The sequence below is a fragment of the Myodes glareolus genome, chromosome 16 (genome assembly GCF_982192425.1).
Source record: "Myodes glareolus chromosome 16, mMyoGla1.1, whole genome shotgun sequence".
Taxonomy (NCBI): domain Eukaryota; kingdom Metazoa; phylum Chordata; class Mammalia; order Rodentia; family Cricetidae; genus Myodes; species Myodes glareolus.
In genome coordinates, this window is record NC_142041.1 from 12,092,315 (window position 1) to 12,164,403 (window position 72,089).

At 41.0% G+C, this 72,089-nt stretch overlaps 1 long non-coding RNA gene and 1 pseudogene across 1 annotated transcript; both read left to right on the forward strand.

Annotated features, from left to right (window-relative positions):
• The first annotated feature begins 21,388 nt into the window (after window positions 1-21,388).
• LOC125391055 (protein tyrosine phosphatase type IVA 2 pseudogene) lies at window positions 21,389-23,016 on the forward strand (annotated as a pseudogene).
• Window positions 23,017-31,845: 8,829 nt separating this feature from the next.
• LOC125391171 (uncharacterized) lies at window positions 31,846-51,109 on the forward strand. Its single transcript, XR_014997257.2, has 4 exons — window positions 31,846-32,139; window positions 33,275-36,151; window positions 50,403-50,588; window positions 50,695-51,109. It is a non-coding gene; the product is annotated as an uncharacterized LOC125391171 (long non-coding RNA).
• The last annotated feature ends 20,980 nt before the right edge of the window (window positions 51,110-72,089 follow it).

Sequence of the window (72,089 nt, forward strand, 5' to 3'; positions counted from 1 at the left end):
ATAAGATGGAAAGGAAAATGTTTAAATCTATGAAAGTTCTGAGGGTTGAAGAAAATACTCTAAGGTATATAAAGTTCTCACGATGTCAAAACTTAAATAAGTTCTGCATGTCTAAGAAAATGACTTAAGGTTTACAAATGCAAGTTGTACAACCTTAAGAAAGTAAGTCTGTCGAGAATGGGAAATGTCTCAGACTTCTTTCCCCTGCTATTCTCTTCCTATACTAAGACCTCAAAGGTTCGGAGTTTTAATATTGATCGATGGAGTTCTGATAAACTGGTGGAGCATGATTACTTTTCTTCAGTCATAAGCTCAAGGCTTTAAATTTCCTTTGGTTGCCTTCTAAGTATAGACTTAAAAGGTGCTTGCCATTTGGGTAATAATATCTCTGCCCAATCGATATAGCCAGCTCTCTGAGGAAGAAATGCTCATGTTTTTTAATCCAAACCTATAGCTTTTGCTAGGACTCAAAGGCGTGAGTCTACAATAGCTATTTACAGATGCCTGATAGATTCTTTTCTACAGTGTGGTCCAAGGTTGGCAAAACCTAAAGTTCTCAGGCTTAATCATGCGTGACAAAGGGGTGTCTTTGGCCTGAGACAGTTTGGAAATCATCACTGGAGGAAGGAGCAAGACTACATTTGGTCCCCAACTTGTCACCTGGGTTCAGCAGCAGCCCAAGGAGTGAGCCTGACTTTGCAGAAAGAGTGTTTCCTACCCATGGAAAGCAGGTGACAAAGGCCAAAAATTCCAAGAGTTCTGGAGGAAGCCCAGGTGTGGAGTGCCTTCCCTTCCCAGGGAGCCTGTGGTAGATGTGGCCTAGACCAATGGTGAGGGGCCTCTGCTTTGGAAGCCGGAAGATGGAGATCCATAGGAGGGAGGAGGAGAGTTAAAGAGAGAGAGAATGAATTAAAGGTAGACGAAGGGGAAAAGCCAAACTGAGCTAACTCAGAAGTCCAAAATACCCAGAGGTTTCAAGTCACGACTGGGGCCGTTAAGCCCAAGTAAGCTTTTCTAGTGGCAGTCTTCTAGATGGAATGGGTCTCAGAGAAGACATGATGGGTAAGGGGAGAGTAGAAGCATTTCCCGGAAAGAGAAGCTGGGGTGTGGTACCACAGAACCTCTTTTGAGTTTGAGCACCAAACATTAGGTAAGGATTGGTGGAGGAGATGAGGAAATGAAAGAAAGACAGGCATGTCCAGAAACACACTGCTCCTTATCAGGAACAGAGGAAGGGACGCAGTCTCTCCATGGAAGCGGGACTGAGCCAGTGCTGTGGGGGTCTTGGGGTTTTATGGGTTGGAAGAGGGAGAACTTTGGAGCTGGAGAAGTCCATCTGCAGGTCAGTTCCACTGCAGTCTGTGAGTGGTGGGTACCAGAAAGTTTGAATCTCGTCAGACGCTCCCATGGGTGATATCAGTCAAGTCAACTTTCCCGTCTGGAGTTTCTCAGTCCATCTGAGGTTTTTAGGTAGGCATCTCTCAGTAGATCAATAGTAACCCGATACTGGTTAGCAATCTAACTAATAATATAGTACTTTACTTCTTTCAACAATATTTTCTCATTTTCAGAGTACAAATTTCAAGAAAGGGTTAGATTTTTTTTCATGACAGTTTCTTATCTGTAACACTGTTCTAAATAGAGTTGTTATTTGGATGTTTCAAATTGCCTTTCTATCATCTGGGAGAAGGACTTGATTAAAGTTTTTTTATTGTTTGAAAATGTCATGCATGCAGACAATGTGTTTTAATCAAATCGAGTCTCTATTTCCACTTTTCAAATTCCTCCCTTCCCTACACCGCCATTTTCCCTACCAACTTCATGTGTGCCTTTTTATAAACCCACTTAGTCCCGTTAGTGTTGTTATATTAATCTGGAATCGAAATTCTTGATATTTTTAGGCTTCATATCCAAACACGCACCTAAGAAACACTGAAGCAGAGATAAGGAGTGCATACCTGTAACCCCAGTGTTTGTGAGTAGAAACAGAGTCAGGAGTCAAAGGTCATCCTCACTGCAGAGCAAATTCCAAAGCAGCCCAGGCTTTGTGAGATCCTCTTTATAAAAGAAAAAGAAAAAAAAAAAGAAGAAGAACGTATGTGCGTGTGCATGTACATACACACACGAGGGGGGGAGTACTCTTCCTTTGCTCTTGTCTGATTTGGTATCAAAGCAATACTGGCTACACACACACACACACACACACACACACACACACACACACACACACACGGGCAGGAGTCAGTGTACTTTCTTTGTCTTTGCCTGGTTTGAGTATCAATGCAATACTGGTTTCATAAGATTTTTGTTTTGAGGAATTAGTGGCAAATTCATTTTTATTTAAGTTCTTTTTATAATTTGCAAAGTGATCTAGACTTGGGGAATTTAGTAAGAGATGTTTTTATTAACTTGTATTATTTATTTCCATGCTGGGGAATGAACTCAGGGCCACAACCACATTAGGCGAACATGAATCCTAAAGCTTTAGCTGCAGTTACTGTGAGAGAGAGTTTGAATTATTAATTTAATGTTTCATTGGTTACAGGTTTCTGTAGATTTTTAACTTTTAATTGAGTCAATTTTGTTGTGACTGTCCAGGAACTAGCTCGTTCATTCCAGAGCCTTTACAATTTTGGTATAGAGTTGTTCAGAGTATGACTTTTAACCATTTGCTCCTATGGATTCTGTTAAAATGTTCCTTCTTTAATTTCTGATTTTATAATTTGCTTTTACTTTTCATCATAAGGCAGAGTTTCTAGAAAAAAATTTAATCTAATTAAAAACTTCCTATTTTTACTTTTTAAAGAGAATATATGTACTTGTTTATTGATTTTACTGTTTACTATTTTGTTTCCCCATTTCACTTTGACTACACTTTCATCAGTTTTTTCTGTTTATCCTGGTTTGTTTGATTTTGTTTTCTGTCTCTTAAGATGAAAGTTAAATTACGTACTGAAGAATTTTCTTTTGAGAACACGGGCATACACAGCTCTGAGAAATGCTTTAGTTATATGTACCATTAGTTTAGCCTGTGATTACATTTTCAATCATTTCTAAACACTTTCTGCCTTCCTTTTGTGTATTTGTTTGGTTTACTGGTCATTTGGTAATGTTCAACATTCTTATACTTATGAACTTATTAAACTTCCGGTTATTTATTTGTACCTACAGGCTAATTTAAATCGCTAACCTCTGCACTGATGCTTTGGAGCTGACGGTGGGTCAGTCAGTGGCCACTTCTCCCAGAGCAGCTCCTAGCTTGGAGTGGGCGTGAGTTGTTGAGGTGAGGCTGGAAGATCCTGGTGTCCTAGGAAATTTTTCTTACAGGTGAGCTGAGCCTAAGGTGACAGACCAGTGTACTCAGCTGTCTGCTTTAATAATGGAATTTCCATCCAGTGACACGGTGGGATATGAAAAGTCAGACCACTAGGCTGTGCAGTGTCCGTGTCCTAGGTTGGTTGGAATGCTCTTGAATGAGAACGTCCTGCTGGAAGTTGTAGCCCTGAGTACAAACGGCAGGGAGAGTGCATAGCCCCCACCCTGGGCCACAGCACAGCTTCCATCACGTTTACTGGGAAAGAGCAGAGCTCAGCTGTGCGGAGTCCTACAATTCTTCCTGCGACTGGATAGTCTTCTTGAGTGAATTTTTCCCCATTGTTTTCGTTTTCTCAGAGTCATTTCTAGATAGTTTAAATATAGTTTTATCTAGTTCTTCTTGCTTGTGGGACATGTCTGAGGAAGTCCTTGTATCACCGTTTCAAAATTGCCCCCTTTCGCTTCTATTTGCATAATGTCACTTAGTGATTGCCATGCTGCCATTTTCTACTGATGTATGAGGTCTCCAGTGGGAACCAAGTCTTCGTCTTTGTTGTATTGACTGCATTCAGTTCAGTGGCAGATTCAGCAGTAGGTGTCAGAGATGTAATTGGAAGGAATTCAAGTACACACACTTGCAGTTTCTCAGAAGTATAGCCTTGCAGTGAGAAAGGTTTTCTCTCTCTCTCTCTCTCTCTCTCTCTCTCTCTCTCTCTCTCTCTCTCCTGGAATGTAACTAAATATTCTCTAGACCTAAAAGTTCTATTTTATTTACTAAGTGGGCTGTATGGTTTTGATGTCCAAGTCTCCAAATAAGCTTCCAATAGCAGTAAGATTGTAAATCTGGAAAACTTAGATGTAGCACACCACGCCCATCTGCGCTCTAAGCCCCACCACACAGTTTGTGAACTGGGCAAGGGGCTGGAGATTTAAACACACAAAGACTCACAGACAGAGACATGGGTCATCCTTGATGCCAGAATCCTTGAAACAAGAATGCCCCAAGAATGCCCCCTTTATTGTGTCCAGGGGCAGCTTATATAGAGATATTTAACTGATAGCCACGCCCCAGCCAAACCCACCAGAAACCACTCCCCTGCCATCAGTAACTTCTGAGGGTCTGATGCTCAGAGCAGCTGCAAGCATTACAAGTTGTTTACCAGAAATTCAGGATCTGGGGTGTTCACAACTCCCAACACTTACAGCCACTGGAATGGGATTCAAGAGCTTTACTCCATGAATCAAGAGATGGCTACGTCCTAAACCACCAAGGTGTCTTGCTACCCAGTCTCTTCCCTTTCAGTTTTTTGTTGTCCTATGAAGACTCCACAACATTTGAAAATGAGCTAGAAATTTACCCAAAACTGTTTACTCTTCAACATAGTTCATAATTCAACAATTATGAGTAACTTTTACCAAAAGGTTAGAGAAATGATGATGTTAGCATATGGCAATAATAAACAATCTCCCAGGTCCAAATAAACTTATTTAGGGGACTATAATAAATACAAGGGCACTTCTGGAGGCCATGCTACCAGAGGCATGCTATTTTTTGCAAAATCTAAAACTTCATGCAGATAGAGAACTTTGGGGTCACCAACGCAAAGTCCTGCCAGTGTTGTCCTCTGCATAGAAACTCCACATCCTGCGTCCAGGGTTCCAGAGAGGGCAAGGAGAACAAATATTACTTCCCAGAAACTCACTGTTGGCTCGAGAAAACTAGTCATATTCTTCCACTGACACCATCGTTAGCAGCTTCATCCGGGTTTTATTAAAGTGTAAAGCATTGTGTGTATTTAATGTTTATGAGTATGAACATGTGTAACTATCTGAATACATCAACAAAATCAAGGTAATGGACATAGACTTGTGCCCTTTTGTTCTTAGATAGTTTCCTTTGTTCATGATAAGAAACTTCATCCAAGATCTAGTCTCTTTAACCTAAAAGAGCCCAATACTGTGTTGTCATGCAGGGACATCACACTGGTGTTCAGTTGCAACCATTGGCATTGCCGATCTGCCTCTGCTAGGCTCACAATCAACCACCACTGGGTCCTAAAATATTTCAAGTAAACAAACAATGTTGGCACCTGTTTGCAAAAGTCACAATGCTATCAGGTTGCTATGTGATATAGTTTAAGGACAGTTAGGCCCCAGTGGAAACAGAATTATAAAGACTTGCTGACAAGCTTGCAGTTGGTGAGTACATGCTGAAAGCCATGGGGCAAAGTAAAGTTATAGCTTATCACAGTGGATTACCCGTGCCGGAACTGCTGCTACTTACAGATTCCACAGCACTCTGCTTGTTCCCTAGTCAGTTCATTGTACTCTCCTCATTTCTAATGATCTTTAGAAGTTTCTAGAGAGAGGTAGAGGCTAAGAAAAAGGCTTAATAGTTAGATTTGAGCCAAAGCCCTATTTCTACTGTTTTTTAGCTTGAAATCCTAGGGGAGCCATCTGGCTTTGTTTCTTTGGTTGGTTGGTTGGCTGGTTGGTTGGTTGGGTTTTTCTGAGACAGGATAAAACTCTGTTGTCACCTCATAAGGATTTTGGCCCACAGAAAAGCTGAAACGACTGTATGAGTTCTAGCTGGTGCAATAATTATTAACAAATTGTGTATACATTAAACAGTGTTTTTAAAATAGTGAAGGTTTAGGATCTAGAGTCATCAATTTATACTAAGCATAATGCAAAAATTCAAATTTGACCTACGTTAACATAAAGAGTTTGACACCCAGTGTGAGTCAAAGGCTATTTCTGAATACTTGTTGAATATAATAATGCATTCAAAATAATAAGTAACACAATATTTCTAGCCTTCTAGTTTTTTTTTTAAAACTTTCTTTGTATTTATTCTTTGTGCCTTTCACATCATGCATCTTGGTCCCATTCATTTCCCTGTCTCCTCATATCTGCCCTCTGCCCTGGCAACCTCCCCCCAAATTAAAATAAGATAAAATTTAAGAGAAGAAAAAGGAGAAATCAGTCTCGTTGTGGAAGTTGTAGTGTGACACAGTGAGTCACGCAGTAAACCTTTTTATCCATATATTTTTACTTGCAAGGGTTCATTGCAAAGAGTCGTTGGTCTGGTTTGAGGCCTCTGGCTTCTGCTACATGGTTAATGCTGGGCCCTCACTGGGAATCCTTTTGTTGGCCTGTATCTCTTGGACATCCTGTTACTGCCCTGTGTTGAGGAGGTCCTGCAGCTTTGAGTCTGCAGGACCCGCTCCTTCATGTGCTCCAGCAGATCGTATGGTATGGAGATGGTATGGATGTTGGAGTGGGCATGGTTCTGGGCCTGGGTACTTGCAGGTTTGGTCAGCTCATCAGCTTGCTTCTGGCCTCTCCACCAGGTAAGCTCTTCAGCATTGGGCTGGTTGGTTCACACCTTTCAGTGAGGAGGAGAGGGTGGGGCCAGTTCTCCTGCTTTCCTGCCCTCGGGGTCAGCTCTCCCACTCCTGGACCATCAGGGACTGTGCTCTGCTGTGCTGTCCAGGTGAGGGGCCCCTCTCCCAAACGCTGCAGCTGCTGAGGGGGCAGGAGCAGCTCTACTCTAAGACCTCAGGAGCAGCTCTTCCAGCTGTCGCTGGCAGCGAAAGGTTAGGGGGGCATCTCTCCCTCACCCTCGCTACCACACGGCAGAGGAGGGGCAGTGTCAGAATTCCCACACTCAAGTTTTCCGGCTTGCTTCACCTGTACCCCTGACAATAGGGTCAGCTCTACTGTGATTCCCAGGCAAGGTGCAGGGCCCAATTATTCGAGCCCTGCAGCTGATCAACTCCCTTGCCCATGACAGGGGGCAGAGGCAAGTGGAGAAGGGTATCCTTCCCTCATCCTCACTGCCACACAACAGCTAAGGGGGATATGGTCAACTCATTTCACTCTTAAAACCTCAGAGTCAGCTCACCTGCACCACTGCGCCCACGATCAACTCTGATGTGCTACTCAGGCAAGGATCAGGGCCCGCTTTCCTGAGTGCCGTAGCAGGTAAGGGGGAAAGTCAGCTACCTCATCCGTCACAGCAGCTAAGGATAAGGGGGGTAAGGACTGTATCTCTTCCCCCACTCGTGCTTCTGCACGACAGAAAGCAGTGGTGACAGCTCCCCCCGTGCTCAAAAGTTCGGGGCTGGCTTGCCCACACCTCTACCAACCCAACTGCTCAACCATGCTGCCCAGGCAAGGTGCAAAGCCTGCTCTCCCGAGTGCTAGAGCTGGTAGGAGCAGAGGCAGGCTCTCCAGTTCTGATGACCTCAGTGCCAACTCCCCCTCCTGCCTCAGATATAGCAGGCTGGAAGAGAGGGCTTCTCTCCTCCATCCAGGCCACCGTATGGCAGATGAAGGGTGGGACCAGAACTCTGAGGCTCATGTTCTCGGGCTGGTTCACCCCCAACCCCTATCAATAGGGTCAGCCCAGCTTTGCTGACCAGGTCAGGTGCAGGGTCTGCTTTCCTAGGTGCTGCAGCTTGTAAAAAGGTGGATGAGCTCACCCACCAGCTAGAAGCCACAGGGATGAAGGTAGAGAGCATATTTCCCTTGTCCCCACTACTCTACTGCAGACGAGGGAGGTGGTACCAGCTGCACCCCTCTCACACCCTCTGGGATGGTTTGTGTGCACCCCTGTCTACAGGGTCAACTTTACTGTGGTGCCCAGGTGAGGGGCATGGCCCACTCTGCCAAGTTCTTTAGCTGGTGAGGGATTGGGTTCGGTGTCCCCGCTGATGCAGTTGGAGATGGACAAGGGGTGAGAAGGTGAGGGATTGGGTTCGGTGCCCCTGCTGATGCAGTTGGAGATGGACAAGGGGTGAGAAGCAAGAGCAAGCATCTTTCCCTTGCCATATGGCAGGCATTACCTCTTCTCCCATTTTCATGCCCTCAGGCCAGCTCGCCCAGGCCCCTGTGAACAGGGTTATTGCTAATGTGTTACCATGGTAAGGTGTAGGACTCTCTCATCTCTGCTTCAGCTGATGAAGGGCAGGACCAGTTCTCCCTAGTGTTGTGCCCAGTGAGGGGCGGGACCAGCTCTGTGCAGTCCTATCCTCTTGGCCTTGGTGATATCAGGAACCTGTCACATCAGCACAGACCACAGCTGCATCCGGGCCATGAACCCAGACATGGACCCCAGCAACAGCTCAGGCTCAGACATCACCATGGCCCTGGGTGGCAATCAAACCACCCACCTTAGCCAGGCAGCCAGTCCCTCACTGCTTTCGCCTCTTCGGATCTGCCTCTGTCCAAGAGACATGAATCCTCTCCTCTCTCTCTCTCTCTCTCTCTCTCTCTCTCTCTCTCTCTCTCTCTCATCACATACCTTTGCTCATCTGCAAAGTGCCAGGCAGGTCATGTTTTCTCTTCAGAGCTTGAGGTAGACTGCCCCAGGCCTGCATGTGGGGCTCATTGTCCTGCCTAGTTCATCATGATGCTGGTCAAAAACCCTTCTTCCTTCTCGAATCCTGAGTTGGTCTTCCCCAGGCTTTCATGTGGGTCTCTTTGTTCCACTCACTCTGTTATGGCACGTGTCAGAACCATGCTTCCCCCTTGGAGTCCAGGGCGGTCTGCACCAGCCCCTTGTGAGGGTCTCATTGTCCAGTTCAGTCCATCACTACCTTCAAGCTTTGTGTATTGTGTGTTATAGCTGTAAGTCCAGTAACAAGTGAAATTGAGTCTCATACTCTGATAATGTGCTTGCTCGGCTTAGTTAATGCTTAGAGCTTCTGCCCTGTCTAGAAAACCTGGACATACACAGCGTTATAGTGTGTGCACTAGAGATCGTGGGCGCCAGACTGAAAGCTCCTCTAGGCACGACCCATGGCTTTCTCAGCTCTCCTTAGATTACTTTGTAGGGGCATCTGCTAAGTACGTGTTGAATTAATGAAAAGAGAGAGAGAAGAAGAGGGAAGGAAAGGAAACATAAGTAAATAGTAAACCCTAGGGCTACCTTCACTGTAGGGCCTGGGTCTGCCCCTGCTCCTGGGGTGCATCTTGAAGACAGTTTCTGGTCAGCCAGCTAAAACATTCTGTTTGTTCCTGTGCTCCCTCTGCCCCACCTGGTGATTAGGTGTAGGATATTGTTTCATCTTTGGTATGGTAATTTTCCACCTGCCTGGGGGGAAACTCCTTATGCAGCAGCTAGGTATATAAGATTTTCCCCAAAGTTGAATAAATGGCATTCGGTTGATCTCCTTTCGAATGACCCAGGTCTCTTGTGTGTTCTTTCAATCTCCAGGCCCTTGCCCGACTGGGGTATGGTACGGTAGCGCGCGAACTGTACCGAGGGGGTAACACAGAATCGGGTGTTACACTTCACCTTCCTTAAACACTTTCTCCTGGCTCTAATCCTAATTTGCACCTCCATTTCCCATCCTCAGTCAATTTTATATCACTGTTCAACTCTTTCAGTATTTTCATAATTGTAATATTGATACCCATGGCCACTTTAATTAAATTACCTCATGCATCAAATTTCCCTAAGAGTAGCATTTATTTAATTTAGAGAAATTACAACAGCTGAATTCAAAGGGGCTCTCTAATGTGCTGAGGGGATGCAGTGAACCTAATTCTTAAGTTGGGATTCTCTGTCCACCATCTTGCGTCTCCTTCAGCTACCAGTTGTGAGCCATCTGCACCCAGTTAGAGCCCTGTTCATACACAGACCGCCACCCTAGGGAGACACTAACCAAAACCACAAAGCATGGAAAAGCCATTACATTTTTCCTAACAAATTACTTATTCCCATTTAATTGAATCTTAGCCTTTCTAATTTTTCCTCCCTCTGGCATCTAAGCACATAATTTTCTACCTTACAGTTGCTATAAGATTGATTAGTGTCTTTCCTATAGTTGTATAAATTAGTTACATCCTGGATATAAATGCCCTTTGGAGAAAACAGCTACAATAAATAGTTCCTATAAGTCACCTAATCCTTGAGTCCGGGGTTTTAAATAATTCTCAAACTCTCCTGAAGACATTCGCTAAGAGAACTAGACCCTGAAAGAGACGAGCTCCTCTTGGGAACTTTGTTTTCATTGACAGTTTTCCCCTACACACACACACACACACACACACACACACACACACACACACACGCACACACACACACATATGCCATACATACCCAATAAACAATCACACAAACGTGTGCATACACTCATAGACTGCGGCGCGCTTCCTGACCAGCAGGAATAAACACCACGAAATACGAGAATTCCTTCCCTATCACGTCTTTATTCGAAACCCTTGATTGAGGAAAATTGGGGGAAGGGAAGAGAGAGTGCAGGGACGAGAGAAAGCTTAGAGAGACAGGTGGCTCCCTACAATAGACAATCACATACACACTCACATAGACAATCACACACACATGCCATACACACCCACATAGTCAATCACACACACATGCACAGACACCATACACACTCACATAGACAATCACAAACACACCATACATATTCATATAGATAATTACACACACACCATACACACTCACATAGACAATCACACACATACACACACACTACACAGACCTTGGTACCTTGATCTGTTGATACAAATGTGTCTCATATTACAGCATCAATAGCATTAGGCATTTGTGATAACACAATGGGTTATTACCTAGGAAATAGTTATTAGAGTATTATGAAGGAACAGTGACTTCATTGTGAAAAACACATAGATGAAAAAACAGAGGGGACACAAAAGGAAGTTCAGTAGAAAGTCCCTCAGCCTGGAAACAGTCCACTGAGTTACACAGACAGAGGACATAATCTGCTAGTCTATGTATACCCCACTTCAAAAAGAAAAAAAAAATAATGAGTTTCAAACCTATTGCATGAATTCAGAATTACCATGGTGCTAATACTAAACAAAAAAGCTGAAGAATAAAGAATACATTCATTTTTCTGATTGATATAGTTACGAAAATTGAAAAAATATTCAGTCATTAAAAGTATCTATAGTTTAATAGAATGGTACACTTCGAAGAGTCAGACATTGCTGAAGAACAAATAAAAGAATGGATAACCAAATATAATCAGTTAATGCTGTTTATTATGCTATGAAATAAAGTAAGAAAACATGACTACCTTAGTAGATACAATAGACTACTTTTCAAATGAATAATCCTAACCTCTTTGCTAATAAATTCAGGGAAATACTTTATAAACTGATAAGGTATATTTGTATAAACTATATAAGGAAAATAAATCAATGGACAATTATAAAAAACACTGTAATGCTTGAGGACAGAGCAGGACAAACCACCTGCTCATTTAATTCCTAATCTGGCTCTTGGGTGTCATTACCCTCAAGAAATCAGCACATGATAGAAAAAATACCAATAAATCTCATCAGCATCTGCAACGCCCCAGAGTCCCGTTAGACACCAATGTAAGATTTTTGATTACTGTGTTTACAAGATCAGTATCGTTCCTCACATCAGTGCAATTGATACATAAAAAACAGAAATCAACTTTCTGATATGAAGACCAGTTCAAAAGAAGTCTATGTGAAACGACAAGGTCTGTTAAAAGAATAAAATAAAACTTCATTTTAACAGTTACTATATAAAATTGGCACATAAAATTTATGAATATGAAGTATAAAGGCAATGGATGCTCCCAGATTACCTTTATTTACAGAATCACAGTTTATCCCACCCATCACTATTATCTTATAAAATATAATATGCTAAAATTGGAGCCTAATGAAGAGAAAAATCTATGACTATTACAAAGAATATTTTGAAACATATCATACTCAAAATTACATTAGTTAAAAGTGAGTGTATTATTTTAATTGATTAAAATTCAGTTACAAGTAGAAAAAAATTAAGAAATGGATTTGTGTAACTGCAGTCTTGGTATTTGTTAATTTTTTATTTTAAATATGTGAGTAAAACCAATTGCACTTGGAGGGAAATAAGTTTTGATATTTATGTCATTGTATATGCAAGAAATAAAACCCACAGAAATTAATAAGAATAAAATATAAAAATTGATAATAACAATTTAGAAGAAAGGAAATACAGTAAGACAAAAATCTTATCTACTTTGGATACGACTGATTGCAAGTCATATTCCACAAGATATAGTGAACAAACTTAAATGCTAATAAACTGAAGGAATAGGCTTCCTAAATACCTTTAATTCACATACATCATAGTCATACATGTCATACAAAGGGATAAATTCTGAGACACTCACTAAGAGAAGCCATGGCATATCCGCATCATATGCTGTTCGTACACACACCCAAACAGAGTAAGTGAAAAACTCAGTGTGGTCCTGAAGACACAATGTGTGCTGTCCACAAGAGATGCCAGCCCAACACAGCCTAATGGGAATCTTAATAGCAAAAGCATTGTCTAAAATGAATTTATTTGATATACAATCAGCAGTCGTGGTTAATTATCGCTATTTGCTATGCATAGCTATATTTGCTATACTTTTATATACCCGGCAGCACATAGCTTGTTGACAGCAGCATCCTGATGACTATGACAATAATAAATTGCACTGTGATGTTATGATGGTACCAAGTTACTAGCAATAGGAAATTGTGAGTTTTATTTTAATCTGGTGGATTCCATATCTTTATGGGTCTATCACTGACTGGAACATTGCTATGAGATTTATGACTGTATGATGCAAAGCAGGAAATTGAATACAAGTTATGGATAGGTAATTAATAAAAATGGAGATGAAATATCACATGAACATGTAAAATATTGCTGTCACTGTTACGCTCAAATGCAATTTTAAACACAGTAAAATGACACTCCTTCTCAACTAGATTGACAAATTTTTAAAAACTAATAATGTCAGTAGGAAAAGGAGAAAACATGTCTCCACTGCATTGCTGGTAAGAGTATAAATTAGATATCCTTTTGGAATGCAGTTTGGTTGAGTTTATGAAAAAAAAGAAAACAAAAATATAACTTTTTAGCAAAAAAAATGTGTATCTACACCCTACAGTCACTTTTACCTTGTGAATTTATGATTATTATTTGAAAATTAAAGGTAAAATCTAGAAGTGAAATGAATACATGGAGATGTGCACTTGCTTACAGTAAGTACATATTTTAAACAGCAGACATTGGCAGGCATAGGATAATTACTGCACATCCTCTTGCTCATCCATCTGTTTACTCTAGGCAATGAGATCCGGCTACATGTATGATATGGAACCCTTTTAAAAGCATTAATGTTAAAGAGACCAATATTAGCAGCAGAGGCCAAAGCAAACCATGTAGCTAGAAGGGGGAAACTAAATCAAAGCTACAGGTATATGTCTGATTACCTTAAAACTGTATCAAAAGTTGGTGCATTGACAATTGGATTAGGAGAGTTTCCTGATGGGGCAAGCAATGAGGAGAGAGCGTGACTTATTTTGTTTACTTATTTCTGTTATGTTCGTGTTATCATAAGAGCTGTTAGATTACAGGGTTAAACAAAAAGAAAAAATGGACCAGCAACCAAATGTCCCCAAATAAAACATACTCATTATTTCTAGAATCTTCTGAAGGGAAATGACTGAAGCTGGGTTTCCAAGCACTGCCCAAGAAAAAGAAATGCTAGCAAGGCTCTCAAGTGGAAAATCACAAAAGATTTAGCAGAGACTGAAGCCACTACTGTTCATTGAGCTTCTCGAGAGATTTGTATAATTCAGTGTGCAAAGCTTCTAATGCTTCAAACATGCTAGCCTTCGCTAGGTTTCCAGAGAATCTTCCCTAAGTACGGCTATCTAGCTAACTGGAGCTACTCTTTGAGAACCTGAGCTCTCCCCATTAACGGCAGGTCCCAAATGGACGCAGAAGCTGTGTTGTTAGTTCAAAAGGATTGGCACACTCAAGCCAGCGGCAGAATAGAATGTCAAAGAAAACAGATGTTTTGTTTACTCCAACAAATCCTTTACCAAGCCAGTTAAGGTTTCTCTGGGTGATCATAATTCTGAGGGCCGAGATTAATTTGACATATAAGAAGGAAGAAACACTACATCTTGAGAAGGAGAAAATGGATCTCATTTTAGCTGAAGAAGAAAGAGCAGGCTTAGGTGACTTCATGACTCAGTCACTGTAAGCCAAAACTCTCTTTTCAAGCGATTCCGTATAAATCAGACAGGAGCAGACTTCACGACCTGCCACAAGAAGAAAATTGCTTTAAGTTAGTTCTAGAAGCTTGTGAACTAGGGAGTAGAATTTAGCAGCAAGACAGAGAGTGATAGATGCTTTTAAATATGATATAAATCTAAAGTGAAGTAAAAGAATGTCGTCTGACATTCACTGACCCCACTCTGCAGTCTCAGACAGTCGAGACTCCTGGCAGTGGCTTTGTCCAGTTAATACTTTAATCAAAAGAGCTAGTGCTTTGATTGGTGAAGCAATTTGGCTGTGGCCTCATGGATAGCCTCTGGGAGACACTCATGGGTTATTACACATTTGCAGGATCTCCATAATTATGTAGGTGTAATGAATTTGGGGACATTGACATTAGCTCACAGCAAGAAGAGAATTAGACTCCTTTGAGGTACTTAGATGATGTTAACCCATGCTCTAGAGAAAGAGAATAACAATAATGAATTTTTTGTTCATTCATTTGCTTGTTTTTCAAGACAGTGTTTCTCTGTTTAGCTCTGGCTCTCCTGGACCTCACTCTGTAGATCAGGCTGGCCTCGAACTTACAGAGATCCTCCTGCCTCCCACGTGTTGGGATTAAAGACATGCACCACTACCACCCAGCTATAATCAATATTTTCAATGAATGATCTAACCATGGCTTCTTCATGCAGAAGAAACTGTGAAGCCAGTAGCTGCTGCTATGCGACTGGGTTCCCCAGCAGTCTTAGTCTGCTGCTCCTAGAGCCTAGAAGTTTCCTGGAGAACCACACTGATCTCCACTCAAAAGCCTGAAGAAGATGGATCCTGAAGGCAGGAGAGGAATGTAGCAGCATAAACCACAGGAATAACAGAAGCAGGAGCAACAGCAGCACTTGCCAGCAAGGAGGCAGAGCAAAATCTCTTTCATCCAGAAGATGCAGGCCACATTTAGGGTGGGCCTTCCTGTTTCAGATAAGTGACTCAAGGGACATCTCTCACGGTGTGCCTAGCAGCTTCACTCCTAGCTGATTCTAGATCCGGTCAGACTGTCAACCACGATTTACCATCACAGTTCTCGTCATTCTGCAGACTGTGAGAGCAAAGCTGTATGACAGCCTCTGGACCACAGAACACCGATGCCTGTGTCGATCCCTCAGGAAGAGCTGTAGGGATTCCACCCGTTTGCAGGTTATGTTGCTGTGTCAGGTGAGGGCATATTTTCTCTTTCTTTTCCCACTACCCACGATAATAAAGCACCATGACAGAGAAACCTGATGGTCCATTTGTACAAATCTGCCTACCTCTATTTGTGCAGAAGTGAAGATACACTAAGTTTATGCCGTTTTGTGTTAGATAGTGTGGTGGTTTGAAGGAAAATGTCTCCCATAAGGAGTGGCATTATTAGGAGGTGTGGCCTTGTTGAAGTAGGTGTGGCCTTGGTAGAGGCAGTGTGTCACTGTGGGGGCATGCTTTGAAGTCTCCTGTGTGGAAGCTATACCCACTGACACAGTTCACTTCCTGTTGCCTGTACATCAAGATGTAGAACTCTCAACTCCTTCTCCAGCACCATGTCCCATATCTGTTTCCCGCCCTGTCTCGCCATGATGATGATGCACTAAACCTCTGGACTGTAAGCCACCCCAATTAAATGTTTTCCTTTATAATAGTTTCCATGGTCTTGGAGCCTCTTGACAGCAATAGAAACCCTAAGACAGATACATGACAATTTTTTCCTTTATATCAGCTCTCCACCACATTGTTCCAAAGTTTTTAGAAAAGCAAACATGAGAATTAACATATAGTGAGACATGATCTGACTATTACATTGATCTTAAGTTCTAGAGAGATAGCCTAGCTGCTGATCGTCAGAAGTCTACAAGGAACTTAACAGATGCTGCTGATCCTGTGTGCTCATTTAAAGCATGCCAGAAAATGTCTGTCTAAATGCAAGGGAATCAGTTGTCATGAGTCTGTAGCAATTACCCCATCATATGGATGACATTGACAGCGCCCTCCTTCAGTCCCTGCATAGAGAGTGCATGTTTGAGAGACTTGTGACTTAGCCAGTGAAGTCAGAAAGGCTTATAGGAAGGATTGTGGAGATTTTACTTCTCAGACCCATCTGTGACAAGGTCATTTGCTAGATTTTTATCAATCTATTATGTGTCCAAATAGAAATATGTACAAATTTATATTTATATAACTTACTTTTTATAAAAACATAAATGATAAGGATTAAGGGTAACTCTTGAGGTAAACTATCACACAACAGAGGGAAACCCCGCCCACTGTTCTCTCTTAAAAGCTTCTCTTGCCTCTGGGCCATCTTTTCACCTGGAAATTTTTGTTGCCTCCTGTGGAAGACAGCACTGTGATCAGTTAATAAACTTGACAATTGTTTACAATCGCATGTCAACTAGGAGAGTTAATTGCTACTTAAGTGCAATTATCTTTGGCAATTACTTAGCTCAACCATTATGTTATTGTCTAGACACCTAGAGGTAAAACAATTAATTTGAGGATGAAGGAATAATCAAAGAGCATCGATGCCAAGTAAAACTTCATAATATTAAATAATACAGAATGTTTTCCTCTTTAATCGAGAGGTTTATTACTTCTGAATATGACATGGCAGGGCAAAGATGGCTGGGCTGATGAAGCACACATCCTGTTTAAGAAATGGCACAGAACGTGCTGCACGGTCCTGGTGTTAGTGAGAAACCTCATTGTTGTGATCGAAATGCCTGCCAGACACAACATAAGGGAGAAAGGCTCCTAAATACAGAGATTTCAACCTGCAGTCGAAATCCCACTGATTGTGGGACTGTGGGAAGACAGAGAGTAGCAGCGGAACCATGTCAAGAAAGCTGTTCCTCTTATGTCAGACAGAAAGTAAAGAAAAAACAGGAAGAGGTAACAGCAGGATATAGCCACCCAGGGCACACAGTGTGAGGTCCCATAATGAGATATTATTATGACTTCATCATAGGAGTAACCCACTCTTTATGTCAGAGTTCTTATGACATTACTGTTGTGGGATAATCTTTTTGCATGCTGTGAAGATGTGTCTCTGCCAAGGTACCTTCTGATTGGTTTAGTAAAGAGCAAGCAAACTGGCCAATAGCTAGGCAGAAGAGGATAGGCGGGACTTCTGGGAAGAGACAGGAACTCAGAAAAGAAGGGAAGTGGGATTTGCCAGCAAGACGTGGAGAAATTGGATATGCAGTATGGAGAAGAGGTAACGGGCCATGTGACAGAATGTAGATTGATATAAACAGGTTAATTTAAGTTATAAGAGCTATTTGGGAACATGCCTAAACTAAGGCCAAGCATTTATACTTAAAAAAAAGTCTCTGTGTCATTATTTGGGAACTAGAAGTCCAAAGAAAGTCCAACTACACATTACTGACCTGACAGTCATGGCAAACACAAAACAGAGGGGTCAAAGTATTTACTAAGACAGAATCGAGATGAACGTTTTAATGAAGAATATCTATGTTACAAGAAAGATAGGATGAATTCTCAGAGAGAGCATCACATCCTTGAAAAGGAGTAGGCACTTTTCGTGACAGTTAAGAGAAGTTTCTTAGTCTTTTCATGTGTGACATTTGTATGGGGTCTTATTTGAATATAAGAAATGGGCGTCTCACTCTCTTGTTAAGTAGTAGGCTTTGTAATTTGTCTCTTAATCCTTATTAAGACTGTTCATTTGGACTGAGGGACCATGGGTTGTTAGGAGGAGATATCACAGGTCACTGGGTGGGTATGCTGGCTCCAAGCACTCAGGGTCTGGTTTTTAAAAGGTGGGAGATGTTTAAACTTGTATTTAGCCTTTTTGTCTGTATATTTATCCTGGCAGATCAGTAAGGTCAAATCAATAACAAGGGATGAAATGTTTTTTGTTCTGCAACTTCATTTAAACAGAATGGGCGTGTGTGGGAGGCTAAGGGTCTCTTTGGAACTCCTGATCTGTCATCTGGTTGCAGAACCATGGACATTAAAGGTTTGCACTGCATTTTGGAGCAGGAAAGGGTGCTTATTGTAGGAGGCAGTAGAATACAGTGACTCTATTTGGAAGTCGAGAGGTCGTCGGTTGTTGTGTGTTATTTTAATTGTGTTCTAACAAATAAAGCTTGCTTGGAGTCAGAGGGCAGAACTGGCCCCTGGCTGATCATAGAGGTTTGAAAAACCACAAACAGAGAAGACAGGTAAGGCAGAGAAGAGAGAGGATCTCGGCTCTTTTGGACAGAGGAGGAGGTAGGAAGCAGCTGGTGGATGCTCCCTGTTCTCCGATCTTTCAGGCTCTCATCCCAATATTTGACTCCCATTTTTTATTGATAAACATTAATTAGATTAACATTTCAGTTGGTGGGGGGGGGACAGGTGTTGTTGCTGGTCTTAAAAGCCGAAAGGAGAATAGGTTGTTATAGATTGACATGGGTCTTTGTCCTGGTGTAATCTAAGACATTTTCCTAAAGGCTACACAGACATTTTGGGAGAGAGGCTTCAGGGTTAGGACCTCACAGTAAGGTAGAGGGATTTGAAGTTTGACAAGATTTTATAGAAAGTTTTACAGTTTATAAGAGACAAGTCTGATGCCCAGTCATGCTTTTGTCATGAGTGCCAGGCTTCATGCTGAGCATCCTGAAGACCTGGGAAGAGACTTAATGTTAAGCTATTGACCAAACAGTATTCAATTAATACAGATTTTCTGTGTGATTATTCTGGGAGTCAGGGTTGCAGGGAAATGAACAAGTAGCCTCTCACAACAATTTGGCTTCCAACAACACATGTATGAATTTTGAAATTTGTGTTGAAAACTGACTTTTCATTTTTATTTTTGGAATGCAAACATAACGTTAAACGCAAATCAGCAGGCGTAATTGAAATTTATAAATAGATTTAATGATGGAAACTTCTATCATCTCATGATTCCATGATCATCTCAGTGGATACAGATAAGCCCTTTGACCATGTTAAATATCGTTTCATGATACAAGTCCTGAAGATATAGGGACTAGAAGGAAAATACTACAGCTTACTTAAAGGCTCTATGGGACAAATCTATAATCAAGTTAAAATAAATGGAAGGAAACATTTTCTCTAAGAGGAGGACTGAGACAAAGATATTCACTATTTCTGCCCTTTTTCAATATAATGATTGAATTCTTAGCTAGAGCAATAGTCAAGATAGTTTTCTTTAAATAGGAAAGGAAGTAGTCAAACTATCTCTATTTGCATACGGCATAGTCCTACATTTAAAGGACTCTAAAGAGTCTACCACAAAGCTCTTAGATCTGACAAACACTCAAAAAAAAAAATCAATGTCTAAATTCAGCGCTTTACCTATACACTTGTAATTGTAAACTTGTAAAGAAAGAAGAAAAAATTCTATGTATAACAGATCTTTAAAAAAACAAAACAACAGCAACAACACACACACACACATACACACACACACCACACACACTACCAGTAATAAAACTCCCAAAGGAGGTGAAAGTTTTCTCCAAGGAAAACTTTCCAAAGACTAAAGAAAGAAATTGAATACGATATCCAAAGGTGAAAAGACCTCCTATATTCATGGATTGGCAAAATTAATATTGTGAATTTGGATGGAACAGTGAAAGCTTTTTACCAATTTTGCAGTCCTCTTCAAAATTTCACAGAAATAGAAAAAAAAATTTTACAGAAATACACAAGACCTTGAGTATCTCAAACAATCCTTAGCCAAATGAGCAATGCTCTAAGCATACAATGAGCAATCTTGAATTCTGCTACAGGGCCTCAGTAACAAAGAGAACTGGTACTGACCCCTAACCAGAATTGTGAAATAAACAGAGAATGCAGAAATAAACCCACATAGCTACAGCCCCTTGGAGACATGGCCACCTCTTCTAGGAACTGTCCTGGGAAAATCAGATTTCTGTGTGAAGAAGTGTGAGCATATTACTCACACTGGACAAAAAAAAAATTCAAAATATTTCAAAGAATTTAATGTAGGACCTGAAACTTTGGAATTGCTGCAGAAAAACAGGAGAAACACTTCCAAGAAATAGGCACTGGCAAAAGGTTTCAGAAAAGGGCTCAGGAAATAGTTGGGAAATTTTGATAAATAGGAACACATGAAATTTAAAAGATTTTGTACAGCAATGGAGATAGAAGAACACGAGGGATTCTTTGCCAACACTCTCCTGACAGGGGCTGATAATGTCAGATAAAGACCTCTGAAACCCAAACACCCAAAGTCCCAAATCATCCATTTATAGACTAAAGAGCTGGAGACTTCTGGCCTGAAATGCTAGTGGCCAATAAGCATTTGAAAAAAAAAAAAATGTCTGGCATTATTAGCCTTCTGGAGAGTGCAAATAAGCACTTTGTGGCCTCATAAGCCAGGGAGACAGTTAGCAGCAAGAGGAAAAAAAGGCATCCTCATAGGAATGTTAAAGAGCAGTCCTTACTCCCTGCTGGTATAGCCAGGATGAAGAGCTCCTGGGTGCTCACAGAGGAGAACCTAAGGCCACCCACCTCTGAGATACTTGCATGTCTACTTGCCACCTTCCACCTGTAACAGCCACCATACTGATCCAGTTTAGATGTCTGTCACTATGTGACGAATCAAGGAACCATGGTATACATACCCCCGAAGGAAGTGATTTGGTGATAAAGATGAGAACTAAGTTTTGCAGGAATATGGCTGGAACTAGGGACCACAGTGAGCAAAATAAACCAGATTCAAAAGCTTAGTATCCGATTTTTCATCATAAGCCAAAATATAGATTTTAAAGATGTGTATTTCGGCTCATAACCGGAGGACATGAAAACGGGAGGAGGACTATTTGAGAGAAAGCAGAGGAGGAGAAGGATGGGAGAGGGACAAAGGAAACCGGACAGCAGCTATGAGCCAATATTTGTGGATGAAGACGTCATAACGAAACTCATTGTTTTGCAAGCAAAACATAATAAATTTATAGCGGGGTGGCGGTGGTTCGATTGGCTAGGGTGCAGGGTCCATGGCTAGGCGCTGGGGTAGGAGGGCTTTGTCCTGCTCAGAGCAAGGCGAGGCCCTCTCGGCATCCACGTGGTGGTGGCAGAGATACGGGGGCAGCCGGGGAGGCAGGATGATTGCAGGGTCACGTGCTGCCAGCGGGCCTGGCAGGATGTGTAAGGCATAGGCTGGCAAGGAGATCGCAGCTCCTCAATCACCGCAGGACTTTGGTGGAAAACACAGTCCACATTTATGGCGATTCCGAATTTGAGAGTCAATTTCTGCCAGGCTCAGCACAGCAATTTCCCTGGCAAGTGACCTTGGGGACTCCATGTGCCGTATTCAATCACCTGCGCCTTGAAGACTCTGGACACCTGGACACCGAGGAGGTCCTTAAAAGTTACTGCAAGTATATCTCCTTTAATAACTCTGGTAAAATCAAGCTTTGGGTAAACAAAGGTCGAAGACAACCACCACTGTTGTCTCTCTAGTGTCTAAATGTAGGCCGGATAGATGAGTTCGGAACCTAAGCTGGATGTTTCTGAAGTCTCAAGGAATCCATCTGCAGACGCTGAGGCCCAGGTTGAATTCGAATGAATTTTAAATACTTCTGCGCCATTTTTGGAGAAGCCTCATACAGAGTAAACAAACCGAATAAAGAAAAAGAACAAAAGTGGTCCTTTCGATGATCTTAATGTTTTCGCTGTCCCATCACCCACGCGGGCACTCTCGTTTGCCATAATGAACCATCCAGCGCCCGTGGAGATCTGCTACGACAACATGCGGTTCCTGATCACTCACAACCCCACCAACGCTATGCTGCCAAAGTTCACAGAGGAACTGAAGAGCTACGGAGTGACAACCTTGGTCAGAGTTTGCGATGCCACCTACGATAAAGCTCTAGTGGAAAACTGTGGCATCCGCGTTCTAGACCTGCCCTACACTGACGGATCCCCACCCCCTGACGACTTAGTGGATGATTGGCTGAACCTGCTAAAAACCAAATTTCGTGAGGAGCCAGGTTCCTGTGTGGCCGTGCACTGTGTGGCAGGGCTAGGAAGGGCTCCCGTGCTGGTAGCCCTCGCTTTGATAGAATGTGGAATGAAGAATGACCAAGCAGTTCAATTTATCCGGCAAAAACGAAGGGGCGCGTTCAACACCAAACAGCTGCTTTTCTTGGGGCAGTACCAACCCAAGACGCGGAACAGGTCGCGGTCACGCTTCAAGGATTCCACGGGGCACTGCTGCGTTCAGTAGGCTACAAGCTAAGGCTTTCTCCACTGTCGCTTTGAGAGGGGAACTCTAGGCACCTGGAAAGCGATTTCGGAGTCTTTCCTGTGTCATCAGAGAGTAGTGGATTCAGTTAACTGGTGCCGAAGCCAACAATGGAGAAATCCCTCTATAAAGTAAATAAATTAAGAAATAAAATTAGAAGGAAAAAAAAAAACCTAACCCGTTCCAGAGCAACAGCAAAGAAAACCCGGACCCGGAGTCTGACTCCTGCATGTTAAAAGCACTCCCACCATCTGCCACGTTATGATGCCACCAAGAGGGCCTCACCAGGGCCTGGCAACTGTCAGCTTTCAGCCTCCACAACTGTCACCTAAATAAATCTCGTGATAAACTACCCAGCCTCCATTGTATTAAAACAGAAAAAAAGGGCTAATATATTTGCCAGCTAACATTTACTAAAATTTTACTTTGTATTTCAGCTCCCTGGGGATATCCTCAGGGCTAAGTACAATACAAATAGCTTATTAAATGACTGGTTGTGTTCGTGTGCTTGTGCGTGTGTGTATGTGTGTGTGAGTGTGTGTGTATGTGTGTGTGTGCGTGTGTGTGTGTGTGTGTGGTGAGCAAATAAGTACTGACTTGCTATTGATATTTTGCAATGAGAGTATTGCTCTGTTGTCCTGAGAGGCATACTTGCATGTATTACCTTAAGAAAGTCACCATTTAGCTTATAAAGATATTAACATATTGAACATCAGCTAAAAACTGTCTATGGAAAATGGAGGTAAGTTTCCTCCCAGTTGTTAGAGGAAACTTGTGATCTAAAGGAACCGGGTAACTCAACATACATCCATCCTCAACAGAAACAAATCACTGAGGGCCACAATGTAACGAAGTCTGCACCGCTGGTAAAATACATTTTGATTTTCTTGATATCTTAGGGAATTATTCAAGAATTACTTTAATACTTTAAGGGAATTAAATTGCTAGGTCCCTACCTAAAACAATTCCTCCATTATACCTTCTCCTAAGGTGGCGTGCTTTCTCATGCAGATAGAAATAAATCTACCTTTGCCTCTCAGAACCATAATTGGCTCTCTCCATTCACAGAAGCTATTAGCCCTCCTCGTTCTGCTGCCTCCCTGCTGGCTGCAGGGCAGAGCCCCCACTGTTTCTGTGCGAGGTAATCAGCAGGAGCTATTACAAGCTCATTTCTCTCCTAATTGGTAACCACATGGCCAAGAACTGGCCCTGCAAGGCTGCTGTGAAAGTCACTTCCGAACCCCAGGGAGCAGCTGACAAACCATGGCCTGGTGGCATGGGTTTGCTCATAAGAATATAGCAACATCAGGGTTCATCCCTTTCCAAATTCCTAACTTGCCTAGGTCTGCCTTGGGTCAAAACTGCCTCTTCTTTGGACCTTCTCAGGCAGGTGGGCCGGCCAGCCGACTCCCTGAGATTGTGATAGGGCCCATAGTCGTCATTAGTATGTAATACCATACCATTGGCAGCAGCTGCTTTGAGGCAGTCTTTATGTCAGCTCCATCTAAACTCAAGCTGAAACATTTACAGTGGTCCCTTTGTTTCCCTTACTGCCACCCCCCCCCCCCCAGTCACTCGGGAATCTTCTAAGAGCTCCCACTGAATCAGCCATTAAACCAGGACAGATTATATTATGCAAACGAATGGAGAGTCTGTATATCCTTTTCTTATTCCTGATTTTAGTGGAAATGCTTTGAGCTTTTCTTTGATTAGCATTATTTAGTTGTGGACTTTCCGTATGTCACATTTAATATGTTGAGAATTGTCCTTTATATTCCTGGATACTTCAGGATTATTATAATAATAGTGACTTCACAAAAAAGAAAACCTTAAAGCCTGCCTTCCTTTCAATTTTACTGAATAATTTGAGGAAAATTGATTTAGTTCTTGTAGGATTCTTTATTGTACCATAGGGTCACGTGTTTTTTAGTTACTGTTCCTATCTCACTGAATAGTGTGGGTATATTTAAAGTATGTACTCATCTTTATTTCATTTTGGTAGGCCATATATAACTAGAAATCAGCCGTTTCTTTTAGATGTTTAACTGAGTGTAGGTTGTTAATATGTCCTTAGTGACCCTCTGAATTTCCTTGGTATCTGTTGTAATCCTTCAATTTTAATCTCTGATTTTATTAATTTTGGTTCTCTCTTTTGTGGTTAATTAAACTAAAGATTTGTCAGTCTTGTTAGTCTTTTCAAAGAATCAACTCTTCATTTTATTGTTTGTATTGTTTTTCTTTTCCATTTCTATTTCATTGATTTCAGCTCTGATTTTGGTTATTCCATCTCCTCTACTGTTTAGGGATTTTGCTTTAGTTTGGTTGGACTTTTCTTTGGGCTGCCAAGCTCACAAATAATGGCACAGAGACTTATTAATTATGAAAGCTTGGCCTTGCTTGGACTTTTTCCCATCCATCTCTTATAACTCAAATTGACTTGTCTTTATTAATCTACAATCTGCCATTTGCTCCGTCGCCTTTACTATGTACCATATATCCAACTTCTTCAGTGTCTCACTGGCAACTCTCGCTCACCTGGATTCATTCCAAGTTCCTCTCTCTACCCGGAAGTCCCGCCTATTTTCTCCTCCCTAGCTATTGGCCACTTAGCTCTTTATTAAACCAAAGTAACACTTCTTCACAGAGTGTAAACAAATATTCTGTAATATTCAAATGCATTCTTAAGTTGTTAATATGAGATCTTTTGAGTTCTTTTTTGATACAGACACGTAATTCTAAAAATAGGCCTCGTAGGAATGCCTCTGTTGTGTACCATGGGTTTTGGTATGCTGTACTTTCTTAGGAATGTTTCTGTTGTGTACCATGGGTTTTGGTATGCTGTACTTTCATTTTCATTCACTTCTAGCAACTTAAATTTTTTCCTTTTAAATTTCTCTCTGACACAATTTTTCATTCAATGGTTGTCGTTTTGTTTCCATGAGTCTGTCTACTTACTCTTACTCCCATTTCTATTATTGATATCCAGCTTTATTCTTTTGTAGTCAGATAGAATACAGAATATTATTTCAAGTTTTTAAACATTGTTAAGTTTAGATTTATACCCTAATACATGCTTGATTTTGGAGAAAATTCCATCAACTTCTGAGAAAATGTGTATTCTTTAGTGTTTTGGTGAAGTAGTCTATAAGTATCTGTTAGCTCCATTTAATTTATGATGCTTTTTAACTCAAAAGTGTCTTTGTTTTTGTCTGGGGGACCTATCTACTCAACGACGCCGGTGAAACTGGTATCATGAAGTCATTCACTTTCCACTGTACTGGTCTGAAGTGTAGGTTTAGATCTAACAATATTTATTTTAGGAAATTGGGTACTCCTGTGTTTTGTTCATAAATGTTTAGCATTGTAACATCCCTTTGGTGAACTTGTCCTTTATTGAGTGTGAATATCCTTCCCTATCTCTTTTTACTGAGTTTTAAGTTAAAGGTCTATTTTCTCAGATATTGGGTCATACCAGCTTGCTTCTTTATTCTATTTGCTTGGAATACTTTTCAAAAATCCTTTTTGGCCTAAAATAATATCTGATCATAATGGTAAGGTATGTTTCCAATCATGAAGATGAATCTTGTAAAGTAATATCTGTTCATAATAGTGAGATGTGTGTCCCACCACGAAGATGGGTCCTGTTTTCTCATCTAATCTACTAGTCCGTGTCTTCTTATTGAGGAATTGAGATCATTAATATTGGGAGTTATTGCTGAACAATGTTCATTAATTACTGTTACATAGTTGTGGCAGAATTGATAGACTATTTTTGATCAATTGGTCTGAATTGTTTAATTTTTTGTGCCCTCTTGGGTACATTTAATCTCTTCAGACAGGAGTATTCTTTTTAGTACCCTCCATGGAGCTGGCTTAGTGGATATAAATTTCTTAAATCGAATTATCATAAGAAATTTTCCTATCCATTAATGATGACTGACAGTTTGTCTCTTATCTTTGGTCTTTCAAACCCTGTAAGAGACCTTCTGGCTTTCACAGTCTCCATTGAGAAGTCAAGGATTATTCTGATGGGCCTGTCTTTAGATGTGGCTCTCACCTCACTTTCAATAGCCTTTGTTGTTAGTGTTCTGTAAATTTAGTTGCATTTTGTTGGTGGTATTTCTTTCTGTCTTCAAATTTTATTTTAGCACATGAATGTTTTGCCTGTGTACATGTATGTATACAGCAGGCATGGTACCTGAGGAGGTCAGAAGAAGACCACAGATCCTCTGGAACTGGAGTTATAGGTGGTTATAAGACACCATGTAGGTGCTAGAATTGAACTTCAGTCCTTTGCAAGAGTAAGGCATTCTCTTAACCACTGAGCCCCCCATTTTTTTTTTCATGTCTTGACCATTTGCGTTCTTTATTTCTCTTAAACTATGATAGACATCTCTTTTTTCTAAACTGGGATATCTTTTTTTCTCTGATTTTATTGAAAATATTTTCTACATCTTTGACCTGTGTCTCTTCTTTATCTTCTATACCTGTGATCCATAGATTTCTTCTTCCAGAGTCATTGTAGTTTTGGTTCTTCTTGTACATTTTAGATTTAATATGTGATCCAATTCTCTGCCTTGTCTTAGGCACTGATCACTGATATTCTCTCTTCTGCTTGATTCAGTTTATTGGGTGAGACTATCCTCTGTACTTTCATTTGACTTCATGAGTTCGTCCATTTAAATTTTATTTCAGTTTAACTTTTCTTTAGAGATTCTATCTCCTTATTGAATCCTATATTTAATTGTTTTTATTATTTCATTCACATGTTAAAACTGTACAATTGTCATTTAAGCATTTCTTTGATTTCCTTGAACATATCTATAATCATTCTTTAGCTATTTTGATCGCGGTCTTCAGCTGTGTTGTTCTTCTCAAGGAACACTATGATTGGGTGCTAATCTCAGGAGGAGGCATATTGTCCTGGTTATTAATGTTTCAGGTTTTTTGATGGAACTTTGCTATCTGGAATTATGTTGTTGCTGGTTTTTATTGGTATATATCTTAATTAGGGTTATATTATTGAAATGAAACACCAGGACCAAAAACCACTTGGGGAGGAAAGGACTTATTTGGCTTGTACTTCCATATCATAGCACATCATTGAAGGGAGTCAAGACAGGAGGTTAAACAGGGCAGGAACTTAGAAGCAGGAGGCGATGCAGAGGCCATGGAGAGGTGCTGCTTACTGGCTTGCTCTTATGGCTTACTCAGATTGATTTCTTATAGAATCCAGTACCTCCAGCCCAGGGAGGGCACCACCCACAATGGACCGGGCTCTCTCACATCAACCACTAATTAAGAAAATACTCCATAGGCTTGCCTATCTTATGGGGGCTTTTTTCTCAATTGAAGCTCTTTCTTCTCTGATGATTCAACCTTGTGTCAAGTTGATATAAAACTAATAAGCACAGTGTGGTTATTTGGTGTTGTCTGTGCTTAGTGGGTATTAGGATTTTTGCTGTTACCCAACTTTTGATCTAAATGGTGTTTGATATTCAGTTTTGGAGCCAGTCTGTGTTGATGTGAGAACTGAATGTCAGAGGTGGTTTCAGTTCAGTTAAGGATAGACACAGTTTTGATTCTCACTGCTGGCCCTCAAAAGTCTGTGTAGGGCCCGCCTGGTTCTACATGATGTTCATGAGTGGCAGGGGTTAGAGATCCATTGTGAGTGGATAAAACTGTCTTAGGGGTGAGGTACACAATACCACATTCTCTACAGGGAGAGATATGTATGATAGAAGCTAGGATCTGGAGTAACTATCTGGGGTGAGGATTACAGAATGTCCTAGGACAGAAACAGGATGTGCACGGTCCTTAGGCTAACCACTGGGCAGGCTAGGTGACCAACAGATCTGGAGGGTCATACCTGTAATTCCTGGTCTCAGGACTACATACAGTTTGGGAGCATTGCAGTAAGTGTGACTGGTAGGTGTCTGAATGGAGTGGCTTAGGAGTCCCACCTGGAGTTCCCCAATTCCAACTTCTTTTCAAAGTTCAATCGTGACACATAAATTGATCTGTTACTATAACCAATAAGGAAGATATATTTAAAATATACTCTGATTCAATGATTAAAGACATTTACAACAAAAATCTGGTGACCTGACTTTGACCTCTGAACATAAAGCAGAAGAATAGAAAGACTCTACAAAGTTTGACCTTCTCATATGTGCTATGTCATGCATACAATCCCCAAATGATAATAATAATTCTAAAATTCTGGCAGATATTTAAATTCCTGTGGATATGTAGATATTGTCAGAATTATTTGGGGAAGAAAAAGACCCAGCTAAACTTTGATACTGGAATGAGATGGGCTTTATGTTGGGCTTCAAGTGAATGTGAAGAGATCTAGCACTTAATAAAAGGAATCCCACACTAGCTCAGAACTAAGAAATATACAGGTATTTATAAATAGATAAAACTTAGAAATCAGAATTCTCTGTGTAAACAATGGATAAAGATGAAATCCAAACAATCTGAACAAGCAAAACCAGGGTCCGGAGGGAAAGGCAGAGAGGACGCTTCCACATCCAGGTAAATAGTCTATGAGGCCACGCCCCAGTAGGCGTTGTTAGCTATACACCTTCCCGCAGCAGTTCCGAAATGACTGATGTCCTTGTAAGAAGAGAGAACTGAACACAGACACACACTCCAAGAGGAAATCTCAGGGAGGTCAGAGGCTGACCCTAGAAGAAAGCGTTTACAAGGCCAGCAAGGATTGCCAGCCTCAGTTGGAAGCCAGGAGAGAGGCACGGGATGGAGTCTCCCTTGACATCCCCAGGGGACTCAACCCCTGCCTGATTCTGAGTCCCCAGTCTGCTGAATTGTGAGGAAGTCAGTTCCTGTTGCTCAGAACCATCTGTTTCTGCCGCTTTGCTCTAGCACTGCCATGGGGTGAGCACCGTTTCCAGCTGTGTCCAGCAAACCCTGGGATCCGCTCACTCTTTTTCCGTCTAGTTCTCTCCGATAAATTTGACCCCCTCCTCGCAAAGCATCCCACGAGCCGTCCCTGTGACTAAGGCTAGGACACAGACATTTCCACTCACACCCTCCGCTGGCCTTTGCAGAAGGAGAGAGATGCTGCCTCCTGCATATGGAATGTGTGTCCTAAAGGAATGCACTGTTTCCACTTGGGACTCTTGAACCAGCTCCCATAGCAGGTGTCACATGACTTTGCTTTCTCTTAGCCTACAGGCTGACTTATCAGTAGCACTCATATATGTGTATGTGTGTGTGCACGTTTGTGTGTGTGCACATGTGTGTATGCATGTGTTACTGTGTGTCTGTGTATCTCTCTTTATGTGCATCTTTGTATATGTCTCTGTGTGTTGTCTCTGTATTTCTCTTTCCTTCCACCTCCCTCCTTCTGTGTATGTGTCCCTGTGTGTATGTCTTTGTGTGTGCATATCTCCTCCATCTTTCTCATCTCTGTGTTTGTCGGTGTGTATCTGTGTGTATGTTTCTATGCGTTTGTCTCTTTCACCTCTTTCCTCCCTCTGTGTGTATCTCCCCACCTCCTCCCTCTCTCTCCATTTTCCCTCTCTCTGTGACTGTATGCAGTAGACTTAGTTCTCACAAGAGACCTGATGGTCAAGTGATAATTCTCCAGCCTAGGAGACCTGCTGACATTGCCAGTGAGGACACTGAAGTGCACAGCATTTAAAGGCCTAGGGCTGCTGTGCATCGGAGAAGCACTATGCCTGAGTTTAATTCCCCAAAAAGACCTTAGGGGGAACAGATCTCACAATGCTACGACACAGAGATGCTCTTCCCCACCTGAAAGCAAGCATGCCAATGTGTTTGGTCAGAGGAGATGTTTCAAGGAAACTTGAGCCCGTGAGAACCAGCAGTGTTTAAAGGTAAGTGAAGCCACAAGAGCAATGTATACGTCATGCTAAGCACCAAGTTTCCTTGGTAATTTAGCCAAGTTTCCTCAAGTAATTAAGAATCTCTTCCCTTTAAGCATGTAAAAGCAAGTCTTTTTTTTTTACCATGGTTAAATAAACTGAAAATGTTGTTTCTTGCATATTTTTTGATGTGGGACCCCTCTGTATGCTGTGAAGATATTTTATTACTATTGGTTAATAATGAAGCTACTTTGGCCTATGGTAGGGCAGAATAAAGCCAGGTGAAAAATCCAAACAGAGATATAGAGAGAGTAGGTGGAGTCAAAGAGATGCCATGTAGTTACTATAGGAGAAAGATGCCAGGAGTTTATTGGTAAGCTACAGCCTTATGGTAATATACAGATTAATAGAAATGGACTAATTTGAGATATAAGAGCAAACTATGTCAGCAGAGCCATTGACCAAACAGTGTTGCAAATAGTATAGTCTTTTTTTTTTTGTATGATTATTCGGTTCTGGATGGTCGGGAAACATAAGCGCAGACTCTGATTACAAGTTTTATTTTTATGATAGGCAGTAGCAGAAAAGAGTCATTCTTTTGTGTTTATATAGTAGCCTCACTGAAAAACTGCTGCTAGTAAAAGGTACAACTTTCTCTCAGTGTGCACACCCCATCTTCTTTCTCTTGATTGAATCTCTTAGCGATACAGTAAGTTTGAGGGCATATAGCAAGTAAATCTTGGCTAGAAAAGATGAATATATTAAATATGAGGACCTTCACCACCGGAGATACAGGAAGAAATGCTGCAATCTCCTGTGTTCATTAAGTAGAATTGTTTTAAAGAATTCAGGTTTCATAACTGTATCATCTGCAGTAGTCAGCGTGACACTCCTGTGAAAACGCTCACGGCTACAGTCGGCAGATTCTTTCTCGGGAACAATAAAAGAGAACTTAGTCAGTTTTTCTTGCACATTTGGGTTCCGACAGAAACGCAATGTACATTGGGTGTGAGTCAACCTCACCAACAAAGAAGTAATCCAGTTATTTCCAGCACTGAAGCAATCCCTCGTACATTCAACTGAAGAGCACAGTCAACGTGACCAATTTGCCGTAAGTCTGGAAAAAAATACATTGTGTTAATCAGCACATTAATCACTGTGACAAAGTACTTGTAAATCAGCTTAAAAGTCAGGAAGGTGTACTTGCCTCATGCCTAGAATGTGCCTGCCATGACCACTGGGCCTATGACAATACAGCACATCATAGCAGGAACACATGATGTCACAAATCTGCTCATCCAGGAACAAGGAAGCAGATGACAAAGAGGTGCTGGCATCCCAATATCTCCTTCAAGGACAAGCTCCCAATGACCCAAATTCTTTCTGCCAGGCCTCATCCCCTGCAAGTTCTACCAACTCTCAGTAGTGTCACAGGCTAGAGAAAACACAACTCTAGCTTGTGGCCCATCTGTGACCTAACCTAATGAGTCTATTCATCTGAACCATGTCTCCAGCTTTCTGAGACCACCTGCTTCTTCATATCCACTCAAACATACCATCAGATCTCCAATGTGGAGATCATCAGCGTGAATGGGAGCTGTGGAGCATTGGGGCCGGTCTTGGTGAGTGACACACCAAAGTCGTACACATGGTGATACTGAAAGCCCCTAATCTTGACTACAGCCTCTGCACATACCTGTGTAACCTCTGGGCACCTGACCATTCATCAGGGTCTTGGCAGAGGATTTATAAGATTTATAAAGTGTGGCTGAAGGAAGGGATGGGATGCAGCATCCAAGGCAGGAATTTATGCCAATAGAATACAGAAGAATATGAACACACAAGGGTGGGGATGGGGGACTCCCAGGCACTTGTTAGAAGGCAAAGGAACTGATTACTGCAGACTCAGGTTCATCTATTGATATGTAAAAGACCATCCTAAGGTTCAGAGGCTACATTCGTCAGGATTGTCTAGAGAACTAAAACTGGTTAAGATGTTTATGCTTCTATGTACATGTGTGTATATGCGTACACACAGAGAGTGATGATGGAGAGACAGGAGAGAGAGAAAAGTGTTGAACACTGCTTAGCTTTCTTTGCTATCTTATCTTCACTTCTGTTGCTGTGATGAACACAAAGCATTTCATTTCAGAAGCGATTATGTTAGCTCACTCTTCCAGGCTACAGTCTACCAGGGCAGGAAAGTCAAGACAACGGGAACATAGGATGGCTAGTCACAAAACATCCACAATCAAGAGCAAAGAGGAATGCATGCATGCTCGCTTGTTTGTTTGCTTGTGATCAGATCCATTTCCTCGGTTCAGGAACCCAGGCTAGGGGAATGGTACCAGCAGTGATGGGTTGGGTCATCCCACATCAGTTAACTTAAGACAACCCCTACATCCTTGCATACAGGCCAATCCGATGTGAACAATTCCTCATTGATTCTTTCTTCTCAGTTGATTGCGGGTTGTTGACAATTAATGATAACAATTATATTCCACACACAAACACATTACTTTAAAACTAAACATATACTTTATCTATCTGTCTGTCTGTGTGTCTGTCTACTTTTTTATTTATTTACATTGGAGGGATGTTAAACACAGTCCAATATTAAAAGTCCAGTGTCTCCCTTTCTTTTTCTCCATGACTAAAACAAGACGTTCTTTATTGAGGGAAAGGGTACAAACTATAAAAACCAAAAATGCTTCTGTCATTGAATAAACTTTTCTTTCTCTCCTTGTCAACCTGAAGCTTAATGTTATTTGCACAATTCCTGGGGGTCCCGACCTGTTCACGAAAGCAGTGAGACACCTTTCTCAAGTAACTCTGGAGGAGAATTCTCGTCAGTGTGGAAACAGAGCCTCGGTGTGTGATTCTGCCTTCTCCTCTCCCTCAGCTTCGGGTGCACTACAGAACAGTCACTTTATGGGATGTTGAGTCCTGCGACTAGTGACAAAACACTTCAGAGGCCCACTGTGCCATCTCAGTATGGATCCACGTTCTTCATTATTTTGTTCACAGCCAGAGGGTCCTTTTGATTTTCCAGAAGCAAAGGGAACTCTCTTTCCATGAGGACTTCCTGGTTCTTCTGAAGTAGTTTTTGCCCTGTCTCCAAATCGGTGAAACATAAGCATCATGGTTTCCATGGTATGCCTCATTGGCATCAGCATTTTGAAAGAGGTATCTTGAAGCTTGGGCCTCAAAGTCCAGTAGTGATTGGACAAACTGGGCACATAGCTGTGAGGTGGGCACCAACCCAGTACAATATATCCTCTAAAATTGTAAACGATTTATATACTTCAAAGCTTGAGGGTATAGAGTAGTATTCTTATTTCAGGAGGGAAGAATCAGGACATTAAAAGGAACAATCTAATCAAAACAAAACCAAAATCTAGCAATGCAAACATAAAATTCTATATCTCAATGCTCAGCATCTGGGGTTCGTCATATCGACTCCAAGGAGCTTCGGCAGCCGCATGTCCCCAGTCCCCTTCAGCAGACACATTACTCTTAGGCTTAAGATGGCACCATGCAATACAGTAGCTCACAGTGGTGAACATCCTACAGCCACATCATTTCCAATATTCTCGAGTCTCCATGACAACCAAGTCTGTCCCTCCAAAGCTCTACGTCTGGGCCTCTCCATTGGGATCTCCAACTCTTTCACACAACTGCTATCCAGACCTCTTTCAACTTTGCAATTTTCATGCCTTCAAAACCCATATTGAAAAGATTGCTAAGTTCTGCTGCCAGCTTCAGACATGGCCCGGCCCCCTTGGACCACAGCTGTAGCTGCCTCTGTGTGCTGGCCCTAAGGAGACACTCCCTTCTGTTCACTGAAGCATAGGAAGGTTCCTCTTGGCTGGGGTGAACTCTTCAACAATCTGTGTCTGCCCCAGGAAGATCAGCACATACAGATTCATATTCACAAGATCACACAAACAGCTCATCTTCCTGTTCTGGATGCAGCCTTATAAGTCAAGTCACAGCTACCCAAGTTACTCTTGTCGTTTTTATCTTCCAAGTTCTCATGAGAATGGTCCATGAAGCTCTACTTCCAGCGTTCAGTGACTTTTCAAGCATTGTAAAAGCCTTACCAAAGACTTCCACATTCTTCCCACAAAAAAAAAAAAATCCATAAAATCCACATGATCAACTAACTGTTACAGCAGCAGCCCCACTTCCTTGGCACTTTCTGTCCTGATTCATCTCTGCTGTGTGATTCAATGCTCTTGATTGATGGAGCAGCGTAGGAGACAGCGGTTTAGCTTATCTTCTCAGGTCATGCTCTAACACGTCTTAGTTAGAATACTATTGCTATGACAAAACACCATAACCAAACGCAAGTGAGAGAGGAAAGGGATTATTTGACGTACACCTTCACATCATATTCTGTCCTGGAAGGAAGTCAAAACAGGAACTCACATAGGAACCCGGAGGCCAGAACTGAAACACAGACCACGAAGGGATACTGTTCTCCATGACTTGATTAAGTTGACTTTACACAACCCAGGACGACCTGTCCAGCAGTAGGGCTGACCACAGTGAACTGGGCTCTCCTACATTAATCATTAATCAAGAAAACACCCTACAGACTTGACTGCAGGCCAATCAAGTGGTGTTTTCTCTGTTGAGGTTCCCACTCTCCATGTGTCAAATTAAAGAAAGTAAAACTAACTAGCACTGATGGGTGGCCATCGAAACTGGTAGAGGAGATGAAGAAGGGGTGAAGGCAGTGTACCAGATCTTTGATGTGGCTATATGCCAGATCCTAAACATGCATTTTGTGATCTTCCTGGGTCCAAAATATCAACAGGGCAACAGTGCAACCAGATGTTTCTCTCCCGCCCACCAGTTCCCAAATATTCACGCTGAAGCTTAATATTAATTAAAAACCATTTGGCCGATAGGTCAGGCTTATTACTAACTAGTTTTTACATCTTAAAGTAACCCATTTCTATCCATCTATGTATTAGCATGTGACCATGGTATTACTGCACATCTTGCTTTTCCAGCAGCTGCTGGCATCTCCTGGCGTCTCCTTTACCTTCTTTTCTTTTTATCTTTGTTTGGATTTCCCAAATGGCTATATTTTGCCTGGCTATTGGCCAAATCAGCTTCTTTATTTACCAATGGTAGTAAAACATAATCACAGCATACAGAAGGGCATTCCCCATCACAACAGGGAGAAGAGTTGTTGGGGTAATTCTCCTCTGAGATTGAAACACTTCATCGTTCAGGGAAGCTCCTTAAACAGGAAGATAAACAATTCAAAATAACTTCAGGAAGTCCCTGAAACTGACCAAATTCACTAGGCCCCTCCCTGCCAGAGTAAGCAATAAAAGCTGAGAGTCCCTTTCAGAGGAAGCAAGGCTGAGCTGTAAAGACTCTCAGACAAGTCCAGGTACAAAGAAGATTGTGAGACCAGACAGTTGCCTGGAAGAAGCAGAGACCAATCGAGCCATTGAGAAGACATTTAGACCAGAGTCACTTGGAAAGGATACTCTCCGACCTGTTGAGCTGTCTACAGGCTGTCCATGTGTGCTCCAGATTCTCAGCTTCATGAGATATCTCCCATGCTGAGGTGGGCTTTGGTGATGCAGCTGCCTTTGAGCCATATCTGCTCCTGTAAGTAACCCCTCACCCATATTCCTGTAAGTAACCTCAGTAAAACTCAGAGCTCACCAAGTTGGACTTTGGGAGTATTTACACTTTAGTCTGTTGTGAGCTCCCTTCCCGGGATAAATAGACACATCGGCTTGCGGGATTGTTTCAATACAACAGTGCTAATTCATTTACATACTTTAAATCAGCTATATACTGGGCAGAATGGATCAGTACTGTAATAAATGCTAGCAATGTACATAGGAATAAACTTCAATGAATGTAAATTACAAGGGCGATATGATTACCCTATTCATGCATAACAAATACTCAATGGTAAGAAAGAGACAAAAATCATCCAAATGGCCCACATGTAAAATATTGCATCTATTTCTGAGTTTTAAACTGCAAATACGATGGGTAGCTCACATCCAGATTTCCTCAGATACTGCTTTCATGATATGGATTTTGATGTTCAAAATTATAAGAAAAGAAATTACTAGAAGTTTGTGTGTTGTCTAGTGCCGTGTCTGATGTTCCTGCTCAGCCTGTTCTCCAGTCCTCAGTCTTGTGTACTTACCAGTGGGTTAGTGGTACGGTGCTGCCTGGGCTGCATGCGCTTTTGGAAATGTCCCTGAGTTTAAAAGGCTGCACATGGCTCGCAGAGACTAGGAAAGCAGTCAGGCACATCCTAGACCCTGAACCTCCACTTAAAGTTTGGCTACAAATAAAAACATTCTCCATTTAGGTCATTTCCCCTTCAGTTTGGGTAAGGGAAGTGTGGCGGGTGCCGTTGCCAAGGCTCATGCCCTTCCCTCAAATTCAAGCAATATGTGGGCACATAAGCTGCCTTTCCCACGGCATCCACTTAGTCCCCTTTCATTGTAACTCTGGGTGTGAGGAATGGGGAGAGACTGAGGTGTGTTTAAAGCCATAAAGGTTTCAGTTGTGAATGTTCCAGAATATACATGGATTTTTTTTTTTTAATTCAGACTTGAAATAGGTGTGGATCAGTCTGCAGTTACCTGGGGCTTGGATCTATAATGGACAACTAAAGTCTCACTGGAACCAGAGCATGTGTTACCAAGAGTCAGAGTCCTGCATTGGCTCCTTCAATGATTTAACTGTGTGTCTTTCATAGTCAAGTAGGAAAAAAAATACTTGAGTGAATATTTTGCTATACGACCAGAAAAACTCAACTTCACCAGTAGAATAAAGGTCCCACAAGCCTCTCTGAGAGCATCTGTCACGTAAGATCAGCCAGTGCAGACATTAAATACTAAATAGCAAATCACTTTGTAAATATCTACCTAGACCTAAAACCTTCTATACATTTCCAAGAAGATTTTTTATTCAGAAAACAACAGCTGAGAACCAAAGAGAGAAAACAAATATAGTTTTACAGATAGGGAAATTCACATTAAAATTCATATTTCAAATAATGGTTTGTAACTATGCCTACATAGACTATCTCTAAATTTTGGTGAGTGGATATAATACAGTCTGTTTATAGGAATAAAGAACAGATATGAAATAAGCTTCACACAGAATTGCAGTGTAGTGTTCCATTCCATAAGCCATTTCCTATTTTAAATATAAGTTTTAAACATAGGCTTTATAGTTTCTATAAATTCAGTCTTTTCCTTCCCTATGGGGTAAGTTTTGAGCAAATGCCCAACGGAGTTGACTTATTTGCTCCTTTTTCTGCTCTGGGAAGGATGAGGAGTAAAGCCTTTGTATCTGTCTCCGCCTGATTGTCACGCTGACAGCTCAGGAATAAAGTCCCTCTTCCAGCCCTGGCTTTTCATATTGTCTCGTTAGTCTTGTTAGATTTAAGAAAACTGACACATTTCGATTTTAGTAGAAGTCAAATCTCTCCAACAGAAAGATTAACAAGCCACAACTCTCTGCATCATAGAGGACCGGTAATGAGCAACTTCAAAGCTGATTGGTTCACTCGTAGCTCTGACTTCAAATGAATTCAAACGAACACATCCTGTGGTTTTTGTGGCTACCTGAGATATTGACCATTGTGTTATTTGCAAATATGAAAATTGGAGAAAGCATGAACTTTGATCATTCAAAAATGGATTTAGTTGCTGCCTCCCCCGCCTTCCATCCATGGCCTCTAAGTTTGTCATCTTCTGGAAATTTACTTTGCAGGCTGAGGGAGTGATTCAGAGATAATAAATATAAAAGTGTCCATCATGCCCACTAGAAAGTGGGTGTTGGGTAAATAAAAGTGATATTATTTTAGTTACCATTCTTGTTGAGATTACTCAGCAAGGTTTAGCCATCTCCCTTTAATTATGTGATTAAAATACCTCACAAGAATGGAGCTTCCTGGCATTTCACAAAACCTTTCTCTTAAGACCCAAATCAGACTTCCAAGCTGACAGACTTCAGTTTGACCTTTCATGGTTTAGTTATTGCTTTCGTGTTAAGCATGACTCGGCAGAAATACTCCTGTCCCCACTGTAATGTGCTCCACTGGGAGGTCATGAGGCACGTAGAGACACTGTCTGGGACAGCACAAGTTCCTAACATGCCTGCTTGCTTTTACACAATTGGTAGTTGCTGTAGAATATTATTTTAAAATGTGTTACTTTTGTTCATGTTCTGGGACATTTGTTTAATGATGCAAAGATGTGTTTGCTTAAATAAAATTCACCTGCAATCAGGAGGTTGCGCGAACAACTAGCTGACCGGAAGTTGTAGGGAGGAGCCAGGTGGAGGTTTTTTTTAAGGAGACAGGAGAGAACTTTGGAGGGGTGAGCACAAGAGCAAGCTGAGCTGCTTGCCAATCAGCCTCTCTGGGGGGCAGAATTCTACTTCAGCCTTTCTTGAATTTTTGAGAGGAACAGAGATTTAGATTTTATAACTCTCGGTGCCTGAGAGAACAGAATTTGCTCAGGCTGCGGCTCTTGCAGCCTAACTGCTGCTGGTAGCGGAACAGTTGCTGTTGCTGACGAGGATAGCCATAGTTTAAAAGGCAGCAACCATTGAGGAAGAGGACAACAGGTAGTGGCTACCCAGAGTTCGTTGTTGAGAAGGATCAGGAAAGTTGCCCCCGTACTCGGATGAAGAGTTGCCATGGCTGGAGACATCCAAGTCCCCTGAGTTTGTGTCTGTTTAAGTAAACTAATGGTATGTCAGTTAGGTGTGGATGTCTGCCTGAAGCCTCCTCCCTGAGACCACATTCCCTCTCAAACTCACAGCAAAGGCCCTGTAATCTGTCATAAACACTGTGTGGAAGCTGCCGTGGAACATGGAATATTTGCTGTGGGCCACATTCTGCATAGTCCTAGAATCTGGACCTCTGAGTCAATGACTCACCTTTACTATTTGGCAACTAGAAAACATTTACAAGCAGGGCGACATTTCCTGTTTACGCCATTATCTTCATCCTTAGAGCTAAATCCATAGCACATAGTTAATCTTTGGTCCATGTATGTTTCCCCCTTTGCCCATGTTTCACATCCAAAACAGAGTTCTATAAACTGCACCCCCCCCTCTTCTGCAGGTTCCCCCCCCACACTACTGCCAAGCCTTCAGGAACATTCCAAGCCTCCAGCTTCTCACATGGATGGAGAACTACTGGTAATGAATATCTAGATGTGTTTCAGTTTATCTGAAAATATCCAAGTACATTCTAGAGCAGTTCGATTGGTTTTTAAATGAAATGTGTTTTATGAATAAAAATCTTATGAGAGTTATTCAGTAAACAGGAAGAAAAAGAATTGATTTGGTGACACATAATGCAATTGAAGGTCTCCCCACTATGAACAATCCTCTCTCAAAGCAATTTCTGAAATTGATTATGTTCTTATTCTGAAAGAGAAATATTGAGTTTTGTGTATAATACATTACTTGTGGGACTATTTCTTCTCTCTTCATTGTCTAAGACTGTAAGTGTGATACTAATTCCTCATGAATAGATAAATTTATTTCTAAAACAGCCAATGTCTTTCACATCAACTTGTGTTTAACTCAGAAAAGAAGATAAGGAACCCCTAAAACTTAAACCTTTTTCTATCAACATGTCCAGAAACCCAGAGACATTTATTATTGTGAGAGAACCTTAATGACTCAGGTTAACATCTACAGCAAAAAAAAAAAGAAAGAAAGAAAGAAAGAAAAGAAAAGAAAAGAAAAGAAAAAAAGAAAGAAACTCCACCAATAAGAGAAGAGCTTACAAAAGTTTATATACATTGATTCGCGCCACTACCAGTGACTACTGCTTGCTTAGGAAAGAGCAGAAGAGAAACAGTGTTCTAGAATGTTATTGCATGGAGTAACAAAATATATTCTCAGGCCATCTACAGGAATTCTACAGGAAGCCTAAATCCAAGTGAGCCACTCCAAGCCAACCTTGTCAGGGACCTGACTCCTTGGCTTTCACAGTTGAGGGAGCCAACACTGCCTGCCTCTTGTACATGGAAATTGGTATTCGGACTTCAAAGAATTGAGCTACAGAGGGAGCTGGGACTGCCTAGAAGTCATGGCCAGTTTCCAGTCGATGAGGAAAGCAGGGAACCTTGGGTGAGGGGCAGCAGAGTTGGCGCTAACTCAGTCAGCAGAGCCTTGCCTCTGGCTCCTAGTTTCCTGACAGGAAAGCTGCTTCCGTGACGAGGGCACCGTAATGGGACATGGAAAATGCCAGTATTAAGTGCTTCTCTCCACCTTGATGTGTGACCTTTTGGAATGAATATAATGACTGCATTGGCTCTGTTAGCTGGCAGCAAACACTAGTCTTAGTGTCTCTACCCGCTTTCCAAGCTCAGAAGCTGGCTTGGTATTAAACACACTCCACAGACTCAGAGGCGGGAAGGGCATCCTCAAAGTCTTTCACTGTGGTAATTCACTTGATTTTCTCTCTATCGCAGACTTGATTCAGTGCCACATCAAAAGGAGTCCCTGGTCCCGACACCATTGCCTGATGGCCTGACAGTCTGATGATCATGATGGCGGTAGAATATTTAGTGGGTGGCAGGATATATAAGAGGATGCTCTACAAAAGGGGAATTCACAACCTAGGAGGGATGCCAAAGCCTTTTATCCCACTGTTCAGATAAAACATAACCTCATGAGTTATTTTAGAATTTTCTGCTTGATGCCTTTAAATCATGGTTGACTGCAGGGAACTCAAACCTGCTGGGAATGATGCTGGGAAGAAGGGAAGGTGACTGTCGTGCCACACATTCTTACTAGTGATGTGAATGAATGATGCTAACTAGGCCCCTGTCCTCACCTTGTTGCTAAACTTCCTTCCAAGGGGAGTCCTAGGCAGTGAACCCACCCCATAACGAACAGAGGCCACGTCCCATCCAAGGTTCACTCTGGAGAACAAATGAATTTATTGACTCCTTACAAAGAGGGATGAGCTCGCTACAGAGGCATGGGGCCTTCTTCCAGCAACAGGCTGCACTTGCAAAGCCTTGACCAAGCATCGATGAGGATTTCTCTGTAGTTGCATATATGGAACCCCTAAGTCATGTCCTCATCTTCCCCTAGTATGTATCATAAGCTATCGCCTACCTAAGGTCACATTCAATTAAGACAGGGTTACATATAATATGCGATAGAGCGGAGCTGGAGACTCAGAAAAGGGGGGTCTCAGTGACCATCCCTGTTAATGAGGGGATGTCATCAGTCAGCATACCTAACTGGGGTGCTCCTCCCCAAGATGATAGCTGCTTGGGTCAGAAGACAGTCACTCACAACACACCCCTCCCACCCACCCCCAATACAAGGCCCACTCTCCATAGAGATCAAGAATAATTATTTCGAAGTGTAAATCAGAGTGTTTGTGTTTCCCACAACACACACACACACACTACACCCTGCACTGTTTCACCTCATAAGTGGGCCTCACAAATCACCCAGCCCCCCCACCCCGTGTACTTCTTGGGCCTCACCCATCCTGGCTCCCAGCCATGCTGGTTCTTTGCCATCGCTCCATCTTTGACAGACTCACCCACACCAATCCCAGTTTTTAAGCCATTTTCATTGAGGCAGGGTTAGTTCCACTGGTCAAACCAAATATAACCAAAAAGATATTCCAAGTATAGTTTGTGTTCTAATCCCGGTTGTATGTTTTTAAGAAGAATGAACCTCTTTGGATCATAGCAACTGCTGTGGACTGAACTGTATCCCCTTAAAAGTTCCCTCATGGACACACCAACTCCCAGTCCTTCAAAATGTAACCTTATCTGGGCTTAGGGTAATTGCAAAGAGGTCAGTGAATTAAAAAGCTAAGTCATGGAACATTATGATAGAAACTTGGGTGTGACGGGCACAGAGAGATGCAAGGGACAGATTGGGAACAGGTTCTTCATGCCTCAGCAAGAATTATGAGGAATGGCAGGGTAATTTGGACTTCACATGTCTGGACTGGAAGACCAACAACATTCTGCTCTTTAAGCTACCTCATGTATAGGATTTCAATTGTGGCACCAGAAATTTAGTAAAGTGTCCTTATTTGTGAAGTAGGAAAGACAGTGGTGGGTCCTTTATAGTCTACTATGTAGACTAAATAAAATTCCTAAGATTTGAGATCTCCACCTATCTTTAATAGTCGTTTTAACTATTATTATTGATAATGCTGTTTTATATGACAAATCAAACTGGATAGAAATTTTCTATCTTAAAGTGACCTTCTTCATAATGGGAGGGAATCACCCACAGAAAAGAGACACTCTGCCTTTCCCTGAGGAGAGCTAGTTCCACAGAGACACAAAACCAACCATTTGGTAGCATGAGCCCACAGAAATTAATGAATTGCAGTACCGTGTACATACTAGAAACAAATGCTAATTCAAGGGATATGTGCTATGAAGGCAACACGGAGTGACCCAGTGGGACTCCGAGGAGAAGGAAGCACATACTCTTCCCTGATGGACACAGAAAGAATTAGAAGAGACTAGGAATATTACTCATCTTCCAAATCATAAGTCCAATATATATATCATAAGCTTCATAATTTTATAATAATTGCAAAGTTAGTGGAAAATCCCATTTTTACCCTTTAACTTTTTGTTCAGAACTCATGTCCATGATATTGCCTCTATATTCATTTTCGAAAGTATGGTTGAAAGGTGATCAGAGCATGGAGCCTCAGTTAAGAGGCAAGATTGGAGACCTCCAAATAAATAATAAGTAACAGATAAATAGATATCCACAGTGAACTGTGTTAACACTGGAGACAATGTGAACTGTAGGCATAGCAAGGAGATCTGTAGAGAGGCTCCAAATGTGATCATTGTCTTAGTGATATTACTGTTGCCATGAAACCCTGTGCCCAAAAGCAAGTTGGGGAGGAAAAAGTGTATTATCCTTATACTCCACATCATCATGCAAGGCAGTCAGAACGGGAAGTCAAACAGGGCAGGATCCCAGAGGCAGGAGCTGATGAGGAGGCCTTGTAGGATGCTGCTTACTGGCTTGCTCCATTTGTCTTCTTATAGCACCCAGGACCAACAACCACACAGGAGATGGCACCAACCACAGTGGTCTGGGCCCTTTCTCAGCAATCATTGATTAAGATGCCTGATCTTATGGAGGCATCTTATCAATTGAGGTTCCATCGTCTCCCTTCACACTAGTGTGTTTATGAGCAGCCAATATTAGAGTTTTTGGTGGTGGCATGGAACTAGAAACTCTTCAGAGTTGTGGCAATAAGTCTGTCTCCCACCAGTACCTCCACCATGAATCTAGACTCTCAAAAAGCTAGGGAATGGGGTAGAGCCAGTCACCAAAACTACAGCTTTAATCATAGACATATTGCTTAGTATATTAAAGGCTCATGTGATCAGAAAAAGACAGAGATACAGTAAGACAGATTCAGGAAAAAAAAAGACTCTAAATGGTTTACAGTATGTTTAAAAATACATGAAGGCTTGGGAGAGAAAAGAAAAAGGATAAAAGAAATCCTTAAAAAGAGCAATAGAGTAGTCAGGCATTTAATCTCACACCTTTAATAAACACACCTTTAATCTCAGTACTTATGAGGCAGAGACAGGCAGATCTCTGAGAGTTCGAGGCCAGTCTGGTCTACAGAGTGAGATCCAGGACAGTCAAAGATACACAGAAAGACCTTGTCTCAAAAAAACCAAAAATTCAAAAAAAAAGAAATAGAGCATATAGAAAAGCTATATAGAGGTAGAAAACACACAGAGAATCTGGATACTGTATGTTGTGTTATCTTTGAGTTGCTTGAGTGCTAAGGAAGGAACAACAGCTGCTAAAAGACATCATTTATAACCAATTCTCATACATCTTATGTTTGATGCTCCCCATCTTCCTCTACATCTCCACAATCAAAGTTACTACAATAATCCATCATTCTACCATGAAACCACACCCAAGCTTACCCAGGCTCTGGATTACATCATTTATCTCTTGGTTTGTACTTAATCTTGGGTTGTTTGGTTTGTTAGTCAGTCAGTTATCCTCCACTTCCTTTAAGTGTCATGTGACTGTATAGCAGCTTTAAACACACACACACACACACACACACACACACACACAGAGAGAGAGAGAGAGAGAGAGAGAGAGAGAATATCATCCTTCTTTCTTGCTATAGTTTACATTAAAAACTGTAAATCTGAGTCTGGGAACATGGCTCGGTAGGTACAGTGCTTGTTGCACACGTGTGGGAACATGCATTCAGTCTTACACGTACACACACAAAATTGTGGGTCTTCTTAGGATTCTTCAAACTTTGACACTGTGATTATTTTCAGAGAAATTACAAAGCTCAGGCCTTGGAAATGAATCAGTATATTCACTAGACTCCGAGGCTGAGGAGGCAAACGGCCTCACTCCCTTCTGAAGAGCAACTGTTCATCAGCTTCCCGGTATGTGTTCTAGCTGCTCCTCATTTGCCTAACTTGCCTGTGATCCATCCTGCTCCCCGAAACCCATGTTTCCTATTCACTCTGCCCTTTACTGAGGATTATGCAAAACTTTTAGAATTCAGTGATAAAATCTGAGTCCTTCATGTCAAGTTTGAAGCAAATGGGGCCTCAAATGTAGTTGTTTCTTCCACTGTATCTAATGATTAAACTGGCATTAGTATTTACAGATCATTTTCTTTGACCTCTATCTATATCACATAGAAATCTAGCCACTGTACTACAGGAATTGTGTCTCAGGAACAAGGTTTGTATGTTTTCATATGTTTCAATGAAATCAATACTTCTGTTGGAGGGACATTGATCTTTTAATGAAAGTCACAAATATACACATGGAAGCATTTGCATGTTCACATCCACACAATTCTACATATAGTGATTCAGCAGCAATCTCCAGCATCCTTGAGCCACCTGAAGCAGGTCCACAGATCACAGACGGAGCATCATGACTGCACAGAAAAGCACAGAGAAGCATGCACGCTGGTGCTCACTGCTGCCAGCGCAAGCAGAGTGGCCTGTGTCCCTCCAAGTCACCAGAAAGAAAAACATAAAAGGTGAATAAAAGTACTTTTGGAAATTGCTATGAAAGTATCGTATAATTCAACATTCCGAGCCCATGGAGGGGTCATAGCCTGTTATTAAAAGATCTGCCTGGGCTACAATTATGCCCTTCCCTTACATTCTAACAGAGCCTAAGACTCCTTCAGTCAGAATCTACGCCTCTCATTGATCTGCAGGATATGCATAGGAATAAAAGACAGAACATAGTGATAAAATGACCGTCTATATTCAGAGATGTGTGAAATTTAATGTAAAGTGAACTGCTCATATAATGTGGAGTTTGCTACTGCAGTATGTCTTTTCCTTCTGATTTCAGTGAATTGCACCGCAGTTCTTCCATATAATTTAAATATGAGCCAAGTGAAGTAGTATGTAATTAGAATCAAGATTTGTAACGTTGCATGCTCAACTAAGAACTTTGCAAGATCTGCTGAGTAGAGGTGTGTGCCCCAGCTCACCTAGGAAGTTGGTTCCACACTTTGTGATGGCTCCTAATTCAACTTTTCTCTTAGCCTCACTTTCTCTACCCAAAGTCAATCGTCTATACTGGCTTCATGTCTGAGGCATACGCTGCAGTGACTCATGAGAGTTCGGAAGAACTAAGAGTACTTCTAAAAAGAGTACAGGTACTTCAGGTGGAAGGAAGCAGAAGGAGGAACAGGCCCGGAAAGGAATAAAGAGCTAGTCAATCACATGTCAGAGAGAGAACATCAAGATGAAATGTATTTAGCTGAGTTGCTAAAGATACGCAGAGCGTGAGTACCAGCCGCAGCACATAGCATTGCCCAACCTGCATCAATCAAAGCATCTGCAAGGAGAATTATGACCACTGGATTCTTTACATCCTTTTAAGAAGCTTGAAGTATTATATTTTTATTCTGACCTTCATTTAATGACTTCAGTAAATATTCTTAATAAGGAATTATGATTACCTTTTATGGATTCAGATTAAAGGTAACCTGATTCCTTGCAAGAGTGATTTACAAAGTTAATGCCTAAATTTCTCATTCTTTATCAAAAATCTACATAGTAGATTGATATGTACATAAAGGCTAAGAGTTTGGATAAAACCATGGCTTTATGAGCAGACTTGCCTTCACAAATTTTGAAAATTCATATAAATAACCAAAAACTTGCTGTAACATTTTAATAGAAATCTACATTTTCCTGGATAGTTTTCTCCTTTTGATTTTTGAGAGTTTTATACATATATACATATGCACACCATTTCTGCCTCCCCTTCCCATACAACTTCTTGTTTTCTAATGAGAGACAGCTAGCAGGGGGCTTGAGATGGGAAGAATTGAGATGGGAAGGCGGGAGGAGTTAGAAGGAATAGAGGGAGGGAAATGGCGATCAGGATATACTATATGAAAAAAATCTTTTCAATAAAAGAAAAATCAATAATCTTTTTATCCTATAAGAAACTTTTTGACTAGATGCACAATATAATAAATGCAAGCCTTTGCCTTTTTAAATCCTGTCTCAAACGCCTAGGGACAGAAGTCGTTAAAATTTTTATATAAAAATATAAACTAAATATATTTAGGGATAAGATTTAAACTACATACAAGATTAATTTCTTGTTTACCTTACACAAATACCTGAAGGTAATTTTTATAAAAATGTTTGTTTAGCCACATTGTGACTATTACATATAACAGGAATGTTAATGTAAAATTTTACACTTTGTCTGTACTGAGATGCTCCAAATTTTGGTGCATTGCACACTTCAGATTTTCAGGCTATCTATGTTGCATGTATATAAAGTTTGAGTTTTATAAAATTACTATCAAAAGGTATTGCTGTGATCCACGGGACTATGAGAATTATGGGAGTTAGGACTTACTGCTTCAAAGTCTCACATACAAACAAGCCTTTTCGTAGCTTCACAACATGCTGTGAACACACTAGCCTTTTTATATTTTCACAAGTAGATTTTAAATGAAACCATATTCTATCCTTTAATAGGTGCTCAAATAGACAGACACAGGACAGAAACAGTGCTAATAGCGATCAAACTTTTACACGTCTGGCTATCATTGTTAGCTGTAGAAAAGCTGTCTGCTCACAATGTTGATCCCGACCCGTTTGCTTTTTTTTGTCATTCACATAGTGCTAAGGAATTAGATCACTTATGATAAATGTCTACAGTCTTCTGCTAACAAGCGACATTATGTACTGCTAAAGATGGAAATTAGGTAGAGCTATGCTTCATAAATTTCATTTGTTGATATACAATGGAAAAAATGAAAAAAACAATAAATATTTCATATGCTTGTTTGAAAAAAATGGCTAGAAACCAAGACTCAAGAAATCATACCTTACCCAAAAGTCAGAAAACAGTAGACCAAGGCCACATGTCTGTCTCCCTTATTAGACTGGATACCTTTCCATGTTCAAGGGTCATTACAAAGAGCTTTAAGAAAACAATGAAAGAATTCTACTATAAAGTTTAACAATGTGGTGGTTGGTTTAAATTGTCAATTTGGCACAATCTAGAATCATCTACAAAATCTCAATGGCAGAATATCTGGACTAGGTTGATCTATAAGTAAGCTTATGGAGAATTATTTTGACTATGTTAATTGAAGTGGAAGATTTAACCATGGGTACGTAACATCATTCCCTAGGCAGGGTATTTTGGTTTACATAAGGCTAAAAGTATATGCAGAAGAGACAAGAAGAATATAAAGACCACAGGTGATGGATGGCTCTACAGAAACTGTGTCTTCCAGACACAGCAGAAGTAATGTACAAATGAATTCATGAAGACTGGGACAGCACACGTTGGTCCTACACAGGTTCAAGCCAGATAAATAAGCACTGGAAAGGGAAAGTGGATACAAAGCCCCACCCATTACCAAACTGCTCTTTGTAATTGATACCCGCTGGCAATTTAAAAAAAATGGTTTTCTACAATGGAGTCTCACTGGGTATATCCAGGGAAGGGCTTATACCCAGAAGTAGCTGACCAACATTGAGCAAATACAAGATTAGGTTGTCATTTGGGGAAGGATTTAGTGTTTGTTTTGACTTGTTTTGTCTTATTTTTCTTGACTTGTTTTGTTTTATTTTTCTGTCTTTCATTTTGAGAGAGAAAGAACATGAAGTTGGGTGAGTAGGGAGGTAGTGAGAATATGGGAGAAGTTGTGCGAGAAAGCATGATCAAAACATATTATATACAAATGTTATCACAAAGTCTCTCTTTGATAAATTTTATTTTTTATTATCAAGACAAATTACATCTATTTATGGAGTACAGGATAATGTATGTATCCAATGTGGGATGGTTAAATTAAGCCAATGAGCAGCTATTGTATCACTTGTCATTTTGCTATGAAGCATATGAAATTTACCTTCCTTACCATCTTAACCTTCCACGTTATATACCTCAAAACCTGCACACTTGAAATTATGTGCATTTTTCATGCTCCCTCTCTCCTACTTCCTCATTCCCAGTGTCTCACAGTTGTCTTTGTACTCCCACAAATGAATTTGTTTAGACTCGATGTATAAGTGAGGTTGCATAGTTATCTTGCTATGTCTGGTATATTTCCACTTAGCATAATATCTTTCATGCCCATCTATGCTATCGCACATGACAGGGTCACCTTTTTCTAGAGATAGAGATATATCTTACTTTTAATCCTCCCTTAATTAATGAGAATGTGGGTGGATGATTCTATGTTAACACTACTTGAGCATTGCTTGCGTGGAAATGAGATGCAGGTATTGCATGCATTGACTTCATTTCCTTTGGATAACAAAGAGAAGTAGAATAATTAGATCATGTGTTTATTCTATTTTTAGGTTTTGGAGGAACCACATTGTATTTTCCCTAATGTATATACCAATTTACAATCCCACAGAGTTTGCAAGTATTACATTCCTTTCCAATTTGGCCAATAGTCATCATTTGTTAATTTGATAATGTCGTCTCTAACTGAAGAGGGGAGGTGTCTCAGTGTAGCTTTCTTTTGTAGTTTCCTAGTGATTAGTGATGTTCAGCAACCTGTTTCTCTTTTAATTTTTATTTCAGGAAATGTTTATTCAGGCCCCTTGCTCATTTAAGACAGTGTTATTTGCCTACAAACCATGTTCTGTATGTTTTGGACATTAGCCATCTCTTGATATGTATATCATTTGCAAATACTTTCCCATCTCAGGAGCTTCTATTGACTGTTTTGTTTTGCTTTGTACATTGACACAGTCCCGTCTACTATGTTTTGATTTTGGCAGGTCCATGTCTGTTCTACCATGTTTTGGTTTTGGCATGTCTATGCCCTAAGTCTCTTATCTAAAAAGTCATTTTCTAAATGACTGACATCGTCCTTCTCTGTGTTCTGTCATCTTATAGTTTAAGGTAATATTTATAAGTTCTTAATCCATTTCAGTCAAGTTACGGCTTCAGGAGTCATCCGTTTGGGATGCATCTTTCTCAGTACCCTAGCTTTTCTACTTTAGTTAATTTCCAATGAAAGCGTGTCTGGCCCTATTTGTTATTTGGCTTTTGATAACTCTGTTTTGTCCCACTAGAGAACTCCTGAAGCAGCTTTAATGCTTATCACATTGAACTGCACTGAACTGCAGCTAAGACTTCAGATGATCTTCCTTTAAGTCAAGGCAGAGTAAAACTTAGCTGTTACTCATGATTGTCCTACAATGCACACAGCATCACTGTTCGCAGCAATATATTCGAATGTGAGGAGAGATTCTATTTAGATCCCGTATCTTGTGCTTTTGCATTGATTTCTCATAAAGCAAGACTTTCTATTCTCCTTCTCCCCTTTATCCAGCCTGAATTGATTCTGTCCTTCTCAGAGAATTTCCTGAAGTTACTTCTGCACTGCACTGCAATCTTCTCAAGTGTATCCTAGAGAGCCTAACAGAAGCCTTACAAAATCCTCATCACCTGGAGACGACAGAAAGGAGCTGTGACTCACTGTCATCCTGAGGGAGACAATGCAGTTTCAACCATTTTTGTAAGAAAAGCTATTCAAATTCTCTGGTGGGTCAAGTGGTTCTGATTAAGAAGTTTCGAGCATAGAATAAAAATCAAAACTTTCTTTTCTATTTTTCTTTTAACAGATGCAAGAAACTTCTGAATTTCCTGAAACTGCAAGACTAATGAGGTGGGGACTGGAAGATGGCTCCGCTGAGTAAGGTGCTTGCCACTAAAGCTGGTGACCCGAGTTCGATCCCTGGGATACACATGTTGGAAAGACAAAATTGACTCTCCCAGGTTGTCCTCTGACTTCTGTACCCCAAGACCCACAAAATAAGTAAATATAATTTTGTTTGAAAAAAAGAACAAAGAGATGATATTATTGCTGGAAACATTCTAGAAACTCTCCCAGCTGCATAACCTCTTTTAAAACATGCAATGACAAATCCTATTTCCAGGAAAAATTTTGATTAGATGAATTGTCAAGGATCCACCCTTGGATTGCTGGCCCACATATCACTCTGGTTAGATGAGCTGGGTGCCCTCTGTCTAAGTGTTTTTATGTAAGTGCTAAGAAAGCCCATCTTGAGTGGTTTATGAACAATTTCCCCTCAGTTCTGGAGAGCAAGGGTCACCCAGTCATCACAGATGTTTTTGTCTTCTTAGAAAAGTTGTTCCAAGCCCCATCACTGGTGTGTCTAAGTGGTGCAAGGCAAGAGTTTTGCTAAGTTGTAAACCTGCTTTTAGGTTAGAAACAGCCAATGCATACTTCCAACACTGACTTGCTAGAGATGCAATTAAAATGTCAGGCCGCATCCACTTCTCGTGGTAAATTTGTAATCTTATAATATAATACACTGGGTGAAGGCAGTTGGAAAATTTGACCTGATTTTGCTTCCATTTCACCTTATAGTGAATAAATAAAATATAATTATGAGACTAATTGTTCACAAGAATGGCTCTCTGAGGAGTCGTTGTGCTGACCTGCAGTTTTCAGCTTAATGAACATGAAAGGGAAGACACTGTAATTCTAGCATCTGAAGAGAGGAACAGGCTGCATGCCTACAGCTGCAGGAGCTGAAGAGCTGAGGTAGTGGAGTGATGTCCTGGTCATTCATGACCACCTCACAGGCATGGTCCAATGTGCACAGAGCACTTTGTCCATCCTGCATCGTGTATAGATGTCTCTTTCATGAAAACCAGCATCCTTAACCTAACGAGCTATAGACTTGCTTTCCAGATTAATTATGGACCAATTCCAGTGTTCAATGACAAATGATTCCAAAGAGCAAGATAAGTTACTGCCTCTCAGCCTTTCTTTTTCATCTTTTGGAGTTGCTTTCACAGGCAAATATTTTAATAGAGGAGGTTTTAGCTGGAGATGGTTGACTATCAGGAGACTAAACATTAGAGGTGACAAACATGGCTTAGAGTTGTCAAGGATAAAAAATAATTATTTTTTAAGGAATTGATGAAACTGTTTAGCAAGCATAAAAGAAATGAAAATTTTAAGATGCTTCAAGGATTACCATGAATGAAGAGCCTGAACATGTTATAGAGAATGGCATGAGGGTTAGAACCATAGCCATAGAGGATGACGTGAGGGTTAGAACGCTTTTTGTGGCCATCATAGATGGTCCTAGGTAATATCCTTACATTAATAAAAATCCACAGATTGACTCACAAGAAATAAACATAACAAATATATTTAATAATCTTATGTCTGTATGTATGGCATATGTCTGTATATGTGCTAATGTGAGTGTATGCACATGTGTGGGTGTATATGCATGTACATGTCAGACACACTAGGGGGGGTCTTCCTCCCTAGTCATTTCCATCTTATTTCTCCAAGACAGTGTCTTTGTTGAACATTGAGATCACTGATTCAGAAAGCTGAGCTGACAGGCAGTAAGGTGCATTGATCTTCCTGTCTTACCTCAGCTGCTGAAGTGACAAAAACCCATGCCAGATCTTTTACCCTAGGTGCTGGAGAGTTAGGCTCTGGTCCTTATGATGGTTTCACAAGAATTTTCCTCACTGACTCATCCTCTTAGCCCTTGATCACAGTTTTATATGATATATGAGCTTTAGATCAAAGACCAAAGATCCAGGGTGGCTATCCATTTGTCTACATGGGTTCAGTAAAGCACCGACCACCATTTAGAAGGGTGAGGAGACAAAGGCACTATGCAGTGATGCAGTAAGAGTAGAATCCCAGCCACTCCCCCCCCCCGTTGAGATGTTTTATTATGGACCTGGTAAGGAGCATCCCTTGCCTCCGAGACTATGGCATGCTCCCTTTAGAAAGAGGGGTTTCAGTGCTCACAGGAGACAAGCTATGTTAGAGAATTTCTAAGATCAATACTGACACAGAAAGAAAGAAGAAAAATGGAAACAATATTTTTAGACATTACTGCTTAGTTTACAGAAAAGACACTCGGAATTCGACAGCCCTCACCCGCACGCCATTTCATAGAGAAGAGACTACTTTCTGTGACTTGCTTTAAGGAGAGGAAGGGAATCAGCAAAAAGGAAGCTAAGAAATCAGACAGATTCCACATTTGGAGGCCTATTTCTGAGGTCTTGTGATGCCCAATGCTAGGGTGACTAAACATGGTGAGTTTGGAAACAGGGTCAGGGATGGAGTACATGATTTCCTCAAACTCAGGCTTCATCTGAGTGTCATTCTGTTTCCACATCCATAAAGGGAAGGTAGGCATCAATTCATAGGATTCTTGGGAAACATGAATGGGACAATTTGTAAAACTGTTTGCTGATCACTTACGCTATTGCTAGTAAAAAGATTCAAAAAGAAAAACCCTTCACATCTGTAGCCAAATGTCCTATTATTACGTTTATAGCCTCAGAGCTCAGCACATACTAAACATTCGGGAGAATCTTTTAAAATTGTTTCATATATACATATGTGCTAAATGTCTTCTGCATATCCCCTTGCCACTGAAATGCCAAGCCTCCCTTTCTAAGCTGCTCTGCTCCAGTGTGGTCCTGCTGGAGGCATCCTCATAATTGCTTCTTTCCCGTGAAAGGAGCTATGTGGGACCTGGGTGGACTGCTTGCTCTAGGAAGAATCACAGCTAACTGAACAGCCCAAGAATCAGTTCAGGAATCAATCTCATCCGGGCTGTGCACTTGCATTTAATGGTCCCCATAACAATTTGTTCCACCGATGAAGTGCAAAGTTGCGTTTCAAGATAAGCAGTCACATGTTCAGCTAAGCCACTAGAGCAGGCTTTTTTCCCTAGCACCATATCATTCTCCTTGATTGCATTTTGCTGGGATCGTGAGCAGGTATTGCTATGCTGCATTATTTGGATTTTAAATTCAAACTTTCTGTAAATATTTATGCTTTGTGTGGGAAGAGCAAGTTGGCATTGCTGATAAAATAGGCCCAAGGAAAGGCAAACCTCTCTCCAGGCATTCTAAGGTGGGGACAGACCTACAAAAGCCTCCTGGCTTTAGAATCAGAGACAGGATGATGCTGATCCTCTAGTTGAGCCAACCCAAGTGAGTGTTCAAATTGCAGATGAGGGACCTCATTTCCAGGAGCACCTCACTTCATTACCTGTAGGTCTGCTGGCGATTAGCATTTTGACAAGTTCCAGCTGTTGCTGATTGGTCAATTCCAAGTGCCTACTTGGAGAATGGGTGTTCTAAAGGAAAAGTGAGAGCCTAACCACATGCAGGGTCTTTCCCTAACAAAAGGAGTTTTATGAATGAGTTTCATGGATCCACATTTTTTTCTCTAGCTGGAATAGGGATGTGGCTTGGAGGTGGGAGAGCACGTGAGATCACATGCCTGGAAGTCCTCCACGGGACAGGAAGACTCATGGGAGCCAAGTACCTTTAGCGGCACACTGTAGCTTTTGGCTTCAGTATCCTGCAACTCCTGGAAGTTCCAAATGGAGCCTTGCAAGGAAGTCAGCATAGCATGGGGGACTCTGGCAAAGAAGGGCATGACTTTCCAGTCAACTTGCCCCAGGCAACAGTAAAAAAAAGCGGACCCAAATACAGATGGTGGTTCTGGGAGATTGCAGCACTGCTGGGGCCCTGCGTGAAAAAAAAATGGAGCCCAAAGTAAAACCCTTTGGCACGTCAGAACCGGAACCCTGAAACTCAAGGCTAGAAGTCAGTTCTTCTGGTCCTTGAGCCCATGGACAGAAAATATCAGTATTCTGTGTCTTTTGCTGTTTACAAGATAGCAAGAACACTGCGGTAAAGAAGCCACGTTTTAATGTGGTCCTATTTCCATTGCACAAACACGAAGCTTTACTTGCAGAAGACTTTATCTTTGTACATTATGTTGACTGTGTCATTTCTCAACTGAAAACTTAACCGTAGTGTGTACCAGCAGGAGCATCACCTGAGAACCTTCTAGAAGTCAGCTGGCCAGGCCTCTCCCCTGGCTCCCGGTGCCCATCATAGTCATCTAAGAACTGCTTCATATTAACCACTGTCTCTCTCGGATCCCCTTAGCTATAATCAGTGTGTCTGTGTTATACATATTGAATGGCGGCCTTGACTATTATGCCAGGTGCAAAAACTACTTCAGAATCATCATTCTGTTCTCAGAAATGTTTATTACTTTTTATGTTATTGGCACAAACTGGCTCTTTACAGAAAGCCCAGAGAGAACTATCCTCAAAAGCGAGGATGAGAACATGACTTGTTCAGTAGTAATAGCAGCAGTAACCAGAGACAGCACTCCCCAGTCCCCGATTTTACACCTGGCTCTCGGGCCCTCTGCTGCTCTAAAAGCCTTGCAGGGGAACATTGATTCCCTCCCACTGCCAACCATGTCTGCTCAGAATTACCTAGGATGGTACTTAGCAGAAAGCAGGGCTGTCAATCTCCCCACCTGCTCCTAACTTCAGTGATGGTCCCGAGTGCCGAGTGAAAACAGTGTCGAAAGACCGCTAAGCCTCAGCAATGCCTTGTATTCTCTGCTCCGCTTGTGGAGAAAGGCAGTGGTCTATGGTCGCCCAGGCAACAGAGGTTACACGATGAGAGCTATGCACATGGGAGGGGGCATGGACTGGGGCCCATCTGAAGTATCTCTAGAATTTCTTTGAAGTCACAGATGTAGGGAAAACTGGAGCCTCTGTTTTCCAGTCTCTATATTTTACATAACTGGTGTAGATGATTATTAAGGAAAGTGTTGTAGTGGGGTAAGAAATCTCAAAAATGTAACACATCACCTGAGTGGTGTGTGTGTGTGTGTGTGTGTGTACAGTGTCTATGTGCATGGTGTATGTGTGCATGCTTGTATATGTGTGTGCTCATATGTTTGCATGTGTGCACTGTGGACATGCATGATGTGTGTGTGCTTGTATATGTGTGTGTACCCATATGTGTGTGTACATGTGAGCACTGTATATGTACGTGATGTGTGTGTGGTCGTACATGTGTGTGCATGTGTGCACTGTATATGTGTACGATGTATTGAGTGTGTACATATATGTGTGTATGTGTATGCTCATCCTTCATTTTCTCTTTAGTTGTCTCATGGCACTGGGTAGGCTGCAGTTAGTACATACAGCTATGTATGTGACTAACCTGTAGGTACAAGTATGATGATGATCTAAGGTCAGTGGTTTTCATCCCATCCGACAACAGGACCTCAAACTGATTTGAAGTATCTCTAGAATTTCTTTGAAGTCACAGATGTTTTTCACAGAGACTCTTTGCGGTACTCCCTGGTATTAGTGTGTTAGGACCCTGCATTTCTTTTGTGAGTTCCAGCCATTGTCAGTGTCATGCTTGAAGATGCTTGGCAGGCGAGAGCCACAGCGTCTTTGATGACAGAGAAAGTGCTGTTGGTAGACACTTAGCAAAACTGTTCTTCTGGTTTTCATAGAATTTACCCCCTGTTCTGTGGAACAGAAATCCTGTATGCAGATGCCACCCACATTCAATTATTATATCCCTCTGCTTATGACAAACTTTTGAACAGACTGGGACCCACGCATCCTGACTTGCAAGCATCCTCTGGGACGGCTCTCTGTCTGTGTGCATCTGAGCAACACTGTGAGACAAATGAGAACAGTCTGCAAACCCGTCGATCTGAAACCAGATGACAACTGAGTGAGCATTGCCTACAGGTTTTCAATTCTCTTTGGAAAGAGCTAGCAACGTCCAAAACAAGTATGCTGAACTGTATGAACAACATTATAGAAACTGAAAGGATGTAAAACCACAATTCCTGATCAAAATTTTAGTGCTATATTTCCCACTCAAATATAATTCATAAGATAAGTTAGTCTTGATCTGCAACTTTGTTTACTCCATAAAAAAATTTGGCTTCAGTATGTTAGTCATACAAAGATAACAAGAAAGAAAACAAATCGAATTTTCCCTAAATGTAAAATAGTTAGTATCACTATCAAAATTTAGCCGGTGGCTTTTGTCTATAAAAACTTTACTCATTGCATCATGAGCTGTAAATCTGGTGTGTTTACTGATAAAAGAAGTAGGAGAGAAGAATCATGGGGACTGTCATTATTAGTGAAAGGATTAACTTTAAAATAGATACAGTTTGATAAGATAGAGAAAACAACCCAAAGATGTGGAATAGAAAATAACTGTCGGGAAATGTGCCGATTAAATGCACCAAATATCGAAAAAAGAAACAGAAGATTGTAAAATGAAGGCAGACAGGTGAGGAGAGTTATGTGCGGTGCTAGTGAGGATGGATAAGGGAGGTTTAAAAGGAGAGTTATGTGCAGTGCTAGTGAGGATGAATAAGGGGGGTTTGAAAACATTCTCAGTCAACTATCTATTACAAATGTGAGACATATCTCAGTTCAAGCAAGGTGACCCTGGAGATGGATCATCGCACAAAACCCCCCTTAATGTTCCTAAGGGTGAAACTTTGATGGCCTTCAACCTGATCCATAGCTTCGTCTGCACAGATCAGATTCTGTTTGATTTTGCTGTCTTCTGAAATAAGAATGCCTTGTTTGAATTACTCTAGCTGCCTTGTGTGGCTTTTTCTGAAGCCATTATATTATTCCTCGGGCAAATCAGACCTTCATGGTGCTGTCTACACAGTTGGAAGAACCCATTTCACTTGTACTCCTTTTTAAGTTGGGCAAACTGCCTCCAACACTCCTCCGCATCTAATCTGTCCTTCATACACGGGCAGAGACCACCATCCCACTGGGTTTTCCACTGGGCAGGGCACCAATTCTTAAATAATTCTTTAAAAATAAACCTTGAGTCTAAAATACTTCAAAAGAGTCCTGGGTTTGTTTTTTTTATTAATTCCATTTTATGTTTCTGCACAGGTATGCTTTAACATCTGTGAGGAAGAGTAGGAGGAGAGTAGTAGGGGGAGGGAAGGAGAGTGCATGGGAAAAGAAGGAGAGAACCTTCAATAAAAAGGTCAGTTTACATCCGACCTCTGCTCTGCTGGATCCTCAGGAGCCACAAAGCCATATGATCCTCCGGGGCAGATTTATCTTACCCCCACAGTGATGCCTCGCATCATCCAAAGAAAAGGAAACAAAATGAAGAAATAGGTTCCATACTTCAGAACAAGCACTAAAAAGAATGCATGCAATTTTCTGTTGCAGCTGGAAACTCATATTTCTCTGTGCTTTATGTTGGCAGATGTTGTTTGCCAGTTATCGCCTGGTTTTCATGAATTATTAAGAGCTAACCCTAATGAAGCAAATATTTTGTATTTCAATCCAAAGTGATAGGATTGAAAGGACCTGAACAAAGGCGCACAGCCATTTTCCTGTAACACGAAGGAGTTTCCCTTTCACTGAAAAGTGATCCTCTTTTCCTCAATTTTATGGAATTGTAAAAGTTCTGGCATCTGTAATTCTAGCTCTTGGGAAGTAGAGGCAGGAGGTCCAGGCCAGAGTCATCTGTGCGGAGAGGCCAGCTGTACCAGATAAGAGCACAGGATACTTGAAACGTGGACTCAGTCTACTATCCAATTCTTTCCTTCCTTCCCTTTCAGGGTTCTTTTTTTTTTTTTTTTCAGTCATGGCAAGCTGATTTTGCAGTGGTGGGAATAGAACCCGGAACTTGGACATGCTAGGCAAGACCTCTGTCCTTCACCTCCAGACTCTCAATTCTTTATTATGAGGTTCCTTAATGATCTATATGTTCTCGAGAACCATAATTGATAGTACTGTTTGCCGTTTCTTCAATTTTAAATGCTGAATATTAGTGAAATTGTTTAATTTCAGTATATTTCCAATAACACATTTCTAGTTATTCAATGCATCACATGGCCAAAGTATTGTGTTTTAATCACCTGTCAGCAAAGATGCTTCTCTGTAAGCAAACGGAAACCGTCACAGGACTCTACAACTGGACACGATGCAGCGTTCAGCGGATCATGGGAAACACAGGCCAACCTATACATCTACAACACAGCCCCTATTTCTATGGCTCAGGAAACAGCAGAGGGGGTAAACAAATTCTAAGAGCCAGAATACCAGGAATCCTGCTGGGCAACTGTCCCTCCTAGAATGGCTGCAGAGGCAAGATCTGAACAGTACCTAGATAGGAGAACTTAGAAGCTGGAAGGGCTCAAAGGGTCCCAGCCTAGACAAAGAAGTACTGGCAGTGAGTGACTGCTGGTACACACATACACACACACACACACACACACACAAACACAGAGGGTGGGAAGGAGAGAGGGAGGGAATTAGGGAAGGAGGGAAGGGGGGAGGAGAAAGAATGAATTATCCCCAGGGATAAGATCACTTATCTAATCAAAGTGGGTTAGCCTTGAAATCATAATCACACGAAGAGCAAAATCAGGTTCAATAGGTTGTATTCATGATGTGTTTGTGCATATAAAATGAAAAGAGGATAGAAATTTGAGGTCCATGTGAGGAGTTGGAGGGAGCAATATCAGGGAAAGGGGAAAGTGATGTAATTATGCTTGAATTAAAATTGTATTTTAAAATATAAAAAAATATACACAGTTAAAAGTAGCCTTGAAGAAATAAGGAAGAAGACAGAAATCTTCCAAGTATGATTCAAGTGAAAAATTTTTCTGTAGGTCCTTCCCTCCTCCCCAACTCAGTTCAGCACTTTCTCTCACTAGTGCAGAGAGGGTGTGAGCAGAGAACTAAGCTGGCCTGTGCTCCGCAGCTGCCTCTCCTGCTGTGGCTAGACACAAAGTCATTTCCGCATCTCTAGACTGTAAGCCAAACCGGCTTGGGGTTTCTTGGAGAGTTGTTTTCAGATCCTTCCGCTGGACTCTAAGTGATGGGACCAGTGCAAAGCTCTGAGTGTGCCTTGCTAGGAAGTTTGGTTGTCCAGAAAGCAGCAGCAGGGGCTAAATCTTTTCAATGTGAGAGGTTGTCCTGAAAAAAATCGCTTAGAGCGTAGAGACCTTTCCTCGAGGACACATGTTAGCCACCTTCCACAACCAGCCAAGGTTGGGAGGCATGGGAGAAAGTCAGGAGTGTGAATGTGTAAAGGTCAGGGAGGAAAGATTTATCCAAGAGGGGAAAGATTCAGCCATGCAGTTCTCTGAATATTCTATAGTGGGAAGTCATTCATGGAATCCACTTCTTTGTCCTGTGAGAAATGAAAGTCTAAATAATTTTGTACAGGTTATTAACCTGTACCCACAAACTCATCATGACTTAATGTGGGATGAGAGCTAGAGTTGGTCCTGGAAGCAGAAGCCAGGGCCAGGAAATAAGAAAACACATCAGAACTTATTTTTATTTTTTAGCCTTTGTTTTATTTTATTTTATTTTATTATTTTATTTTATTTTATGTGTATGGCGCTTTCTCTGCATGTATGTGTCTGCAGTGCCTGTGGAGACTGGAAGAGAGCATTGGATGTGCTGGAGTTACAGACAGTTTGGGGTTGCCATGTGTATGCTAGGAATCGAACTCAGGTCCTCTGAGCAGTAAGTACTTTTAACCGTCAAGCCATTTCTCCAACCCCCAGAAATTATTTTCAAAATATAAATATAAATAACTGTGTAATTGGCCTAAAATAGCCTGGTTCCAGTATTCAAGCCAAGACGGAAGTGGAACAGCCACAAGGGGACTTCTGCAGGTCCAGGCTGCCCACTGAAAAGACTTAGTACCTGCTGCTGCTTCCTGGGCAACCTAAAGCAACCAAAGTGGTCAAGACAGCATCCCTCCCAACAAATCCACTGGTTCTGTAGACATATTCTCTAACTAGATCCGTAGATGAACTCAGGGACACAGAATTTAACAGATAACTCTTTACAGATGCCGCGGGGAGGAATTCCCTCTTATTGAAGAGAAGGAAAATCAGATGAAAGAAACACTATATGTGTAATGTATTATTTCTTAATACCACAAAAAGTGGGGAAATGTCATTTCCCTTATTTCATATGGAAAAATGGCTTTTTAATTAGCTTTACAAAAATGTGTCGTTAAATTCACAGAAGAGCTTCATTCCGACTACCTGCTTTAGGGAGGGAAAGATCTAGAAACACCCATGGGAAAAGAAGAGAAGTTTCACAAAATTCTTGGGTGTCATCTCAAAGGCAATAGACTATCATAATTTATAACAGCAGCTGTCTCTGAATTATGGAAGATTGCCTATGTCTGCTCCATTCTGTTTATTGCCTTATTTTTGGCCACATTTTCATCTGTTCTCTCCTTCTCACTCCCTTCCTCCCTCTCTCTCTCCCTTTCTCTCCCTCTCTCTCTCTCTCTCTCTCTCTCACTCTCTCTCTCTCCCTTCTCCCCCTCCACCCCGCTCTGTGTGTAATAGGCCATTTCAGAACTGCTCTCCTGTGCAGAACTGGTCATTGGGTCATTGTCTCCAGGGAGTTGTCATCCAACTGTCCTCAGCTCTGACAACTCCTCTGTTCTTAGCTCCCAGGTGAGCCTGGTGCCTCATCCAGTGATCTCACTGATAACAAGGGCCTCTGCTCCCAACAGCCATTGTCTTGCCTGCTTAACCTGAAAAGTAGCTTCCTGTGGAGTAATGCTAAAACACTCTTCTCTTCTGAGCCAAATATCGAGAGAGGAGACCTATTCTTAGATGTCATGACTTTGTCTTTAACAGCACACTGGAGTTTATTGGTCACGATTACTAATCTATGATGTTTCACAGTATGGATAACAGGAAGCAGTCAATATTCAGGCCAATGTGAGATAGAGAAGTAGGCTGAGTTCCACACACTTATTTCTTGGGTCACCGGTTTATCTGCAGGATCGATAAGCAAATAGATAAGAGTTCAAACAATTTTTTTATTTATCTCAAATATCAAACCTTGACTTCATTCTGGCATTTGTAAGTCTGCCTGATCATTACTTGAATCACCTTTTATTCAAAAAGCTAGGCATTTGAAATAGTCTCCTTATATCCTCATATTTTTCTGTAGATGCTTCAGTTACTTCTATTCAAACTGAATTGCAGAGATTTTATGTGAAAAAATTCCGAAAATAAATAATTCATAAGTTTTATATTATGCACAGTGTTAAAAGGCAAGATGAAATTTCAGGTAGTCCACCCTGTCTCATCTGGAATGCGAGCCATCCTTTGTGTAGTGTGTTACACAGTATGTCCTACTGTGGGCTGAAGCTGTTTGTTCATTTCCCAGTCACCTAGACCATAAATAATAACACAGAAACTGTATTAAATATAACACTGCTTGGCCTATTAGCTTAGAATTCTTATTAAGTAACTCTTAGACCTTAAAGTAACCCATTTCTATTAATCTACGTATTTTTTATTTTTTTATTGATTTTTGTTGAGCTGTACATTTTGTTGAGTTCTGCTCCCCTCCCTGCTTTTCCCCTCCCCTTCAACCCTCTCCCAAGGTTAATCTATATATTTTACTATGAGGCTCGTAACTTACTGGTAAGGTTTCAGGTGTCTTCTGTCTTCTTCAGCAACTAAATGGTATCTCTTGAATCCACCTATTCTCTCTATATATCTCTGTTTGGATTTTCCACTTGGTTTTACTCTGTTAAGCCATTGGCCAAAATAAGCTCCTTTATTAACCAATGGCAATGATCAGCATACAGAGGGGAATCCTACAGCATCCTACCATATGGTATTGCTAGTCTCCACTTTAGAAGAAACACATAAAGGTTCTATAGTCCTTGTTTTATTTCATATGGTCCTGGTACTCAAATTTTATCATAGCATATCATTATAATTTTTAGTTTTATTTATTATTTTTAATGCCTTCCTGTGACTAATTTGCAAACATTATGATGATATATGATGTTTATATAATCAGGTATATCAGTGGATGTAGACATCTGTTGGGGGACCCTAGAATGTACTCCTCCTGGATAAAGAGGGGCTATTATATACTTATCCACATATTACACATGGCCAAGTTCACACAGTGAAGGCTGAAGGTTTTCTATTATGTGAACAACATAAATTTTAATCCTTTTGTTGTACATTTATTTCCTCAATCACTTTAAGAGTTAGTTACGTGCAAAAGGGAAGAAAGTTTGGGGCAAAATAAGACTTCCTGGTGAGTCAACTTGATGCTTGCTAAACCTGTCAAAGATCTAGAGAAAGGTGACATATGTTAGTCACTTTCCTAGGCACTAGGGACACAATATGAAAACGCCTCTTGCTCCATCTCTTCTTCCTCTAGTAGATGGTTTGGAAAGTAAAAATGGACTTGTTGGAAGCAAAAAGCTATGCAAAGTTAGGCATGATCCTTTCATGAGAGACCAGTAGGCCCACTGTTTTTCCTGAGCCAGCTTTTCTAACCCTGGCGCCAATTCTCTCTCCTATTCCAGGTTTCCACAACCTTCAGATGTCAAGCAATAATTTTTTTTTCTTTTACCAGAACAGCATTTTAAAGAACCCTCAAAATGCAAGTTGTCAGGAAAAGCTCACCACTTTCTGAAGTGGCTCCTGAGTTGTGAAATATCTATGCTATTCCAAGGCTCCATTTTGCACCTCTTAGGAGGAGGTTGAGAAGAAAGGCAATTTCCTGGGTTTTGTACCATGGCTGTGAAGAACTAAACCCTTAACATGAAGTCCACACTTTGAAAACAGTCCACTATGGGGCAGAGTAATAAGGAAATCTACCATGAAACAGTCAGACAAAACCAGCAGCATGTCTGCAGAGTAACAGGCTGACCACAGGGCAGCGGCTCTAGAGGGTGCACAGCATCTGACACTGACAGTCTTAGCACATCTGTGTAGAAGGAGCAGTGGGTTGCGTCCCGTCACCTGGCTCCTGGCTAGCTTTACCCGAAATAATTACATGGAAACTGTATTCTTTTAAACACTGCCTGGCCCATTATCTGTGGCCTCTTATTGGCTAACTCTTACATATTGATTCAATCCATTTCTAATCATCTATATGTCACCACGAGCTGGTGGCTTACCGGGAAAGATCCTAACCTGCGTCTGTCTCGGAGAGGAGAGTCATGGCGACTGCCTCACTGCCTTCTTCCTCCCAGCATTCTGTTCTGTTTACTCCACCTATCTAAGCTGCTGTCCTATCAAAAAGGCCAAGGCAGTCTCTTTATTAGCCAATGAAAGTAACACATAGACAGATGACTCTCCTCCATCACATCTGGACAGGAAACGTGTCCAGTGAGAAGTCAAGGGCAGAAGATTGACCACCCCTGCAGTAGTGCAGGCCAGGATGCTCACACCTACCAGCCTGAGGTTCCCACCAATGTATTGGTCAATGCCTTTATTTGTTATGAAACTATAAAATGTTCATGAAACCGCTTCCACACTGAAATATGTTGTCTGAGGCAGACCGAATGCACGTCCTTAGCCAGTCACCCATGTTAGGCTGAGAATAAAGTATTCCTTCTATCTTGTGGGGTGAGAACTTCATTTTTGCATGGACAGAGGCCATACCCATGTCTTCCTGTCATGGGTGGAATTTTATGCGGTTCTTCATCTTCTAACATTTTCCAATTCTATGACATATCTAACTGATAACTATCTTAGTGAATGTTTGCCCTAGAGACTGCAGTGTTGAAAGCCTAGTATTTACAATGTAACAAAGAAACCATGGCTTTTTGACTACTATGTAATTTTTACCCTTTTTGTTTGCTCTAAAGCTGTAAAGGGCATATTTGTTTATTTATTTGTTATATTGGCATTCATGAGTAACTAATTCATTGTATCAAAGTTGCTGTCAAAGACTCAAAATGTTGTCATTTTTTAATAAGTGAATTTTCAAGAATTTCGAAATTCACCATATTAAATCATTAGGGAATTCGTTCACAACATGTCATTTGATCTGTATTTGACACTGCAATCAGGTAAGCTTCTTGTGCCTTGCCTTGTGGTTTTTATTCTCCTTTATTTTTACTGTGCTTTTTCTGTTTCAACATCTAAAGCAGTGTAAGCTAAAGAACAGATATGCAATAGAGCACTGTGCAAGGCTGTAATGGGGGATGGCATCCAGCTCTGGGAAAGAGCTAACCACAAACTCGGAGACTGAAGCACAGCTCTACTGCCTACTTCCATTCAAGATACATATCATGCTTCTATGTAACTTATAAATGCACAATGCTTAGAATTGTGCGTGATATAAAGCCAGTACTAAGCAATACTATCAACTGCAACATTCACTATTTGTGATGAGTCGACTGTTTTCTGCTGGCATGTCCTTCTAAGAGGGTGTGTGGAAGGAAAGTTTTTCCTAACGGAAGTCTTGCCTGCTTTGGGGTCAGGGAAGCAGCGCAGCTAGCTGCGCATTTCATCTAAAACATAAGAGCGGGCACAGGTTATAGTGGAACAGGATGGAAGATAGTGCACCCTGTAGGAAACATAGGACTCACTTCTTTAAATTTTGATTAAATTCACTCCTTAAAAAGTGAAATGGAAAGTTTTGTGCACAAAATGAGGGTTGGATTTGCATAAAATAATCAGGGTTTCAAAAAAATCCCTTTGAAAATACACATTTCATAATGAGGAGGGTTTGCAGCACAATCTTTTTTGGCTCAGCAGAGATGGCATCGTGAACTCAAGCCCAGGGAAAGGAGAAGAAAACAGCGTCGGGGAGAAACTGTGCACACCTGTAAGATAACTTCCTTTAAGACCCTGAAGTATTATTTAGGTTTTAAACTGGGCAGGCTTGCCCTGTGCAGCGTGCTGCTTTGACGCAGACTCGTATGGTTATTACTACCGATGAATCAAGGTGCCCATTATGTCACGCAGTCACCTGTGTGGGTTAAGACCTAAAATAAATTCATCTAACGAGCTTTACTGAACAATGCATTATTCATAGCCATCAAGCTATACATTAGAGCTCTAAGCTTACTCATCTGGTAGAACCATAGTTTTACGCCTTTGGCTTTCACGGACTGGTTTTCTCTGCCAGCACCCCTTCTCTAGGAATGAGATCTCTACCTTCTGTTGCTTATTCAGTTTTTTGGGTTTTTCTGTTTGTGAGATTACGCCTTTCTCTTCATTCTCTCTATGGGCTATTTCCTCACTTAATATAATGCCCATAGGTACATCCATGTTGTAAGGACATAATCTTCTACATTTATGACTGAACAAAGGATGTCACAAATTCCTTGTTAGTTCGTCCATAAACAGAAACTGAAATGGTTTTTGATTTTTTTTTTAGCTATTGGGAATAATGCTACCAGGTACACCAGGGTATGGATATCTTTGTGAGATGAGGATTACATTTCTTTTGTGCACACTCAGAAGCGGAATGGCTGGATCGCAAGGTGGTTCTACCTTAAATTTCCTTCAGTTCCTACACAGAACTATCCACTGTTACTGCACCAACTTCTAAGCTCCTCAGCCACGAACAAGGGACTGCCTTTCTCCATACCCTTACTCTCATTTCTCCAATCTGTTCCCTAGCAATTGTAAGGTGAGATTTCACTGTGGTTTAAATTTGCATATTCTGGGCTGGAGAGATGGCTCAGCAGTTAAGAGCACTGGCTGATTTCCTAGAGGACCAGGATTCGGTTCCCAGCACTCCCTTGCCAACTCACAGCTATCTGTAACTCCAGTTCCAAGAGATCTGGCATCCTCATACAGACAAACAGGCAGGCAAGACACCAAAGCACATAAAAATAAATGTGTTTAATTTGCATATCCCTGATAACTAATGATACTGCTAACCATTAGAGAAATACAGTTTCACCTATTTTGATGAAAATTGCTATCAGAAATAAAACATCGGTCACCTCACCACAGGGGTCTGTGGACTTTTGGTCCCTTGGAAAAGGGGACTTTCATGGTCCCCAGAACTTCCAGAGGTCACTGCAGGCTCCCTCCTTCACTCCTTGTTATTATGTATGGACAGTGCCTGAAAGGTGATAATCATGGAGAAGGGATTGTGTAACTATTCATGAAAAACTTATTTTTAATAAGCATAGCTCATGGTAGAAGTAAATACTGTGAAAGCAGCCAGCCAGCACATGGCAGCTTTATTGTTAATTTTGGTGCTGCGAGGTGGAGAAAAAATAGTTGTTTAATTATTATGCATTTTTATATTAACCGCAGATTAATTATTGAGACATTTATTATTTATTTACTAATTATTAGTCTTTCCTGTTTAATAGTATTATGTCTAATCTAGGAAGTAAAGGCATTAGGTGTGATTCGTGATTTTTAAAATACCGATAAGTACTTAATGTGGAGAATTTAGAAAATTCAATACATATATAATATAAAACTAGGTCTCAGTACGTTTTCTCCTTTATCATCTGTTTTTCAAGTGAAATTATTCTGAACATCATTGTTTAAAAACACTTTCTAACCACTGTAGAGATGCCTCAAAAAACTGAAAAACAGAACTTCAGCATGATTAATCCCTACCATTTTGGGGCATATCCCTGAAGGAGTACAAGTCAGTGTGCCAAAGAAATACCTGTCTACCAACATTGGCTACTGCATAAAAGTTGTAATATGGGGGCCAGTCATGATATGCTAAGAATGGACAGGTCACCCAAAGGAATTTCTTTATTTCCAACCATCATCAGAGTAGAATTTAGCCCTCCAACAATTTAATAAGAGGCCTGAGTCTCAGTAGTTTACCCTGAGGCAATACCTGGTTGCAGGACCCCGACCACCACCCAAGGACAGACCATTCAAAGGAAATGCCTAGCATTCCAACAGCTATAGATAGGATCACTGGCCAGTGTACACTCACCAGGACACCCTAGACAAATGTCAGCCAATCCGGGGTCCTGAACTTCAGAAACCCCTTGCCCCCACTCTAATTGAGCTCAGGACTCTCCGGTTATTCCAATACATTGGGCATGTGAAGAGACCGAGTTTGCAAACTTGGTTAAAACAAAGACTCTCTGTTTTTCCATACAGGACTTGGTCTCCTTGTTGACTTTTGCGGGGACTTGGCAGATTTAGGCATAACATTGTTACAAATCAGCCTACACTGATGAAGGGATGGATAAAGAAGATAGGACACACACAGAGATGTGTTTTACAAGGACAAATGAAATGCCATTTGTTTAGAAAAATAGGTGGAACCAGAGGTCGTAGTGTAACAGTGTCACAAGTGTGAGTACTTAATCTCTTTGCAGAGTCAGAGGTGGGAAAGCATAATAGTAAGAGAGAATGCCGGAGGGAAAGGAAGAAGGGGCTAGGAAACGGCAAGAAAGCATATGAGCAGGGCCAAAGTCTATTGCATGTATGTATGGAGTAGGGTAATGAAAACTCTTACTTCATACACTTTTTAAAAATCAATAAAAATAACTTGTCAAAGGGGCTAGAGAGCTCACTCAGTGTGTCTGCAAAGACAAGAATCTGTACTGCCCTTGAAGAATATCCAAGTTCATTTCCCAGCACCCATGCCAGGCAGTTCACAATCACCTACAACTCCAATTCTAGGGCATCCAATATATTTGGCCTGTATATATATATTGCCCTTTCACTCCCAAACACATCCCAAACACATACCCACACAGAGACACATAAATTTATTCTACAAGCACATGCTTAGAAATAAAATAAAGCATTAAAAAGTAGCCTGTGAATAGTTTTCCAAAGTATGTAGGTTGTGGGATTGCACAATGGCCCAGTAGTTAGAGTGCATGTTGGTATAACAGAGGACCGAAGTTCATTTGCCAGCGCCCATGACAACTGCCTCATCACCACTGTAACTCTAGTTGAGGGTTTCTGATGCCCTCTTCTGACCACAGGGGCACCTGCACTTAATATACACATTCCACACAGACACACATTCACACACATAATTAGCAAATAAATATTTTGAAGAAAATTAGAAAGGCCATGGGAAGAAAGAACTGCTTTCTGCAACTCATAAGTAATATTTTATTTTGAAAGTTATTGGAAGTGAAATTATGATAATGTGTTAATGATATAGATGCATGAAATGACATATATGAAATAGTCAATGTAACCTATTTTATTCTCTAAGAATTTATATTAGATTTTGTTCTGTTCTGAGTGCCCCACACATACTAGATGAGTGCTCTATCGATGAGCTGTTTCCCAAGTCCTTATATGTTGCTGCGTAGTGATCAAGTTGTGAACCTTGAGAGTGCATTATTTATTGGAAAAACTTGTTTCTAGTTGTGGTTCGGCTTGCCCTAGCACACACCTTTAATTCAAGAGCTTTCTGCTTGAATATTGCAAACAGAATTAAATAAATTCAATCATAGGTTAAAAGGTGGAGCAAGAAACCAGTCGACAGGAAGTGAATGAGAACAAAACCATAGAGAGTAAGAAGGAGTCAGGAGGATGGATAAACAGACACACAGGAAGTAAAGGGGGGAATATTGAGTTTGAAGCTTTCTGTTTGAAATAGTGGAGGAGAAAGAGAGTTTTTCAGGGATGTCAGCTGAAGAGGAAGGTCAGCCGGGTGATTTCTCTGCTTCTCTGAGCTAGCAGGCTCTCACCCCAGCATCTGGCTCATGAGTCTTTATTGGCAAAATCAAACAACTGAGATTTAGTTAAAACAACACTTATACTCCCTTTAATTAACTATTATTATTATTTATTTTACAATTTTGAATAGGGTCTCAGGCTTACTTTCTGCCTCAGCGTGTAGAGTAATTGGGATTACGGATCGATTCACCAGTTATGGCTCATATTTAATTATTTTTGTTCTTTCAAAACAGTGTACACTTATTATAAAAAATTAGAAAACTTTAAGCACCCACTAAAGAGAAAAAATCTGAATATTCAAAATTTAGACCCAATTTCAGGTGACTACTTCACTTTTGCGTATGTGCTTTGGGCCTTTTTTCTGTTCAGCTATTAACAAATAAGAGGTTTCCAGTTTTTATTCTTTCTCTTAAGTTTTATCATATAATTTATAGTATATTTCATATAATATCACCTTATAATCTATAACATTTAAAAATGACATCCATAAATGATAGACAACATTAAGCACAGAACATTTTAAGATTTCATTGAGCTGTCTTTGAGAATATCCAACATGTATAATAATGTGCATTCTGATTATTATACCTCCTTTTCTGACTCTTTCTAGTCCCTAATATCTGCAACACTCACAAGTGTCCATTGCACATTCATGACGATTGCTTTACTGGGACAATCAATGTTGGTCATCCAGGGCTGAGCAATTAGGTGTTATTAAGAAGAGATCAGCATCACTGAGGCAAAATCTGGGAAATGTTCCTTTGCGGTCAGCACTCAGAAGCTGTGGTTCAGAACAGGCCAAGGCCTCATGTCATGCTGGCAGCTGTTAAGAGTCTATCACGTAGTACAGATTTTGAAGACACGCAGGGGTCACAGACAGTAGATGATGCTTGGCACTATTGGAGTCCATTGGTGAAGGTGCAGCCTGTGGAGACCCCAGCATATTGGAGATGCCAGAATTATGGGGTGACCACCATGAACAGTAGTAACTGTAGATTATAGCCACTCTGAGTCTATGAAATGAACTTTGTGTGTACAAGGGATTTTATTTGGTGGTAAATGATGTCTGTTTAGGGCATCGTCTTCTCCCATTATACACTGGCTCCATTTAAAATCCTTTAGTTTGTGTGTATGTTTAAGTAAGCTTCTACAGTAGTAAACTTTCATCTAGCTTTTCAAAAGGCCGTTAGTGTCAGTTAGCAGAGACGTCCCCTTGTCCTGCTGCCTGGGGGGCTAGCCTGCAGCAGCACAAGGCTCAAAGGGAAACCCACCGAGTTCATGTGTACTGTGACATTTTTTGTCAGAGGGTACTAGGGAAAAAGACACCCACATTCTCTTGATAGTTTCCTTCTTTATTCTTCTGTATTCTTTGTCCATATTCTCTCTATTCTTTATTTTCTTGGTAGTTTCCTTCTCTCATTCTTGATTTTTTTTTTCTAATTCCTTCTAACTCCACTGTTATCCTTTCCCTTACAGCTTACATACCCCAGCAGAATCTCTCAGGCAGTATAAAAATTGCAATGTGGTCACATTCTATTTTTCAAGTGAATTATTACAATGAATACAAATAAAAGCCAGTATCTTTTCCATATCTCTTAATGTGATTAAACATTTTATGTATTACAGGTGAAAAACAAGTTGCCCCAAGAACCCATGAACATTTACACATAAGTAACTTGTTATAGATTGACAGAGTAAGCAAGCAAGGTATTCTTTCATTAACGGGCTGCATTTTGTGGTTACAAGGAAAGGACCAATCATTTTATTATTTATCTTGAAAGGTAATCTTATTAGGAATATTAAGGGAATCACAAATCTAAACTTTTACATATGAAAAAGAATCAGTCAGCTCTATTTTAAATCTTTACGGTTCATACCCATTCATTAATAGTTTTTTTTTTTAATCAGGAGATTGAGGGCAGAAATGGGTATAAGGAATTAATAATCATCTTTGGTCATCAACCAACCCTAGTGAGAAAAGTGCATCAGCTAATGACAATTGGGTTACCTTTTTCTTGTTCCCTGATCTTAATGAGTTCCTCACTCAACTGTGTGCCTGTCTAAAACTTTAGATTGTCTTCTTGGTTTTTTTTTCTTACCTCAAAGTTACTTGACAAAAATATCTTAATGTAATTTTAAGTTATTTTCAAAGCCTTGTTTCTGTTATGGTGCACTGCAACACTTGTGAACACATCCCCCAACATTAAGATTAAAAAAATTTAAAGGAGCTAGGCTACTCAATTGTTTTTCTTTCCTTTTCTTTTCTTCCTCTTATTTATTTATTTACTTATTTATTGGTTTCTCAAGACTAGACTTCTCTGTAGCTTTGGATATTGTCCTGGAACTAGCTCTTGTAGACCAGGCTAGCCCCGAACTCCCAGAGATCCATCTGCCACCTGCCTCTGCCTTCCAAGTACTGGGATTACAAATGCATGTGCCACCACCGCCTGGCTTTGGTTGTTTTTCTTAGTCATTAACCTAAGCCACAGTCTATACAGCTTCTCAATAGCAACTCGTGTTCTAGCTGTGTGACACTTCCTTGTTCTATTTTTTATTCCCCAAACTCTATTTTAAATAGCATTATTATTATCACTTAGATAGTACAGCTTAAGAAGAAATCATCTTCATAATAATCCACAGGCAAAAATGCCCAATAGTGCAGGATATTTCCATGAGAAAAAACACACTACATTACAGGCAGTGGGGAATCTCCCC